The following is a 71184-nucleotide window of genomic DNA, read 5'->3' on the forward strand; positions in this document are numbered from 1 at the left end:
CTACAGGGGTGCTATGAGGATAAACACATTAAAGATTGTGAGATGCTGAGATATTACAATAAGAGGCAGCAGAACATGACCTAAGTAACTAAGATAGGTAGACCTGGGTAGCATATAGTGTAATGACAGTGGTTCTGTTGTTAAAGATGAATTTATCATTGTATGCTCAGCTTCTCTTTCAGGTCATTCATTCCTTCATGTGGATTGAGGGGCTTGTTTCACTCGGTTTGGTAACTGCTGTTATTTTGACCATGTTTCAGGGGGTGCTGGAAAGGTTCCTATTGCACATGCTTCTTTAATCCCTGTTGGAGGTAAATGCTGAATCCTTTAGTATCTGATGTGGCACACTATGATGTGTAGCAATCCTTATTTTTCTCTGTCTCCTACATATTTTTAATTTAAAAATACATCATTCCCTGTTTGAATAAACTTCCATCTACAACACGTTTTACCTCTTATGCTTAACAATCTGTCCCAATTTGTTTATTTAGCTCAGACACTCTGGTTTCCTTCCCCAGATCTGAAGAAGAGCTCTGTGTGGCTCAAAAGCTTATCTCTCTTACCAACAGAAGTTGGTCCACTAAAAAATAGTATCTCACCTAACTTGTTTCTTCCATCTATGTCATTCACTGAAGGAGACTGTCACAGCTTCCCGGCTCTTTGAGCTCTGGTCAAGTGAAAAAGTTCTCCTCTGTGGTTCAATGAGTCATGTTTCTGTTGGTGCTGTAGGTAATCTCTTCCTCTCTCAGGTATTTTATGCCACAGGCCTGTACTAAGATATTTTTTCTTCACCCAGCTCTTAATGTAGCACTGAGAAAAATATCCTCCCAGTTCAGCACCTATGAAAATAAGGGGAAGTCCTGGAAGGCTATAGATGGCTCTTTGTTGAACAGTTATGCTAATGGAGATTGCACTCTGACAAAGAAGGACTTAGAGTCATGGTGAATGGTTGACTTGAATTCAGCATTTGTGGTGACCTTGGTGCTAATCACCAATAGAGGAGACTGTTGTGCATCGGATAAAGGGGGCTGAGATTTTGATCAGGGACTCAAGGGAGAGAGGTAGCACATTGAACCCTAGGTATTATTCTGCTGTCTTGTAATGTAATTTCTGAGCATTAGTGAAAATTGGAATAAAAGTAACCGAGTACATTTTGCTGTCACAGGATCTGATCCAAGCATTTAATTTCAGCCTTTTGTAGCCTTCTAGATGAATCTGGCAAATTTGGCCCGGGCTTTTTTAGGGTTTCAAGTTTTGAGAAAATGCTAAGTAATTTTCAGGGGGTGTGGTCCCTCACAAATTGAACCCGCCCCAGTTCAAGGCAGTTGTGTGACTCCAGATCATCACATTTTGCACAGCTCTATGGTATCTTTAACTTTTCAGGTAACAGGCTCATTGAACACAGCATGAAGTTAAAGAGAGTGGCCACGATTTTCAGAAATGGCTAGAGATTTGGGATGCCTCCATTTTTGGGAGCCCAAACTAGCAACACCTTAAAGAGGTCTAATTTACAGAAAGCGCTGGCCATCCTCCCTTTGAAATCAGGTGTCTCAAGTTGAGTATCCAAAATCTCTAATTAGTTTCATGATTCAGTATTTGAAGGCAAACCAGTTGCCTACTGTAACTGTTGATCTTTTGATGACCAAATATTTGTGATAGATTGTCAGCCAAGCCACCTTAGGTTTTGCCCTGAATATGCCTGCTAAATCCTAATCAGTGTGTTCTTCCTGTGTTGGTCCCAGGATATTAGAGAGACAAGGTGGGTGAGGTAATATCTTTTATTGGACCAACTGCTGTTGGTGAGAGAGACAAGCTTTCGAGCTTACACAGAGCTCACCCACGCTGTCTGTGCTAAGTCCTGATTTATGTTATTAGTAGTATTTGTTTAGCAGTAGCATGTAGAGGCCCCAATAAGGGATTGGGATTGTGCAAGGCACTGTACACACCCAGGCCATGTCGATACTACAGACACTACAATGGCAGAGCTAAGGCACTGCATCTGTACCTCAATAGCACCATAGCGTAGACGTTTCCTAGAGTGACAGAAGGGTTTTTTCCATTGCTGTAGCTAATCCACCTCTCCAAGTGATAGCTGGATTGCTGGAAGAATTCATCCATCGAGCTAGTCATGTCTACACCAGGTGTTACATCAGCTTAACTAAGCACTGAGCGACATAGCTAGCTCAGATTAAATTTTAAGTGCAGACCAGAACACGTAATGAAAAGATGGCCGTTGCCCCAAAGAGCTTATAATTTAATATACATCATCTTCTTCACTATGTTTTCCTTTGGCATTTTGCTCTTTCTTTTGTCTGGGATCTTTCCCTCTCTATATCCCCATTGCATAAAACCAAGGAGTTTGCTTCCGGTGCTGTTTAAATGGAGGCCATCCAACCAGTGCATCCCTGAAAGAAAAGCACTGCTCCACAAACCAGCACTCATTCACTCTCTATAGTTCTGCTTTATTCAACAGCGGCTCTGTCAGAATCCCTGCAAAGAATGTTGTGTTCTGTTCTAGGGTCAAGTCTCCAAAGTCATCTGACATTCTGCCCGTTAAACCAGCTGGCTGTTTCATTACAATCTTAGCACATTCATTAACCTGGCATGTTATTTTTCATGCTGCCTTCTTTCCCATTCTGCTCTTCTTCCCGCCTTAGTCTACAACAGTTATCTCCTGCACTGACCTTTTGATAAATCCTCCCCATTGCCTGATCTTTCTTAGTAGCTCCAGCTGCCATTCCTATCCACATGGCTTCTCCTTGAGAAGGGTAACTTGCTTGCACATTATGCAGAGGAAGACCCTTGCATCTTGTCACAGCATGAGCATCATGTATCTACATCACTTATGTTAGTTCAGTGGCTGCTGCCATTCCTTGTTGTTGTACCTCTGGTCTCATGGAGTGCTTCCACTGGAGGTGGATGAGGGAGACATTTCCACGTGTGCCCAGATTGTTGCTACCATGCTGATGTCCCCTTCCAGGACTCAGTCAGTCTCACCTTCTCTTATCTGATTGCACCTGGATCTGGATTTTTTCTGGCATTGGCTTGTTCTTCAATTCTTCCCTCTTTCTTCCCGAATGAATTCAGCACTGGTGGACAGCAAAGTCTTCCATTGATCCACAGGGCTGACAGTGGCAGTGCAGGCTTAGCCACCCTGTCCTGCCAAAGGGTAATTCACTCTTGGATCCATTCACTCTTTGGCCTCTCTGCAGTTATTCCTGGAACTGCCGACAAGACTGGTAACTGTTACCATAACTGACAATAGTTAGGCTGCTGGTGTGCTGAGACCACTGCCTGTCATGATGACCAATATTGTCTCACTGTTTCCTTGTATTCCCCCATCTGTCTATATCCATCTGTTGTCTTATACTTGGATTGTAAATTCTTTAAGGCAGGAACAGTCTTTTTGTTCTGAGTTTGTACAGCGCCTAGCACAATCGGCTTCCGCTCCATGACGGGGGCTCACAGGTGCTACAGTAATAAAAATAAATGTTGGTGGCCTTTTGGATAAGGGAACTTGTTAATTAAAAATGGATTGAAACCACCAATTTATTTCATGTAAGCTACTGAAGGACAGTCAGAGGGCTAAATTCCCTGTAAGCCCTGCTGTCACACAGCAGCCTATTTAGCGCTGCACAGGCGCTCAGGCAACCCGCCTGGCCGGGACCTGCCCCAGGCCGGGGGAGTGGCAGCTGGAATGCAGCCCCAGCAGGACCTGCCGTGGCATCCAGGGAAGGGGTGCCTATCCTGCAGCCCCAGCCCAGCCCCAGCCTGGACCTGCCGCAGCTCCGGGAGGGGCGCCTATCCCTCGGCCCCAGCCCTAGAGCTGCCACAGCAGGGAAAGGCGCCTCTCCCCCCCCCATCCTCCCCCCACCCCCCTAGCCCAGGAGCTGCTGCAGGGGGAAAGAGAGATGGGGGAGCCCTCACTCCACACTGTAGCCCCGAAGCACCCTCCAGCACTCCAAACCCCTCATGCCCAGCCCCACCCCAGAGCCCTCACCCCCCCCCCCCACACTCCAACCCTCTGCCCCAGCCTGAGACCCGCATCCCTGGCCCTACCCCAGAGCCCACACCCCCAGCCGGAGCCCTCACACCCCTGCACCCCAACCCTTTGTCCCAGCCCTGATCCCCTCATCCCCAGCCCCACCCCAGAGCCCACACCCCAACCCTCTGCCCCAGCCCTGAGCCCCCCAGCCCTGGCTCTACCCCAGAGCCCACCCCCCCAGCCAGAGCCCTCACCTCCCCCCCGCATCCCAACTCTCTGCCCCAGCCCTGAGCCCCCCCCACCCACACACACTCCAAACCCCTCGGCCCTATGTGACACATCGCCTTCATATTGATGCACATAACAAAATTCATTCCGCACATGTATGGGAAAAATTAGAGGGAACACTGCCAGAGGGTAACAAATTTTGATCAGTAACAACCTAGTTCACTACCTACTTTACTACCTCCCTAAATATGCCTCTTCCCAAAAGATTAAATCACTGGTATCCTTTATCATTATGTAAGTGAGTAATGATCAGGGATCCTAGAAATCCATTTGCTGCAGAAAAACATGGGATTTGCGTTTTTACTGAGAATTTTTAGTTTTTACATTTTGTGAAAAAATAAAAACATGTACAGTATTAATTATTAACTAAATTAACTGAAAGTACAAGTCACTTATTCAATGTGTGCAGCCTCCCGCTCTTGTGGTTGATTTTTGAATGCACTTTAAATTTACATAACTAAATGTACTTCAATAAACTGGTTCCGGAGTATAGAGGTTACTCAACGGTGTATAGGGTTCATATTTTAATGTATCTCAAATTTCACTTCAGATGCTGAAAACTTTAAAAATCACCGTGTCACTGAGTTTGGCAGGACAAATTTCATGTTGATGGCAATGTGTTGTTCTGTACTGTATGCAGTAAGGCTATAGATTACGTTCAAAGGCAGACAATTGTAGAACACATGGAATGCACTAAACATAAAGTGAATTAAAAAAAAATGAAAACAAGAGACTGAAACAGCAGGGCCATCGACAACAGTAAAGAAACAACGCACTGTGATTGGATCATTCCAGCATTTTACAAATGCCAAAGAACAGCGTGAAACTGTCACTTCTGATTTTGTTCAAATGTGTGTAAAAGCAGACATTCCTCTGCATAAAATTTTACTTGGTGTCAGAGTTTTTTGAGCAAGCACCTTAAGAGAGGTGGTGCCATTTCCAAGTCAGAACAATTGTATTGCCATTACTTACCAACTCTTTGTGCAGAGAAAAAACAGCACCTTCTCAATGGCCTGAAAGGAAACTTAATTGCCGTGATCACCAATGAAACAACCGACTTCCAAAACAGACCAGTTTTCAGCATTTTATTTCAGATGCTCAAGACAGACCCTCCTAAGCATGGTGGGCATTACCCCACCACAGCTTGTAAAGACAGCATCCCTGGGAAAAATTAATCATGCAACCGTTTCACAAGCCTTGATTTCTTCTCTGGTGGAATTCAGTATCCCACTTGATTGAATATAAGCATTTGTAACAGACAGTGCGAGCAACCTGGCAAAGGCTTGGAATGAGGTGCTTTGCTACCTGTGGTCATTTAGTCACTCTGGCGGGAAATACTTGGCAAGATACCTTTAAGCAAGTGGGTCGCTTTGTCACTTTGATGAAGTCACTGTTAGTGAAACTCCAGCTTATGGTGCACGGTTCTTGAGATACCTGAATGACCAGAGTGTTGATTTGCCAGCACTTCCACCCGAACCAGTTGTGACCAGGTGGAATACATGGCTCAATTGTGTAATGATTGATGGCACTGGTAGGCTTCAAACTTGCTTTAAAACTGTAAATCTATCAATAAAACATTGTATTCAACTGATACCTATTTATATTGTGGCTAGGGAAACTAAAGTTCAGTTTTTCATTTTAATTGAGGAAAAACATAGGGGTTTATGTTTTTTTATTGGAGAATGTTGTGAGATTTTGTTTTAATCACAGAAAAGTAGGATCCCTGGTACTGCTCCAGTTCATTTTCAGATGTGCTACAATCAAGGCTATGGAGGTCGGGCAAACTCTCTCATTTGGCTGTGAAGGGATGCAAGGTCAGTATGTGACTGTGACAATCCCTGGAAGAGAAGAGTTCCTCTCACTCTGTGAAGTGCAAGTGCTTGGCCAGCTGTGGCTTCATGTTGGTGAGCACAGGTCCTGCATCTAAGTTCATGTGGTTTTCATGAACATAACAGGGATATGTGTCCTGGAGTACAAAAAGAATCAAACATTGGAATTTCTACTATGAATTCCTATTCTCACTACCTACTATCCTAAAGAAGAAAAGATTCCTACTGAGGAGTAAGTTTGGGGGAAAGGAACCATTCATTCATGACATCCCAAGCTGTGGAAACTCTCCTATGAAATGATTTAGAAAGGAAGAGCATACAAAGCACACTATTAGATATACAAAAGGCTGCAGCCTGATCAGCGATGGAGTGGTTAACACAGTGGCTCAGTCTGTAGTCTCCGTTTGTTGGGAATATAGGAAAGTGCCTAACTTGGAGGAAAACCCCAGTAAAGTCAGGTGATGTGAGTATGCATATTTTTACCTCATGAATTTGAACTAAAACTTTGCCTGAGTTCCAAGAATATGATCCATAACTAGTTCTTGTAGCTGTAGTTTGCTGCCAACCTCAGGAGACCTGGCCTAGGCCAAACTCCGCACTTAACTTCAATGGAGTTACCTCAGGACTGAATTTGGTCACCTCTCTAAAGCAAGGGGGAAAGTTATATCCTAGAGGTGGGTCATGTAGTTTCCTGGGGAATAGCACATATCACACTGATCTTCAGCACTCCTTTCCAACATATTCATTACAAAGCACTATTGACAGCAACTTTAAAATGTATTTCTACTCTGATGAGTTACTGTGAAACTGTATGGCCTTCCAGCTTTGTTTCTCAGCCATTTCGAGAGCAAATGTATTCAGTTAACCAGGAAAAGCAGTACCCCCTCTCAGGGCCGGCTTTAGGAAGTGCAGGGCCCAATTCGAATACCCAGCGGCGGTCCGGGTCTTCGGCAGCACATCAGTGGCGGGTCCTTCACTCGCTCTGGGTCTTCTGCAGCACTGAAGGACCCGCCGCCAAAATGCCACCGAAGACCCCTGGAGCGAGTGAAGGACCCACTGCCGAAGACCCGGACCGCCGCCGGGTGAGTAAAAATTAAAAAGGCACCTAAGTTAGGCACTCTTCTTTAGGGCGCGGAGCCCTCTTAGGCGTGGGCGCGGGGCACTTTTAGGTGCGGGGCCCGATTCGGGGGAATCAGCCAAAAGCCGGCCCTGCCCCCTCTCCCACTCCAAATTTCCAAACTTCAAATTTAACCTGGAATCTGAGAATCAAGCTGGACTCTTCTTGCACATCGTCACCAGTGATAAAGGATCAGCCAGCAAATTAGCCCATTTATTACATTTTTATAACCCCATAGCAATCCATCAGTGACACCTAGGAGACTCCATTGCGATCAACAGAACTTGGCAGTTAAGGAATAAAAATCTGCAAAATAAACCTGGTTTTAGTCATTAAAGTAACAACTCGCTTCCTAAAGGAGGAAATCACCTGAGTAAGGGTCATGTTCATACATTTACTTCAGGGCAGAACTGCATTTTAATGCAGTTGGCAGGATCCCGTGACTACAACCAAAGGTCAAATCAAATGTCACACTGCCACCAACAGTAATAACTAGACTGGCAGCCATCTTGTGAGAGGAGGAGAGAATTGGCTTGAGACACAATCCTAGATTGCAGAGGTAAAAATGCTACAGTGTGAAGTTTACTGCAGTTCCTGTTGCTCCTGCCCCCAGGTCTCCTGCCACGTCATCTCTATCCTGATCTGAAGCAACCTGTGCACAAGTGACAGAATATTAGATCCATCACATAATCACCATGAACTCAGGCAGTCTTTTTGTATTTGTGGTGCAACGCTGCCATCACATGGCCATTCTAATTTAAACAACAACAATTTAAAATGTTCCTTTCCCATAAGATTTAACATTATTTAGCAGAGCCATCTAGGAACTTGTCAGGTGATGCGGCTGTTAGTTTGTGCACACACTGACCCTCACCACAGCAGTAAGGATAGAATTCAGATCCTCATGTTCAAAAAGTACAGGACCTCACTTCTTGAACTAAAAATGAATCTCCTTAGCTATCAGCACTACAGGGCTGGTGGCACACAGCTGAGCAGCTTTGAATCTATTCTCTGGACAGTTAGGGTTGCCAACTTTCTAATCGCACAAAACTGAACACCCCTGCCCCACCCCTCCTCTGAGGCCCCGCTGTGCCCCTTCTCTGGGGCCCTGCCCCCGCTCACTCCATCGCCACCTCCCTCTGTTGCTTGCTCTCCCCCACCCTCATTCACTCGCTCATTTTCACTGGGCTGGGGCAGGAGGTCGGGGTGCAGGAGGGGGTGAGGGCTATGGCTGGGGGGTGCGGGCTCTGGGGTGGGGCTGGAAATGAGGGGTTCAGGATGCGGGAGGGGGCTCTGGGCTGGGGCAGGGGAGCGGGTGCAGGCTCTGAGAGGGAGTTTGGGGGTGGGGGGAGGATTCAGGCTGGGGCGGAGAGTTGGGGTGTGCGAGGGAGTGCTGGCTCCAGGCGGTGCTTATCTCAGGGGCTCCAAGGAAGTGGTGACATGTCCCTCAACTCCTAGGCTAGGGGTGGCCAGGCGGCTCTGCGCAGTTCACGCTGCCTCTGCCTTCAGGCACCGCCTCCGCAGCTCCCATTGGCTGCAGTTCCCGGCCAATGGGAGCTACAGAGCCGACGCACAGGCGGGGGCAGCATGTGGAGCCCCCCTGGCCACCCCTACCCCTCAGAGCCAGAGGGACATGTCGCCGCTTCTGGGAGCCGCATGGAGCCAGATAGGGAGCCTGCCAGCCCCACCACCTGGACTTTTAACGGCCCAGTCAGCTGTGCTGACCAGAGCTACTAGGGTCCCTTTTCAACTGGATGTTCTGGTAGAAAACCGGACACCTGGCAACCCTATAAGACAGCCGAGGGGCTAGCCATTTCATTATAGTAGTATGTACTGTAGTCTGAATCTTCTTCTGTTTGAATCATATAATCCACAACCTTAGTCAACCAAAGTAAATTAAAAGATGCCAAGTGACTTCATTGAGTTTTGGATCAAGTCCCTAATTAAGTGATCTGTCTTCCCCTGGAGGGCAGCTGTCTCCTAATTAAAGGAACAAACAAATTACACATTCTGCATCTAAAGAGGTGAATCAAGTCCATGTGGTGTACATTTAACCTTGTCCCATCGCATTAAATAGCGAGTCTGGGCTGTGTGCAGAAAAGGGTTAAACCCCAGACTAGATCCTGTTATATGCACAGCTGTTTATTAGCATGTGTTACACAAATAGAGAGTGGTGTGATCCAGAATGTGAAGTCTTTCCTCTTCAATAACTGAGGCCTGGTCTACACTGGCAAGTTTCTGCGCAGTAAAGCAGTTTTCTGCGTTGTAACTCCCGAGGTGTACACACCACCAAGCCACTTAGTGCACAGAAACTGCGCAGTTGCAGAGCTGTAAAAAACCCCACCCTGACGAGAGATGTACAGCTTTCTGCACCAGGGCTACAGCGCCACGGTGCCAGTGTAGACACCCTGGTCGATTACAGCGCTGTGACTGGCCTCCGAGAGCTGTCCCACAATGCCTGTTCTCACCTCTCTGGTCATTGGTTTGAACTTTACTGCCCTGTCCTCAGGTGACCAACCGTGAGTCCCACCCCTTAAATTCCTTGGGAATTTTGAACGTCCCCTTCCTGTTTGCTCGGTGATGCATGCAGTGGTCTCAGCGTATCTTTCCAGGTGACCATGCCTGCTCCACGCACCAGGCAATCCCCCGCTTGGAGCAATGCTGAGCTACTGGACCTCATCAGCATTTGGGGAAAGGAGGCTGTCCAGTCCCAGCTGCACTCCAGCATTAGGAATTATGATACCTATGGACATGATGCATGACAGAAAGGGCCAAGACCTGGTCACACTGCAGTGCAGGGTCAAAGTGAAGGAGGCGTGGGAGGCAAACCGCCACTCTGGTGCTGCGCCCATGAGCTCCCAGTTCTATAAAGAGCTGGACACGATACTCAGTGGCAACCCCACCTCCACTGCGAAGGCCACTGTGGATTCTTTGGTGCCTCATGTGCCAGTTGAGAGTGGACTGAGCCAGGAGGAGGATGTGATGGGTTGGATCAAAGAAACCCCCTTGGGGCTGCCAATGGATGTGCCAAGACTACTTCTGCCCCTGCTTTCCCTGCCAGCTTCAGACTCCAGCACCCTGTCCTGATGAGCCAGACATGCCAGTCTGCTCCAACACAGACCCAGGGTCTGAACCATGTGCCCCAAAGCTGTAGACTTAACTGAAAGCAATGTAAGAAGTGTTCCTGTCTTTAACACTCAGATGCCCAACTCCCAATGGGGTCCAAACCCCAAATAACTCTGTTTTACCCTGTATAAACTTTATACAGGATAAACTCATAAATTGTTCACCCTCTATAACACTGTTAGAAAGATATGCACAGCTGTTTCCCCCCTTCCCCCAGGTATTATTACATACTCTGGGCTAATTAATAAGTAAAAAGTGATTTTATTAAATACAGAAAGTAGGATTTAAGTGGTTCCAAGTAATAGCAGACAGAACAAAGTGAATTACCAAGTAAAATAAAATAAAACACACAAGTCTAAGCCTAGTACAGTAGTAAAACTGAATATAGATAAAATCTCACCCTCAGAGATGTTTCAATAAGTTTCTTTCACAGACTGGATGCCTTCCTAGTCTGGGCACAATCCTTTCTCCTGGTACATCCCTTGTTCCAGCTCAGGTGGTATCTAGGGGATTTCTCATGATGGCCACCTCTTCTGTTCTGTTCCATGCACTTATATATCTTTTGCATAAGGCGGGAATCCTTTGTCCTTCTCTGGGTTCCCACCCCCTCCTTCTCAATGGAAAAACACCAGGTTAAAGATGGATTCCAGTTCAGGTGACATGATCACATGTCACTGTAAGATTTCATTACCCACTTGCCAGCACACACATATACATATACAGAAAGATTTACAAGTAAAACAGAGCCATCTGCAGTCAATTGTCCTGTTTAATGGACGTTATCAAGATTCCAAATCACCATTAATGGCCCACACTTTGCATAATTACAATAGGCCCTCAGAGTTATATTTCATATTTCTAGTTTCAGATACAAGAGTGATACATTTATAAAAATAGGATAACCACACTCAGTAGATTATATGCTTTGTAATGATACCTTACAAGAGACCTTTTGCATGAAGCATATTTTAGTTACATTATGTTTACACTCATCAGTATACTTTCATAAAATGATACAGAGTGCAACGTCACACAGGAAATCTTGGATGAGGATGTGAAGGGGGAAGGGGACCCAGAGGCAGAGGATGACTCAGAGGTCAGAGATGCATGTAGCCAGGTGCTCTTCTCTACCCCAGAGGAGGCTAGCCAGTCACAGCTGTCAGATCTTGGCGAAGCGCAAACAGGAGAGGAGGCCCCTGGTAAGTGGCTTTGATTTGGGGAATCGTTGAAGTGATTTGTTGGGGGCAGAAGGGTTGAAGAAAGCAGGCTTGTCTCCCACCACATGCCTAGCCTGAGTGGTGGAACAGGGTGTTGATTGACTCCCTCACTTCAAGGGAATCTCCGTCAGAGATCTCCATGAAACTCTTATGGAGATACTGGGCAATCCGCTGCCGCAGGTTCTTTGGTAGAGCTGCTTTGTTTCTTGCCCCATTGAGGGTAACTTTCCCACGCCACTCTGCCATCACGGGGGGGGGGGGGGGGGGGAGAGAGACCATTGCTGCACACAGGCGAGCCACATAGGGGTCAGGGCAGAAGCCGCACTCTTGGAGAAGACCCTCCCTTGATTCCCTGCTCACCTTCAGCAGCGAGATATCTTCCAAGATGAACACAGCCTGTGGAAAATGTGGGGACAGGAATGATTATAAGGCCCCCCCCTACAGTGCTGGCTCTCCCCAAGAGCCACGTGCCCAGTGTACAGTACAGTCCTGGAATACGGATTTTCCCTGCCCCTGAGGTTACTCACCATTTGGGGGGTCTTGTGGTTCATCTGTGCTTGCCTGGGGTCATCCAGTTAGTGACTGGTATGTGAAGAGTGAATGTGTTTTAAATCAGTGGTCTATGTGTTGCAAACAATACTGTTTCTGTAAAATGTTGCATTTTGGCTTCACAGATACGACCTTGGGAGCCCACCCTCCCTCTTTGTTATTGCCGGCTGAACGGCTGCGCAGAATTAGAAAGCGGCAACAAAAAGAATTAAAGAGGACTTTCTGCGTGATGTCATGATGCACTCCGCAGCCGAAAAACAAGAATTGAAGGATTGATGGGACAGCGAGAAGAGTGACCAAAAGGAGAACGTGGCGTGCCAGAACGAAGCCACACAGTGGCTCTTAAACATTATGGAATGCCAAGCAGACACGCTCCAGGCACTACTAGCACGCCCACCCTCCCCTGCAGCCGCTGACGCATGCGCCCCCCCAGACACCGCCAGCACACCCTTATCAACCTCCTGGCTCCAATCTGTACCCGCTGCAGACCACTCCTGCCCCGTCACAGTCCAGCCCTGCAGACTCCCAGTACCCACTGCACTCAACACCAGTCCCTCTGCAGTTTAACCCTGCTGAAGAACAGTACTCACTGCACTGTACTCCAAAGGACAAGGTTGGATATGATACCTGGACATACACAAATCTTTAACCATCCCAGGACCCCGCCTCCTCCTGGGACCCTCCCTTCCCCCATCCACCTCAGTGCTGATGTGCAAACAGAGCCCTGCAAAGCAACAGGCAATTTTCTTACACCTTCACAGTGCATCGTCTGCATCAATCACAATCACCGCCTAGCATTACAAGCACTGCACTCCTGAGCATAGCAACAAATATTAGTGGCTTTCAGCTTCAAATTGCTGCCTCAAGGCATCCCTGATCCTTATGGCCCTGCACTATGCCCCTCTAATAGCCTTGGTCTCTGACTGTTCAAATTCAGCCTCCAGGCACTGAGCCTCAGTGGTCCAGCCCAGAGTGAAGCTTTCACCCTTCCCTTCACAAATATTATGAAACATACAGCACATGGCTATAAGCATAGGAATATTGTCATTGGCCAGGTCCAGCCTCCCATATAGACAGTGCCAGCGGGCCTTTAAAATGCCAAAAGCACACTCCACAGTCATTCTGCACTTGTTCAGCCTGTCGTTGAACCGCTCCTTGCTGATGTCAAGGTGCCCCATGTATGGCTTCATAAGCCACGGCATTAAGGGGTAGGTGGGGTCTCCCAGGATCACAATGGGCATTTTGACTTCCCCTACGGTGATCTTCTGGTCCAAGAAGAAAGTCCCTGCTAGCAGCTTCCTGAACAGGCCAGTGTTCCAAAAGATGCGTGCGTCATGCACCTTTCCAGACCAGCCTGCGTTAATGTCTGTGAAATGTCCACGGTGATCCACAAGCACCTGGAGAACCACAGAGAAATACCCTTTCCAATTAATGTACTCAGTGGCTAGGTGGTCTGGTGCCAGAATTGGAATATGGGTGCCATCTATTGCCCCTTCACAGTTAGGGAAGCCTGTTTGTGCAAAGCCATCCACAATGTCACACACGTTGCCCAGAGTCACAGTCTTTCGGAGCAGGATGCGATTAATGGCCCTGCATACTTCCGTTAACATGAGTCCAACAGTCGACTTTCCCACTCCACACTGGTTAGTGACCGATCAGGAGCAGTCTGGAGTAGCCAGTTCCACAGTGCAATCGCCACGCACTTCTCCAGCGGCAGGGCAGCTCTCATTCTCGTGTCCTTGTGCCACAAGGCTGGGGCGAGCTCATCATACAGTCCCATGGCTTTCCTTCTCTGAAAATTCTGCAGCCACTGCTTATCATCCCAGACGTGCATGACAATGTGATCCCACCACTCAGTGCTTTCCCAAGCCCAAAAGCGGCATAACACTGTGGCCAGCACCTCCATGAATGCCACAAGCAATCTCGTGTCATAGTTACTATGCGTGGGGAGATCAATGTCGAACTCCTCTTGCCTTTGTAGTTTAAGGAATAACTCCACTGCCACTCGTGACGTGTTAAAGACAACGAGCAACATATTGGTCAACAGTGCGGGATCCATTCTTGCAGACCGAAGAGGCAGAGTGCGCAGTACACAAGGGTTGAAAGATGGTGCCAAATGCAGACAGAAGCACAGGGATTGCTGCCATGAGAAGCAATGCATCATGGGGCATTGGAACAGGACCCAGGATGCCCCGCGACCTCCTCCACCTTCCCACAACTCTTAGCGGCGGAAGAGGAAGAGATGCTCTGTGGGATAGCTGCCCAGAGTGCACCGCTCCGAATACCGTTGCAAGTGCCGCAAGTGTGAACACGCTATTGCACAGGCAGCTGACAGTGTGAACACACAACAGCAGTTTCCTTTCAGCGCTCTCCGAGCGGCGCTATAACTGCCGGCACTGTAACTCTGCCAGTGTAGACATACCCGGAGCAACAATAGGGAATAGGAGGTTTAGTAATTGCCCTAACACTCTGTGTAACACTGCTCATTTGCTAGTCTGTCCTCCCCTAAACTGAGCCTGTGGGGGTAAGAATGTAGCTGCTTAACCTAAAAATAGACCAACCTTGTATGATGATTGAACAGGACTGAGTACAGACAGTGTCTAACCCAAAGGAAAATCACCAAACTCCTTTCAATTTCCAGCCTAATATAGATTTTAGATACTGTAGTTTGAGGTTTCTCCATTTGCAAGGCAACAGAGACCTAATTTTGAACACACAAGTAATTGTTAGAGGTGGTTATTTCTTACTTGAAATCTTTGAAGTGTCAATTTTGAAGGATACTAAAGCAGGGGTATAACTTCAAGCCATGTTTCCATGAGACTGCTCCCATGTTTAACATTACACACCTGCTTATGTACCTTCCTAGATCTGGGCCTCAGTTTCCTTAATCACCTAAGGCCAGAGTGATACCCTTCCTCACACTAGTCCTGTACTCCACAAGTAGCCCCACTAACTTCAAGGGAACTATTCACTGTGTAAGATTCTATTCAGTGCAAGTGCATCACAGCCTGGCCCTTAACTATATAAATCATATGTATCTATTAGCTGTATTTACACACAACTGTCTGTGCCAGACATCACTTACCTTTGGACCCGATTGACGTAATGTTTATGTTGGTAATGAGAAATGCCATTGGCTGTTTTGCAAAGGCAACGTACTCCCCTGGTTCTGTGTATTGAACTTCTGCTTTTGTTCTTTCCTTTGGTTGTCTTTTAAGTAAAGTCAATAACAGCCACCTATGGGACTGCTAATGTGACTGATTTACAGAGATGTTGAGCACCACAGCACCCACTGACTTCAACGAATGTTGAAGGTGGTCAATGCCTCTGAAAATCAAGCCCTATGGCCATAACGCTGCCAAAAGCACTGAGGGAGGCATATTTGATAACTGCACTTAACAGCCTGATACCAAAACTTTCAGATTGTCTTCTGTACCAAACATGGTGTTAATTTTTGCTTTATATAAAGGATTCAGAGTATGAAGTTGGAAAAAGCAAAACGAAAACAAAGAGCTTTTCACCCGATCCAGGCCCCTTTTCCAAAAATATTTGATTTTTCACGTATAGGGTATCTTGCTGGTGTTAATCCAATTTTGGAGCATCCAAAGATAGACAATTGCTTCTGTGAAGAAAAGTCACTATTTCTGCCCCAGGTCTGAAAGTGACACAGTGGATCTTACCAGAGTATTTTTTCCAACCCTAATCTTCTATGATTCTGTGATTCTGCCCTTACAATAGAGATGGAGGCCTCAATTTTCCTGCAGTAAGTGGTAATTAATGTCCATTTCTCTGTGATTTTTCACCAGTGGAAGAGGAAAACTATGATTCAGTAGGTGGCATAAGTTATGTTTGTGCACTGTACTTGGTTATTTCCATATGTTCCCATCCCAAGACAAACAGCACTCCTTTATCCTATTTAATCAGTAACTAATTATTGAATCTTCTGATGGATATTGACTGGTAATTTATGTAATGTAGCTCTCCTGGAACTCTGTGGAAAACAAATTCAACAGAAACCCTACAGACTTGCCAAGTCTCACTCAAGGCTAGATTGTAAATGTGACCTACATTGCCATTCAGCAAAGTATGGGGACATAAGCCTCCCTGTCTCCACACACCCACACCCACTTTCCTCTGTACAACCATGCAGGATCTACCTGGATCCTGAGTCTGGGTAAGGGGGCGGGGGGGAAGCAGGGGCTGTCTGAAACTCTTTTTCTCCCCTCCACTAACAAGTGAGTGGTGAGGGGGCCTTGGCAAAGCCATGACTCCCCCGCACCATTCCGAACATCCCCAGCCAAGAGAACTGGCTGGACAGGAGCTGGCAAGTGTGTTGTGTCTGGCAATGGCCTGACAAGTACACTCCCTGTGCCTCTCACTCTGTGTGAAACCGGAGATCTGGAGGAAATGTGATTCAGAGCAGTGTCTTTGAGTTACAGTGACTTCCTGGGGTGGTGCAGCTCCGTGCTTCCCCTTCCACAGGACTCAAAGTAAACTCACCATCTCACTCTGTCTTAGAGGAGACTCTTTCATTCAGGACTCATTTTAAGACATTTTCATAGTATCTCCTAATCATGAAAAATTTGCTGTGTATTTCAGTGAAGCATCTTGTTGTTGCACGTCAGCTATTCCCGGCTGCCAGAATGGCCTCCTGCAGCTGTGAGCAGCCAGGTATAAATGAGAGCCCCCTTTGGCCTATTCTAACTTACATCAGGAGTTGACCTGGCCCCTGGCTGGTTCCAGAATTGGGGAGCTACAAAGGTGGCATACAGCCACCATTACTCCGCCATACCAAGTCAGCCCCCAGCTCGGCACAGCCAGGCCCAAGAATCAGGGACTGTATTTACTGGGGGAGGGAGGAGGACTTAGATAAAATAAAATAAATATACATAGACTGAGGTGCACTGGTAGAGCGGTGTGGTGACAAGAGACTGGAATAGAAGGTGTCCTGAAGCTGAGCCTTTAGGAACATAGACCAAATTGTGTGTGGACAAAGCTGGCATAGTGCATTACTCAAAATGCACTATGTCTGGCTGTTACCAGCCCTCTCACTCCCTCATTTTTATAAGACCTAGATTTAAGTTTTTTCCCCAAAACAAGACAATGCTAAATGTTTAAAACACATAAGAAACAAATAGCTGAGTGCGTTACCAGCAATGTTTCTGTGTTGTTTGCTTTTATGATCATTCACAATTTCAGTTTATAATCATGCAATCATAGAAACGTAGGGCTGGAAGAGACCTCGAGAAGTCATCAAGTCCAGCCCCCTGCGCTGAGGCAGCACCAATTAAAAGTAGACCATCTCTGACAGGTGTTTGTCTAACCTGTTCTTAAAAACCTCCAATGATGGGGATTCCGCAATCTCCCTTGGTAACCTATTCCAGTGCTTAACTATCCTTAGGCCTTGGCTACACTTGTGAGTTGCAGCGCTGTAAAGCCGCCCCCAGCGCTGTAACTCACTCCCCGTCCACACTGGCAAGGCATTTGCAGCGCTGTATCTCCGTGGCTGCAGCATTGCATGTACTCCACCTCCCCGAGAGGAATACCGTGTATTGCGCCGCCGCTGCAGCGCTGCGGCACCAGTGTGGCCACCCAATGCGCTATGACTGGCCTCCAGAAGTATTCGGCAGTATCCCACAATGCCAGTTCTAGCCACTCTGGTCATCAGTTCAAACTCTACTGCCCTGGCCTCAGGTAACCAACCATGTGACCCTCCCTTAAAATTCCCCGGGAATTTTAAAAATCCCCTTCCTGTTTGCTCAGCCAGGCGTGGCGTGGAGTGCTATCAGTGAATCTTTCCAGGTGACCATGCCTCCACGTGCCAAGCAAGCCCCAGCATGCAGCAATGGCGAGTTGCTGGACCTCATCAGTGTTTGGGGGGAGGAAGCTGTCCAGTCCCAGCTGCGCTCCAGCCGTAGGAATTACGATACCTTCAGGAAGGTATCAAAGGACATGATGGAAAGGGGCCATGACCGGGATGCCCTGCAGTGCAGGATTAAAGTGAAGGCGCTGCGGAGTGCCTACCGCAAAGCCCGCGACGCAAATGGCCGCTCGGGTGCTCCCCCCATGACCTGCCGATTCTACAAAGAGCTGGATGCGATACTTGGGGTTAACCCCACCTCCACTCCGAGCACCACCATGGATACTTCAGAGCCGGGGTGGGAAGAGGAGGAGGAAAATGGGAGTGAGGGTGGTGAGGCGGATGGAGACACCCCGGAATCCCTGGAGCCAAGCAGCCAGGAGCTCTTCTTGAGCCAGGAGGAAGGTAGCCAGTCGCAGCATCCGGTACTTGGTGGAGGACAAACAGAAGAGCAGGTTCCCGGTAAGCGGGTTTTTTTTCGGGAAGGAATTTTTTCGGTGCGGGCTCTTTGGGAGAGGAGGGTTAGGCATGCATGCCTAGATGTGGAATAGTGCATTGATGTGGTTTATCACATCGCGGTAATCGGCCTCGGTAATCTCTTCGAATGTCTCATCCAGAACGCGTGCAATGCGCTTGCGCAGATTTATTGGAAGAGCCACCGTGGTCCTTGTCCCAACCAGGCTAACGTGTCCACGCCACTGTGCCGCGAGGGGCGGGGGGACCATTGCTGCACACAGGCAAGCTGCATATGGGCCAGGGCGGAAGCCGCATTGCAGTAGAAGACCCTCCCTTGCTTCCCAGGTCACCCTCAGCAGCGAGATATCGTCCTGTGGAAAATGTTGGGACAGTGTTCAGTGTAGGTGCCCCCTGCAGCTGTCGGCTCTCCCCAAGGCACAGAAACCCAGAGGACAGCACAGCCCTGAAACAATCAGTCCCCCTTACTCACCATTTTGAGGCTCCCGTGGGTTATGTGTGCTCTGTTTGGGACGGGAAAATTATGCTATTGTGTAGACCCTGTGTGTGCCTTCCTTCAGTGCGGCGGAAATCATTACTCTGTCTGCTATAAACAATGCTGCCTCTGTTAAATGTTGCATTTTGCCTATACAGCTGCAACAACCTTGAGACCTCAGCCGTCCCTCTTATCGCCTGCTCAGAGACTGCAAAGACTCAGGAAGAGACGGCGAAAAACCAAAGAAGACCTGCTGCAAGAAGTGATGCAGCAATCTATTAAAGAGAATGAAAAAGCACAGAACTGGAAGGAGACAGAAAGCAGGATCCGCCAGAAAAACGCAGCGCACCGGCAGCAAAGCACAGATCGGCTCATAAGCATCCTGGAGCACCAAGCAGACGCTATCCAGGAGCTCGTAGCCATGCAAAAGGAGCAATACCGCAAACGCCCCCCCCCACACACACAGCCCTTGTCCCAAAACTCTTTCCCTTGTGCCCCACTGTTACCTCCAACCCACTTTCCCCAACTTCCGTGTTCTTCACGCCACCAGCTGTCTCCAACACTAGTATCTTCACCACCCAGCCCTGAAAACCATGACCCTTACCCTCTGCACTCAACCCCCATCACCATGCAGTATAGCTATTCTGAAATGCAGCACTCACTGCACAGCACACCAGACAGGGCATACACGAATCTGTACCGTTCCCCACTCCACCCCCTTGCCCTTTCTGATACCCAAGCAGTTGTGTTTCTTTTCAATAAATAAATTTTCTTTTCAATAAATGGATTTTTTGGCTTTGAAAACATTCTTTATTAATGCATAAAGTAAAAGATTCCTTAGCCCAGGAAATAAACAGACTCTGCAAGTCTGCTTAGCAAACACTGCTTCCTAAAGATTGGAACTACTGCACTTCACTCCCGTGCAGGGCACCAGATATCACTGCTGGTTTTCAGCCTCAAATTGCTCCCTCAAGGCATCCCTAATCCTTGCAGCCCCACGCTGGGCCCCTGTAATAGCCCTGCTCTCTGGCTGTGCAAATTCAGCCTCCAGGTGTTCAACCTCAGAGGTCCATGCCTGAGTGAAGCTTTCACCCTTCTCTTCACAAATATTATGGAGGGTACAGTACGCGGCTATAACCGCGGGGGTGCTGTGTTCGGCCAAGTCCAGCTTCCCATACAGAGATCACCAGCGGCCCTTTAAACGGCCAAAGGCACACTCCACAGTCATTCGGCACCAGCTCAGCCTGTAGTTGAACCGTTCCTTGCTGCTGTCAAGGCTCCCTGTGTAGGGTTTCATGAGCCACAGCATTAACGGGTAAGTGGGGTCTCCAAGGATCACAATGGGCATTTCAACTTCCCCTACTGTGATCTTCTGGTCTGGGAAAAAAGTCCCGGCCTGCAGCTTCCTGAACAGCCAAGTGTTCCGAAAGATGCGTGCGTCATGCACCTTTAATGGCCAGCCCGTGTTAATGTCAATGAAACGCCCACAGTGATCCACAAGCACCTGGAGAACCATAGGGAAATACCCCTTCCGATTAACGTACTCGGATGCTAGGTGGGGTGGTGCCAGAATAGGAATGTACGTCCCATCTATTGCCCCTCCACAGTTAGGGAAACCCATTTGTGCAAAGCCATCCACTATGTCCTGCACGTTACCCAGAGTCACGGTTCTTCTGAGTAGGATGCGATTAATGGCCCTGCAAACTTGCATCAACACGATTCCAACGGTCGACTTTCCCACTCCAAACTGGTTTGCAACTGACCGGTAGCTTTCTGGAGTTGCCAGCTTCCAGATTGCAATAGCCACTCGCTTCTCCATTGGCAGGGCAGCTCTCAATTTCGTGTGCTTGCGCCGCAGGGTGGGGGCGAGCACCTCACACAGTCCCATGAAAGTGGCTTTTCTCATCCGAAAGTTCTGCAGCCACTGCTCGTCATCCCAGACTTCCATGACGATGTGATCCCACCACTCAGTGCTTCTTTCCTGAGCCCAAAAGCAGCGTTCCACGGTGCTGAGCATGTCCGTGAATGCCACAAGCAATTTCATGTCATACGCATTACGCGGCTCGATAGCATCGTTGGACTCCTCGCCCTCACTCTCACTGTCACTTTGGATCTTAAGGAATAGTTCGACAGCCAAACGTGACGTGCTGGCGAGACTCGTCAGCATACACCTCGGCAGTTCGGGCTTCATTTCCCGCAGACAGATCACGCTGCACAGAAACTGTTGAAAGATGGCGCCAAAGGTGGACGGAAACAAAGGGATTTCTGGGATGCGAAGCAATGCATCACGGGGTGTTGGGAGAGGACCCAGAATCCCCCGCACCCACACCCCCTTCCCACAACCCACGGCGCCAGAATGGGAAGAGGTGCTCTGTGGGATAGCTGCCCATAATGTACCGCTCCCAATGGCACTGCAATTGCCGCAAATGTGGCCACGACAATGCGCTGGCAGCTGTCAATGTGGACAGACTGCAGCCCTTTCCCTACTCAGCTGTACGAAGACAGGTTTAACTCACAACGCTGTACATCTGCAAGTGTAGCCAAGGCCTTATAGTCAGAAAGTTTTTCCTAATCTCTAACCATAATCTCCCTTGCTGCAGATAAAGCCCACTGCTTCTGTCCTATGGTCAGTGGACAAAGAGAACAATTGACACCCCTTAGCAGATTAGAGGACTGTTAGCAGATTCCTCCATCAGTCTTCTTTTCTCATGACTAAAGATAACAAGTTTTTTTAACCTTTCCTCAAAGTCAGGTTTTCTAAACATTTTAGTGTTTTTGTTGCTCTCCTCTCTGTAGTATTTGGGAATGGCTGCTTATGAGGTGTGGCTCCTTTAAGAAACCAGGTAGTGGAGCCAGGCGGAGGGAGCGGCGGGGTGACAATGGGGGTCATGTAGAAGAGGAACCCAGAGGGGATACCAATAAGACCCCAAAATAAAGTTTGTTCTTGTTTGCATTTAAACCTGTGTGGTCTTCAAGTTATTGCAATATCACACTCTGGACTCTCTCCAATTTGTCCACATCTTTTCATAAGTGTGGCACCCAGCAGGGGCGGCTCCAGGCACCAGCGCAGCAAGCCCGTGCCTGGGGTGGCAAGCCACGGGGGGCGCCGTGCCGGTCGCCGTGAGGGTGGCAGTCAGGCAGCCTTTGGCGGCATGCCTGTGGGAGGTCCGCCAGTCCCACGGCTTTGGAGGCAATTTGGCGGCGGGTACGCCGAAGGCGCGGGACCGGCAGATCACACGCAGAAACACCGCCGAATCCACGTGACCAGCGGACCGCTTGGAGGTGTGCCGCCGAAGGCCACCTGACTGCCGTTCTTGGAGCAGCAAAAAACATAGAGCCGCCCCTGGCACCCAGAATTGGACACACACCCCAGCTGACTCCTCACCAGTGCCCAGTGGAGCACAACAATTACCGCCCATGTCTTCCATACAACACTCCTGTTAATATACCCCAGAATAATGTTTTCCTTTTCCACAACTTCATCACATTGTTGACTCCTATTCAATTTGTGGTCCACTATAACCCCCAGATCCTTTTCAGCAGTACTAACACCTACACCAGGAGTGGGCAAACTTTTTGGCCGAAGGGCCACATCTGGGTATGCAAATTGTATGGTGGGCCATGAATGCTCAGAAAATTGGGTTGGGGTGTGGGAGGGAGTGAGGGTTCTGGCTGGGGATGCGGGCTCCAGGGTGAGGCCAGAAATGAGGAGTTCAGGGTGCAAGAGGGGCTCTAGGCTGGGACAGGAGGTTGGGGCGCAGGGGGGGTGGGGCTGGGGATGAAGGGTTTGGGGTGTAGGAGGGTGCTCTGGACTATGACTGAGAGGTTTGGAGGGCAGGAGGGGGATCAGGGCTGGGGCAGGGGGTTGGGGCATGGGGCGGTAGCTCAGGGGTGCAGGCTCTGGGAGGCGCTTACCTCAAGTGGCCAATGGGAGCTGCAGAGGCAGCACTTGGGGCAGGGGCAGCATGCAGAGCGGAGCCCCCTGGTTGCCCCTTTGCTTAGGAGCCAGAGGGAGGACATGCCGCTGCTTCTGGGAGCCGCATGGAGTGGCCCCCAACCCTGCTCCCCGGCTGGAGCACCAGAGCGGGGCAAGCCCCAACCTCCACTCCCCAGCAGGAGCTTGAGGGCCGGATTTAAACGGCTGGCAGGCCCACGGGCCATATTTTGCCCACCCCTGACCTAGACACTGAGTCCTCATGTTGTAGTTTTGCGTTTGATTTTTCCTTCCTAAATGTCATATTTTGCACTTGCCTTTATTGAATTTCATCTTGTTGAATTCAGACTCTCTCTCCAATTCACAGAACTCATTTTAAATTCTAATTGTGTCCTCCAAAGTGCTTCCAACCCGTCTCAGCTTGCTCTTTGTGATGGGGTCCCTGTGGTGCAACCTGGAATGCAGGACTGTTGAGCCCTCCAACCCCACCAGCCTGGGCTGCCTCTCACACTGTGAGGCTGATGTCAAGCTACAAGCCTCTGACAGGCACTGAACTTATCCTCTAGGGGCTTACAAATTGATTATTTAATCATTTGTTCCAGTATCGTCCCATGTATCAAATTTAGGCTGACTGGTCTATAATTCCCCAGGTCCTCTTTGTTCCCCTATTTAAAGAGAGGTACTATACTTGCCCTTCTCCAATCTTCTGGCACCTAACCTGTCCTCCATGAGTTCTTGAAGATAAATGCTAACGGTTCTGAGATTGCTTCAGGTAGCTCCTAATGTATCCTAGGATGAATTTTATCAGGCCCTGCTGACTTGAAGACATCCAATTTATCTACATATTCTATAACCTGTTCCTTCCCCCTTGTTTTTAATATTAATTGTGTTAAGTATCTGTCACCTTTAACCTTTTTAGTGACAACTGAAGCAAAATAGGCATTAAACACCTCAGCCTTCTTGATGTCATCAGTTATTATCTTTTTCCCTGCTAAGTAGAGGACCTACACTTTCCATCATCTTCCCCTTGCTCCTAATGTATTTAAAGAACTTCTTCTTATTACCTTTTATGTCTATTGTTAGGAGTAACTCATTTTATGCTGAGCCTTGCTGATTTTGTCTCTACGTGCATGTGCTACTCTTTTGAACTCCTCCTTAATAATTCATCCATCTTTCCACTTTTTGTAAGATTCCTTCTTGATTTTCAGGTCATTACAGTGCTCCTTATGGAGCCATATTGGCCTCTTCCTATCTTTCCTTTGCATCAGGGTAGTTTGCAATTGTGCCTTTGATATGGTCTCTTTAAGAAACTGCCAGCTCTCCTGAACTTCTTTTTCCTTTAGAGTTTTTTCCCATGGGATCTTGCCTACCAGCTCTTTGAGTTTTTTATAGTCTGCCTTTCTGAAGTCCATTGTTCTTATTCTGCTGCTCTCACTTCTTCCTTTCCTTACAATCATGAAAAGTGTCATTTCATGACCGCTTTCACCCAAACTGCCTTCCACCTTCAGATTTGCTACCAATTCCTCCCTGTTGATTAGAATCAAGTCTAAAATGGCTATCCCCCTGGTTACTTCCTCCACTTTCGGGAATAAGAAGTTGCCCCCAATACACTCCAAGAATTTATTGGAATGGGCAGGTCATGAAACAGTGTCGCTCTAAAACTTTACAGACTTGGCCACTGATCCTGCAATGTGTTATGTGTGGGCAGAGCCCTGCAGAGACGTGCTGAATTCAGTGGGATTCTGCATGGACATGGAATTCTACCCTTGTGCAGTTCCCCACTCATTATTGATCTTTCTTCCCACTTGATCAGTCACAGGGACCTTTAATTATTTGTTTTGCCAGATAAGAGCCAATGGTCACAAAATGTTCCTCTTTTTAGAACAATTCTGATTGGAGAATATTGGTGCTCAAGTGAGTTTAATACCCCCCAAAATACCTTCCATCTCTCAGAACAGAAGAGTTGTTTATTTTTCAGACAAATACAGGACAAATACAGTGAAAAGGTCACTATCCAACCATGTTACACATCCTCTCCCTGCTGCTTATCCTAGCCCTGAAGGGACTGTCTACAGATGAAGGTAAATGTTATTTAGAGATTATTCTTTTATTTCCCCCCTCCCTGTTATCTAATTATTTTAGTGGGAAGCAGGGCCGGCTCCAGGGTTTTGGCCGCCCCAAGCAGCCAAAACCAAAAAAAAAAAAAAAAAAAGCCGCGGCAGCGATCGTGATCGCGATCTGCGGCGGCAATTCGGCGAGAGGTCCTTCACTCCGAGCCGGAGTGAGGGACCGTCCGCCGAATTGCCGCCGAATACCTGGACCTGCCACCCCTCTCCCGACCGGCCGCCCCAAGCACCTGCTTGAGAAGCTGGTGCCTGGAGCCGGCCCTGGTGGGAAGGATTCCTATAAGCAGGCCAAGTCCACCACTACCAGACACAGCTACAGAACCATGTTGCTGTACCCTCTTACATGCCATCTGTTTTCTCTGATATCATTGACAGTCTTGATCATGATCCTGCAAGACGCTCTGAGCTCCCAAATGCAGACAATGGGATGCACTCCCCTATCCCAAGATCTTCTAGCTAAAATGTTTCCCTGAAAAGAATTTTACAATATTGTCAGCTATTCTTTCAGCTTGTATCTGGGAAAGTGCTCCCATAAGAATTTCTCTGCCAGTGCAAACAGGGTTTGTCATTCAAAACTTTAAGCTCACCTGCAGTAAGACAGGATATTCCTGATTATTTTCTGCAGTCCCGGAAGTGGTACTTGAAGGTGTAGCATCCCAGTCCAGCATCTATGACAAATACGGAAACCCTGGCAATGCCATTGATGGGTCCCCGTCCAGTGATTACCTGAGAGGAAAATGTAGTCACACGGACTTAGATATTAATCCATGGTGGACACTGGATTTGAGAGCGAGGGTTCAAGTGTTCAGAGTAAAGATCACCAATCGAGGAGACTGTTGTGAAGAGCGGCTAAACGGGGCTGAAATCCGAATTGGGAGCTCGCCGGAGAGAGGTGGCAGAACGAATCCCAGGTAATATGCTCTGATGGTCTGAATGAAAGTGCTTGAGCGCATAGAAGGAAATGGAGTGGAAGTGATTAGAACAGATCTCAAATGGTTTTGTTGTTCATAATGGTTTTAACTAAGCTATGCTCAGTTCCCATTGACCAGTACAACTGCCTGTGTTCATACCGTGTGTGTGTGTGTTTAACATGCTTTAAAATGGTTTCTATCAAGTATGATGTGTAATTGGGGTTTTAGAGGCTACAAACAATTTCCTCACCTCTCCTGCTAGTAATTGCATGATCAACTTTTTGCTCTCTTAAGACCCTTGATGCAGCACAAACCCCAGCATTCATGCCGAGTCCTGCATGGTACTATTGTGTGTGAGCACACAGGTCCAAACTAGTAGCTCCTGAATCAAGATTGGGCCTTTAATTAGACTTTCACAGTTTCTTTCTCAGAATTGCTTTCCCATGGGACATTGATGTAATGAATTTACAGGATTGATTTAAAGAAAGCTGTTGTTTAAAATGATTCAGCATCAGATTCTGCCACTCTTATGAGTGTTTCCTGGAAACTCCTTGAGGAGTGAGGTACTACCCAATGTGAGTAAAGGTGGCAGAATTTGGCCCTAAAGATCCTCATGCCAAACTTGTAGAATCAACCTTATCTCTAGCACTACTACAGCCGACACTAGAGTAAATAGTCTGCTTGTGTTGTTCTGCCTTAATAGTAATTCATTGTTTAACAAATAACTGAGGAAAAATAGGATGATGATTACATTTATTTGCTGAATTATGGGGCCAGTTTGTATTTTTCATTCCCCCCCCCCCCCGGTGATCTGAGCTCTTGTTGTTGTCAAAGTATAATAATAATGGCTATTAATCTGCTTCATTTCCAGATGTGCCCATATTGACTCCATGGGCCGTGGGGAAACACGCTCATTTGACTGTGAAGGAATGCAAGGGCAGTATGTGACTGTGACCATCCCAGGCACAGAAAAATACCTCACGTTGTGTGAAGTCCAAGTGTTTGGTCTACCAGTAAATTCTTCTGGTAAGTAGAGCATTGCCCCAGTGGAATGTATTGACTTGTATTCAGCTGCATGGCTCCCCTTGGCTGGAGAGAATCAGATCTACATAGAAGTGTGTACATGCACCACTGCTTTCTGATCAATGGAATTAAACATACTCAGGTGTGTGGTGTGCTGAAAAGGACACACCAGAAATGTGAGAAAGCTTTTTCTGCTGCAAAGAGAGTTCTGATGAGGTTTGTGAGTGAAGTCTTCAATTTGACAGTGACCACTGAGACGGTAAACAAAGTGTGAGATGCCTGGAACTGTGTAAAGATTGGCATGAATGTTGTCCTACATTTTTAAAGAACAGTTTGTGTCTGTCTTTGGCTTTCTCTGGCTGTGCCCATACTAGCACTTTTGTTAGTAAAACTTATGTCGCTTGGGGCTGTGAAAAAAACACACCCAGATGGACATACGCTACACTGACAGAAGCATAGGCACTGACTTCTGCTCGCGCTGGTGGGTGCTCGACCCGCCTCTGCTCCTGGCCCTGCCCCGACTTGACCCCTGTCCCGCCCCCATTCCAACCCTGTCCCCAAAGTCCCTGCCCCAATTCCGCCCCCTTCCTGCCCCTATTCCGACTCCTTCCCCCAATCTCCACTCTGGCCCTGCCTCTTCCCTGCCTCCTCCCCTGAGCGCTCCACGTTCCCACTCCTCCCCCATCCATCCCTCCCGGTGGCAAGTGCAGGGAGGTAGGTGGAGGAGCGGGGACGCGACGAGCTCAGGGGAGGAGACAGAGGAGGAGGTGAGGTGGGATGGGGGCTGGGGAGGGGAGCTTGGCTGCCAGTGGGTGCAGAGCACCCATTAATTTCTCCCTTTGGGTGCTCCAGCCCCGGAGCACCCATGGAGTCGGTGCCTATGGACAGAAGCTCTCCCCCTGACATAGCTACCACCGCTCATTGGGGGTGGTTTCATTATGACAATGGGAGAGCTCTCTCCCGTCGGCTTAGAGCGGCTACCTGGGAGACTTTACAGCGGCGCAACTGCATCATTACAGCTGTGCTGCTGTAAGGCCTCTAGTGTAGACATAGCCTCCGTTTCCTTCCATCTTTTTCCTTGGCTTCCCTTGTGTTCTGTGCCTTATGCTTGGGTTCTGGCTTTAGTGGCTGCTTCTGGGAATTTTTGTTTGTTTGTTTAATTTTCCTTCTCCGTTCTCACATACTCATTTTAAAAAAACTCCAGTTCCTGAAAGACAGCAATTTATTACTTGATTTTTTTTCTGCTTCCCAGCTGTTGATGTTTACAGATGTCTACAGATATCCTGAAACTGACTGTGCACAAAATACTGTCAAATACACAAAGGGCTTGCACTTACTCTCATTGGAGTCAGTGACAAAACCCTCCTGGACTTAGTGTAAAACTAAGCCCAGTGTAAACAAACGGGGGGAAATAATCTTAGCTGTTACTCATTACCAAAGTAACATACAAAATTGCAGACAAATATGTGATTTTTTTTTCTAGTTGACGATGTCCATTTAACTAAGAAACTAGGTTTGTGGCTTACAATGCCATTGGGAAATATTAACCCTAAAATGGTGCTAACAATCCTGAAACTGTTTTTGTCTCCTAAGGTATTTTCAGAGGAGTCAGGAGCCCAAATCCCAGTGAATTCTAGTGGGCTTTGGATGACTGACTGCCTTCTTTAGTCCTTTGAAAATTCTGGACTAAAGAACATTACTATCATTTTGAATTGCCTGGCATTGTTGCTGAATGAAGATAGTAGGTGGGCCTAAAAAGTTTGTCGGCTTGTAGGTCCTCCTGTCACCTGTGAGAACGGTAGACAATCAATAGGTGAAAAAAGAAGAACAGGAGGACTTGTGGCACCTTAGAGACTAACAAATTTATTAGAGCATAAGCTTTCGTGGACTACAGCCCACTTCTTCGGATGCATATGCATCCGAAGAAGTGGGCTGTAGTCCACGAAAGCTTATGCTCTAATAAATTTGTTAGTCTCTAAGGTGCCACAAGTCCTCCTGTTCTTCTTTTTGCGGATACAGACTAACACGGCTGCTACTCTGAAATCAATAGGTGGAGGCACCATGTGGAGCCAGGTTGGCTCTGTGCTAACCTTGGACTAAGGGTCTGGCTATACTGGAGCCAGAAGGTGTAAATTCCAGCTCGAGGAGACATTCCCACTCTAGCTCTGCACTAAAAATAGAAGTGTAGCCATAGCGGCACAAGCGTGGGAGGGGCTAAGTGCCCCGAGCACGAACCTCTGGTCTTAGATAGAATCATATTTTCAGCAGCTAGCGCTTCTCAGAGCTAACATGAATATGTCTCGTAAAGCTGGAAATTACACCTTCCAGCCCCCGTGTAGACATACCCTAAATTCCTTCTTTATCACCGCTGTTGCACCAGCCTCCAAGATGAGCTCCTTTTCTCTCTCAGGGACTCCGCTGCTCCATGCCATCAGGTGAGTCCTTTTTATGATCCCACTTAAAATGAGGGTGAGCCCCTAGACCAGACTGTTTGGTGCACAATCCTTAGCACAAAAGCAGGATGCTGCCACCAAAGGCTGGGTGTAATTGGTCTCTATTCTGGAGCTGGTGCAAGCTCTCTGCTCTCTACAGGCAAGTTGGCTGGCTGACCCTCTTGAGCCAGTCACACGTCTGAGAGAAGTGTAGGGTAGGAGTAAAGCAATGGAATGACTGTTTCAGCTTCATTAATGGATATTCTAAATGTAGGTGTGTATGACAGAAGAGATCCCAGAAGTAGGTGAATTCCTTCCCAGACTCACCTTCACTTTATATTAGAGATCCAGAAGAAATGCATATAAGTCTTAGTTTGTTTCACTGGCCATTTTTGTGCACTGCTATCAGGCAGGCAGACTGGGGAGTTAGTTTTAGAGCTGGTTGGAACATTCTTGACTAAATGAAATTTTGTTGAAGTACAGTATGTGATTTTGTCAAAGCCAAAACAGATCGGTTTTGACAGATATTTCACTGGGAAGGGTGTTGTGGGGGGGGAGGGCAGTTGTTTTTTGTTTATGTCCAGGGCTCTTTGGTTACTTCTGACCAGAGAGAGTCTGACTCAAATTGAAAAGTTCAGGTTGTCAATCTGAAAATGGATGTCACACAATTCTGTTTAGTGAAAAAATTCAAAAGGTTATGGGGTTTTGTTCATTCCAATGTGGAACAAAAACAAATTCAGAAACCTCAAAAGTTGCTGCAAAATGGAATTACCGTCCTCTGGACAGCACTAGTTTGTGTCACTCAGGATGGAAACTGAATATTTTTTGTTTGCTTTTGCTTTTATTTTCATTCTTTTGTAGACTTCATGCTCAATGAAACTCTGGGTCCAAGGATCCCCAATGGAGGTAAGTTAGAATCTTATAAAAGAGATGAAATGTGATGCAATAGGCCTGGTCTACTTTGCTTGCTTCACTTCTATTTCTTCAGCTAGATGTCTCCAGAACCAGAAGTGATTCTGTTGGGCAAGAGGAGAATCATCAAACCCAACTCTGTCTTCTCCCTTTGTCCTGACTTTTCTTTCTCCTTTTCTCACATCTTCCTTGTCTGTAAATCAGCCTCTTATCACCTCCAGAACTTTGCCAATATATGCCACTGGCTTGATTTCACTTTTGATACAAACTTCATTCAGCTTTGCCTTCACCTCTTCACACTCTTTAAGTTTTGCAACTCCTTTTGGATCTTAGCAGTTACAGAAGGAAAAGACCTGTTAGATTATAGCCTATCTTCCTGCCAATGCATAATATAATCATTAGCATTCATCTAGTGTTTTACATCTTCAAAGTTCAGTATGTAGATTAATTACATGTATTAATTATTATTAATAAACATAGCCACTCATTATAGAACTTATTAGATATTAAAGGGATGCCATCAACTTGAGAGCCAGTCAATTTCAAAATACGAGTTAAAAGTAACTAGATGTTTACAATCTAATTTTCTTGTTTTTAAAATGTTTTTCCCCTTCCTTGTTGCTGTGTGAGCAATGCATCCAAACAGATGAAATAGACTAATTGTATGGGGAGACCATGAAATTCATGGTATTGTTATCCCTTTTACCCGAGTGGTTAGCCAGTATTTGGAGTCTTGTGGGTTGTTGACATTACAAGAAGAAATTGATTATGGAGTCAGGTATTTCTTTGGAGCAATCCTGTTTATTTACGAGGCATTTACACAGAGTTCTGTTTCCCAGAACACAGTAGGAATTAAACAGCAGGAGGCAGTTTCCTTGCTCACAGTTCCAAACCACTGTCCAGCCAGCACTCTGCCCAAAAAGCTCTCCCTCTTGGCTTTGTCTTGTTGGAAGAGCTCCTCTTGCTGTCTCCTTGGCTTTCCTGCTGCCTTCTCTGCCTCCTTCTACTTCTTCTCACAGATGCACACACCTCCACCAAACAATACCCAGCCAATTGTATAGGTATTCAGTTGCCAGTGAAACCCCTCCAATCATATAGCTTAGCTTCTAACCAGCCTTGCGTATGGTCTGTGTTTTATTTGTGGCCCCTCTTGTTTCAGTTATCTTACTCCAAAAACTGCTTACCTTTGTCCTAAACAAAGGGCAGCTATCACAGCCACCAGTTTGTCATGTTCCACCCAATCTCCATCATAACAGTATACAAAGGGTGTCAAATGCACAAAATAAAGAGAAAAATAGAGAACAGAGAAGACTATTTTTCCTGTAGTCTCTTTCAGTTCAAGTAAACGTAAGTGTTAGTAAGTAAACAATTTTCACAGAAAAATCAGATTTTTTTTTTAAAGCTGACATACCTGTGAGCAGATCCTAGAATAGAGCTTAGCCAAATGGTGAAGAGATGGTCTTCCCAGATTTCCAGATCCTGGAATATGCAGATTGCTGCTGCCCATTTTCTCCCATGTGCACTGAAGCATTGACTTTTTCTCATTTCAAAAAGGAGTAGATCAAAGCGTACTGGGGAACTTTTGGAGCACAGTAGCAGGGTCCACCCAGCCAGTTAGTGTGTGGTATATACTACTGTGTCATAGATTTACCCCCTAGTTTGTCACACACTAACTGTTTTTCTAGACGAGCCCTTTAATCTCCCCACAACCTGCACAAATGCCTTCTCTGGCCCCCATTCACTTCAAGGTCCAGTTCAAAACTTCCATGGACTTATTCCAGCCACACATCCAGACTGTGAGCCAGATTCTCAACTGCACCCAGTCTCTGCTGGGCACGAGGGAGTGGGCTGGGGCTCACTGATTCTCGGAAAGGTACTAAACCAAATCTAGCTCAAAGGAGTTCAAAGCAGCTCTCAGACTATGCCAGGTAGCAATGGCCCCTGTTGAGAATCAATGGAGCACAGGTGCAGCACGCCTGCCCCACCCTCTCTGACTCCAGCATGCCCCCTGCTCTCAGACCACGAGATGGGGGTGAAGTAGGAGCCAGCTGTGCCAGGGCCATGCCACTGAAGACTCCGTCATTCTGCGGGAATTCTCAGCTGGGGAGATCTGACCTATTTTGATCTCTTTGCAGTTCAAGAGTCACGTAAATGGGCTGGATCCCCCCCTTATTTCATTTAATTCTTCTCGCCACATCAGAACCAGCCATTCCACTTCTCTGGCCCTTCCCATAACGTTGCCACCGTTAGTGTAAAAGTCTTCTCCTCTACAGCTCCTGCCTTTCTGAAGCTTGCTCACCAGCTTCTGTGCATTTTTCATGAACTCTCCTTATTTTAGGGTGACCAGATGTCCTGATTTTATAGGGACAGTCCCGATTTTTGGGTCTTTTTCTTATATAGGCTCCTCTTACCCCTCACCCCCTGTCCCGATTTTTCACATTTGCTGTCTGGTCACCCTACCTTATTTCAAATTTCATATGAAAACACCTTGTCCTGGGCCTATATTTTCCCAGTCCCTTTCTCTCCATTATTATTTAACTCTTTACCTTTATTATCTAACTCTGTCAGCATTTTGAGAGGGACTCTGCCCCAATTAAAGTGTCACTGTGTTACAAGAGAGTCCAAGGCAGACACAGGCTACAGAGAGCAATAGATTCAGAGGTGAGGTCTATATCTCGAGCCTAGTGATCATAACCAGGAAGTGGGAACCTTGCATGGGTAAAGTGAGGTTTCTCTGTTATGCCTGCCTGGGGAAAGCAGCAGAGAGAAAACGTGGGCTGTGCTCTAGGACTGGGAACAAGGACCAGGCAATCGGATAAATGATCCTTGTCCTCAAATGCATCTTGTGGCTCTTGCTCTGCTTAATTTTTCAGATCGTTTTGAAACTGACATATGGATCACCCTGAATAACTCCAGAGCAGGTAAATCTTGGAGGTTTTTTTCAACAGGATACTGGGTTTCTGAGCAAATCATCGTTGTGGTGTCGGCTACGTCCCCTGCTACAGCCTTACTGGGAAAGTAGAAATTTCTCTCTCTTTGTGGGAAAAATCATAAGTCCCCACTGGAATAGTTCACTTTCCATTTGTACAGTTTTGATCAGGGCTGTCTGGCCTTCAGGTAATTTTTAGCCCTGTAGAAGAGTCCTTGGATTGGAGGAATTGGGCAACAGGAGCTACAGAAATGCGCTCTATATCTGAACCACAAAGGTGACATTTGTAATGTAAATTGCAATTCAAAATTAATGTTGTCCTTTAAGTGCTGGACTGGCAGCCCCCGAAGACTGAAGTACTCTTTTGATCCCTGAGCAGAGAGCAGCCAGAGTTTCCCCCACGTAGTTCCTCACTCTCGCCCCAAGGTGCTTTAACCTGATGGGGTGGGAGTGGTAGGGGCGGGCTTCATAGGGGTAATAGGAAAGTTCAGTTTCCAGTCCCATTCAATCCTTGGCTTCTCTCTGCTGAAACTGCAAGTGGTGACGGGAGCTGTGAATTGAACTCCTGTCCTTGAGGAACTCTGACTCGTTAATTCAGTGCATTTTATAAACTGCCACGTTTCCCCGCTGCAGTGATAATCCAGCTGTTCCTACTCTAGCACTTCTCTCCAAAGCAGGTGATGCATAAGAACTGTGTTTGTTGTTTTACAGCTCCTAATGTAGCCCTGGGGAAAACAGCTTCCCAGTCCAGCGCCGGAGAGATTGAGGACAATCCTATGAGGGCCATTGATGGATCTTTATTGAACCGTTCCCCGAGCCAAGAGTGCTCACAAACACGCAGAGATTTCCAGCCATGGTGGACAGTGGATTTGAGCGCAACATTCATTGTGTCCTCAGTGGCGATCACAAATCAAGGTGACTGTTGCAAAGAGAGGATCAATGGTGCAGAGATTCGGATTGGGAACTCACCAGAGCTTGGTGGGACACTGAATCCCAGGTACTGATCTATTGTAGTTTGTGGAAGTATTTGAGCATGTAGAGGAAAACTGAATGAAAGTGACTGGGTACCTTTCCATGAGCCCAGGTTTTATGTGCAGTCTTTTCCACACTCCTGCAAAGTGGTGAAAAGTCGGTCTTCTCAGATGGTCATTTTCTGTGTGTGATAATTATTATCTAAGCCTTGTGCATCAATCAAGTCAAAAACCTGTTAACTTTGCAGTTATGTTTGCTAATCAAAACCCACCAAAGTCAAGAAATATGTAAAGTAGTATTGTACTAATAATGCTGGAGCACTTACAAACAAGGAGGCCAGATCTGGTGCCCTTACTCCAGGTGAGCTGCACCTTACAATGGAAAATTACCGTATGTTGTGTGAGAACACACCCCTGAGAAGTCACGGTAATTAAATGTTAAGCAAAACTGCACTCACTGGACACAGGAATGTTGTGTTTAACTTTGTGTCAGTGGGTCATGAATAACCCAGCTGACATGATGAGAGCGATAGTCCTTGCATATAGCTAAGGCCTGATTCTTGTCTATATTAAGGCCCCTTTATATTGCTCTGACAGCAATTTACACTCACTTTAAGAGATTTTACACTGTCAACAGCATAAAGTGGCCTCAGTGTACATCAGAATCAGTCCCCGTCTTGCTAGTTACCACAGCTCCCCAAAGTCATGTTCTGACACAATGTAATTTTCCAATGTAGACTAGTCCCTAGACGATGCTCCAACCCTTCCTGCCATTGCTTTCTTCTTGTTCTCTCAGATTAGGAGCCACACAGGTTATCAAACAATTTCTTAATAGGTAGCTAAGGAACATGTTTTAATAGTGATGGAACAGACTGCCAAGGCAAGTGTGGATTCTCCATTTCTTGAGGTCTTCAGATTAGGACTGGCTGCCTTTCTGGAAGTTAGGCTTTAGCCAGACACAAGTTAGTGGGCTCAATACAGGGGTAACTGGGTGCAATGTAATGGTCTGTGATATACGGGAGTTCAAACTAGATGACCTAATGGTCCCTTCTGGCCTTAAACTCTATGGATAAGAAGTATTGCTGCAGAATGCAGTGCAGTTCAGAGAAGGCAGGGCTTCAGCCTCTTCTGCCCCTCATGCCCTTACTTTCCCAGCCAGACACTCTGTCCTGCAGAGCCCCTAAAACAACAGCTGGACAAGATGAAGAGCTAGAGAATGACAATAAAATAGTCTTTTGTTGTTGTAGTTCCTTTAAAAAAATGATGCAATGCAGAGAATTATGCAGCATTGTGACTGAAAAATCAATTCTTTGGTTTTCTGGGTGGCTACGAAGCACATGGGGGCCCTGTTTTTGTGGTAACCATGCTTATCTTGACTTTTACATTCTTAACCATACTATTGCATGAATGGTGGTCATGTTTCACTGACTTCATGTTAATAGCTACATCACTTAAGAAAATCATTAACAGAAACACTTTTAAGTGATCAACTGATTCTCATGGCTGGGACATTTGAAAAGGCATAAGGATTTTAGGAACCAGATCCTTTAGGCCCTTTTGAAAATCCCAGCTAACGTGCTTATTTCAGTGCATGAGCATACAAGAGACAGGAGCTTTCATTCCACAGATACAGACTTCATGGCGCTAGTCCTCGCTCAGGTTCACAATGCATAACAGCTCTTTTACCACTCTCCTGTTCATTTCCAGATGTGCTACAGTTGAGTCCATGGAGCTTGGGCAAACACTCTCATTTGATTGTCATGGAATGCAAGGGCGTTATGTGACTGTGACCATCCCAAGGCGAGCTGAGTACCTGACTCTGTGTGAAGTGCAAGTGTTTGGTCTGCCATTGATTTTCCCTGGTGAGTACAGTTACTGAATTCACACACAATAGATTTGTAGCTGTGTTTGGGGAAAGTGAACCCCAAAATTCTACTGGAGCCCTGTGCAGAGGGAGTTAAGAATGAGCATAAAACACTATCAGTGGGGTAAGTGAGTAAAAAAATTCTGATTTAAGGCTTGTCTATACAGAGAATTCATGCATAGTAAGATGGGGTGTAAATCTACAGCACACTAGCTGTCATGCACTAAAACTTCCATAGTGCACTTTGATCTACTCCCTGTATATGCTCCCTTTGCACAGATGTGAATGACTACACAGGGTGCCAGGCAGTGGAGAATCAGGACCATTGTCTTTTCATAGGAAAGTAGGGTCAAGGCCAAAGCACTGAAAGGGGATATCTACATCCAAAAGAAGTACATTGGGAGATCTCCCATGGATACTGGAACTGATTGACCTTAGGGGGCCTGCTCTCCAGCTTTTCTTTGATATGCTTCACTAGGTCTTTTGGTGCTGTTATTGTCCACCTTGGCCTTCAGCCTTCCTTTCCAGCCTATTCATCGCATCACTGGCAGCCGCATTAATGGAGTCCTTATGCCCAACAGTGCCAGCCAGGGACAAATAATTTCAGCCAGATGGAAAACACCAGACTGAGCTGAGTGAGGGGAGGATATCAGTGGGATGAAATGCAGTGCCAGACTGACCAGAGAAAAAAGGTTCTGGGTCATTTGACTTTCACATACAGGGCTTTGGTTAAATGAGCGATGATACATTTCTGCAGAATTATTTAGTTCTATGCAAAAGGTAGACAAGCACCATATACTTCAGAGGCAAGGTGTTGGGTGCAGCGTAATGAAAAGTATACCAGCAATGTTAAGGCGTGATGTGGCACAACAAAGCCCCGTGCCATGGGCACAATGTTCAATACCCAATGGAAAACATTTATCTTGGTGGCGGTGGGGATGATCACCCACATAACACTATAAATCTTCAAAGTAATGTACAAGCAATTAAGTCTATAGACAGATCCCCTCAGTTTTGTGTTAGATCACAAAATCAGCGTCTGGGTCCAGTGCTCTGGAACCCTCACAGGAGAGACTTGTATGTAATGCATCCCTGAGCAGAGCCGGCTCCAGGCGCCAGCCTGGCAAGCAGGTGCGTGGGGCGGCCGCTCCGGAGAGGGATGGCAGGTCCAGCTATTTGGCAGCAATTCGGCGGACGGTCCCTCACTCCCGCTCGGAGCGAAGGACCTTCCACCGAATTGCTGCCGCAGATTGCGATCGCGGCTTTTTTTTTTTTTTTTTTTTTGGCTGTTTGGGGCGGCCAAAACCCTGGAGCTGGCTCTGGCCTTGAGCCAAAGGAAAGCTTGGATAAGGGAGCGATTCTGAGACACCAAATAGTAACTACATGTCCAGGGGCAAAATTTTTGATTCAGGCATCTTTTTTCTTTTGAAAAGTGCCCCAGTACATAAGAACACACACATTCACGCTTCCCTTCTGCTACGTGACCAGCTCTGGTAACAATTTGGGTTTTTTAACTCTGTTGCAGGTGAAACACTCCGAGCACAAAAGACAACAACAGGAGGTAAATGCTGCCAATTTGATATGGTTGATGGAATAGAGCTAGACAGACTGGAGTCTATGTTCACGTGGCACAGGCCTGCAGAGCGACTATTCAGCATGTGCTTTATAGAACCTAGAACAGTGATTTTCAAACTGCGGGTCGCGACCCAGTACTGGGTCACAGAATGTAAGGCACTGAGTCACAGCAGCTCTGCTCAGCACTGCCAACCGGGCCGTTAAAAGTCCCGTCGGTGGTACTGCCCGGCTCAGGCAGGCTAGTCCCTACCTCTTCTGACACCGCGCTGCGCTCCAGAAGTAGCCAGCAGCAGGTCCGGTTCCTAGGCGGGGGGGGCCACAGGTCTCCACGCGCTGCCCCTGCCCCGATTCCGCACTCCCATTGGCCAGTTCCTGGGGCGAGCTGGGGGGAGGCGGTGCCTGCAGGCAAGAGCTGCGCGGTGCCAGATCTGTTGCTGGCCATTTCTGGGGCAGAACGCGGTCCGCGGTGCCAGGACAGGCAAGAAGCCTGCCTTAGCATTCCCCCTGTGCCGCTGACCGGCAGATGCCCAAGTTAAGCCCATGCCCCAACCTCACGCCCCAATCCCCTGCCCCAGGCATGAGGCCCCCCAAAACCTGGAGCCCCTTCCTGCACTCCAAACCCCTCATCCCTGGCCCCAGCCCAGAGCCTACACCCCCAGCCCAGACCCCCTCCCTCACCCCAACTCCCTGCCCCAGCCCAGAGCCCCCTCCCACACCCTGAACCCCTCATTCCAGGCCCCACCCCTCAGCCCTCACTCCCATACTCCAACCCTCTGCTCCAGCCCTGAGCCCCTCCCACACCCCAAATCCCTCATCCCCAGCTCCATTGGGTCGTGGGCATCAACAATTTTCTTCAACTGGGTTGCCAGAAAAAAAGTTTGAAAACCACTGACCTAGAACACATGCTTTATAGCAGGGGTCGGCAACGTTTGGCACGCGGCTCGCCAGGGTAAGCACCCTAGTGGGCCGGGCCAGTTTATTTACCTGCTGATGCGGCAGGTTCGGCCGATCGCAGCCCCCACTCACCACAGTTCGCCGTCCCGGGCCAATGGGAGCAGCGGGAAGCGGCGCAGGCGTGGGATGTGCTGGCCGCGGCTTCCCGCTGCCCCCATTGGCCTGGGACGGCGAATCGCAGACAGTGGGGGCCGCAATCGGCCAAACGTGCCGCGTCAGCAGGTAAATAAACTGGCCCGGCCCGCTAGGGTGCTTACCTGGCGAGCCGCGTGCCAAATGTTGCCGACCCCTGCTTTATAGTCTCAACCTGTAATAGAGAGCACAAATATACCATGTGTTATTCTACACATATATGGAAAAATGCCTAGCCCTATAAATAATGCTACTAACCTATAGCAGGTAACAATAATATTTTGCATTCATACAGTGCATTTCATCCAAGGATTTCAAAGTATTTTGCCGAGGTGGGTGTTATATGTTTAGAAAGGAAACCTGAAGAACCCAGAAATTAAACAATTTGACCAGACTATCAGAGCAAGTCAGTGGCAAGTCTCCAAGTTTCCTGACTCTTAATCACTGTAACCACTAGACAGTTTCTGCCTACTTGTTCAGCTCCTGTCTATATGCAGAGCATGCTGAAACTGCAAATCTCCATCACATTGCTAATACACACTTATAGTGAGCACTGATAAACAGTGCCTGTGAAAGGGTGAAGAAGCCTTTTGGGAACTGAGTAAATAAATCTTCTCAGAATATACAACAGGAGAAGTCTCATCATTAGTTCACAAGGTGTTGGGGTGTATACAGGTTGCCAGGACTGCACAGGTAGCATAGGCTGCTACTTGGGAGGAGTGCTTCCTCTTCACCCTGGCTGAAATCCTAGCCCTATTGAAGTCAATGTCAAACTTCACTTCAATAGGGTCAGAATTTCACCCTGTGTTCCTGGCCAGGTTGAATAGTTTGCTTTCTAGCCTGTATGGCCACAGAGAGACTGCCAAGACTCATTAGTAAGGCTTCGTTATAGTCACGGGTATTTTTAGTAAAAGTCATGGAGGTCACAGGCAGTAAACAAAAATTCACGCCTCGTGACCTGTCCAGGACTTGTACCATATACCCCTGACTAAATCTTGGGGGAGGGGGTAGCGTGGGGGTGCTGCGGGTGCTCGTAGGGGGGGAGCCCAAGGGGCACCACAGGCGCTAGGGGGGCAGCCTGGGGATGCCATGGGTACGTGGGGGGGCAGTCCGGGGTCACAACAGCTGCTCAGGCGGGGGCAGCCCGGGATTGCCGCTGGTGCTGGCAGGGTCCCTGCTGATGCTGGAGGGAGATTGGCGGGGCTGGCAGGCTTCCTACCTGGCTCCTCACAGCTCCCCGGAAGCGGCAACATGTCCCTTCCTCAGCTCCTAGCTCCGTGTGCTGCCCCCGTCCCAAGCATCGGCTCCGGAGCTCCCATTTGCTGGAAACCACGGCCAATGGGAGCTGCGGGGCAGGCAGCGCGTGGAGCTGGAGCTGAGGGAGGGACATGTCATTGCATCTGGGGAGCTGTCCAAGGTAAGCACCACCCAGAGCCCTCACCCCCTCCCGCACCCCAAACTCCAGCCCTGAGCCCTCTCCGACACCGAAACTCCTGCTGCTCCTGGGGAGGGGGTGGCCCAAGACTGCCCCAGCAATAGTCGGTGCAGCTGGCCCAGGCAGCCCCCTGGCCAGTCACATCACCCGGCTGCTGCAGAAGTCACAAAGGTCCCAGAAAGTCACGGAGCCATGACCTCCGTGACAAACTCGCAGCCTTACCCATTAGTAAACCAACCAGGCATGGCAGACAGCGTCGGATTATGCTGCCCAGCCCATCAGAGAGTGTTTACATGGTGAGCCTGGCGCATGGGGGGGGGGGGGGGGGAGAGGAAAGCGGGCAGGGTCGGCCACCCCCACCCAGTTTTGCTGCTTGGCTTGTACTGAGCATGCTCACATGGACTGAGCATGCTCAGTAACACTGCTAAAGCTGGCTGCCCTCACTCCGCCCCCCACTATTGGCAGGCATGGATTGCCTCAAGAGTCTGTGACAGGAGCCAGGATAATCTGGGACAATTCGCAATGTTTGATAAGGTTTTTCAGACCTCATTTAAGCTCAGCCATACGAAATACAATATAGCTGGTGCTTGCAGACTGGAATGCAGCACATCTTAGTCTCCAGCTTTCCCTTTACTAACACTTCATAGAGGTTTTGAGTTATCTTTTCAGCTCTACCTGCCAATAGCACACACCAATACCATCTATCCAGAGTACACCCTAATATCACGTCAGAGGGAGAGTGCACACGTGTATAGTGCTGCCTATAGCAAGCATGCCAATAACATATTGTGACAGGCCTTGATTCAGGAAAGTGCTGAAGCACATGCTTAAGGCCATCCCTATTCAGGAGAGCACCTAAACATGTGCTTAAAGTTAAGTCCTGTCCTGGAAAAGGGAGGCTTTCCTGAACTGGGGCCATAGCAAGCAAGTCAATGTCCCCTATAGTGAGCAACTATAAAGTGAGTTGAGTGAAATCCCGGTCCCATTGAAGTCAATGTTAAAACTCCCATTGACTTCAATGGGGCAGGATATCACTGCTTGAGAAGAGGCGAGGAAAAGAGTTGCCAGTCCTCCACAGTGTTCTGCAGATCACTGATTCTATTAGGAAGGGCAGCCAGCCAGCCAGTTTTCAGTAAAAGATGTAGCTAAATTGAGTGAGATTAACCCATGCTACGTAGAGCCTCATGGAGGTATCTGACATCCCAGAGGCCAGGCTGTCCAGTCTGTGCTGAGAAGTGGCTTAGCTTGGCTTGACAGTAACCATGTGGCATGGCATTTGCCAGCTGTCCCTCAATACTAGAGACCGGATAAATAAGGATCAGGAGATAGCTGAAGTAGGTCTCTGCCTTATGACTATGATAAGCTAGATCTTGACTGGTTTAATCTACTTTATTTTGCAGCTGTGGGCATGGGAGTATTTCTTTCAATAAAATGTGTAGATCTTTGGCTGTTTCCTTATTTTGCCATTAAAGAGTTGCATTTTGTATCTCTTGGCACTAACTCTTATGTGTTCTTGGGCTGATTACCTTGATGAAGCTACTAGTCTCCCTGGTACTGCACCTGTAATAATTTCACAACCAAGTGTCTTTCTTTCCAGTCCCAAATGTAGCACCACATGGTATTGCCTCCCAGTCCAGCATATATATGTACTCCTATACGGCTCAGAATGCTAACGATGGCTCTTTATCTGCCGACGTTTTGATGGGACAGTGTACCCACACACGTAAAGAGTGGTCACCCTGGTGGAGGCTGGATTTGAAATCAGAGCATAAAATCTTCTCTGTTGCACTAACAAACCGAGGAGACTGTTGCAAGAGTCGGATAAACAGTGCTGAGATCCGGATTGGGAACTCTAACGAACGAGGTGGAATAAAGAATCCAAGGTATCCCTCCTAATCTTGAGCTGTCATTGCATGAACATACCAAAGTCAAACTAGGGTGACCAGATGTCCCAATTTTATAGGGACAGTCCTGATATTTGGGGCTTTTTCTTATATAGGCTCCTATTACCCCCCACCGCCGTCCCAATTTTTCACACTTGCTATCTGGTCACCCTAAGTCAAACTCACAATGGGCCAAAGAAATATGGAATGAATTAGAAGCTGTTTCTTTTTCCCTTACTAAATACTAGTTATGGCTAGAGCAACAGCTCTGGAGAATGAAATTTTATCCATAGAATGCATGCAGTGGCCATACATATATTGCCTATATCATTTGCTACCACCTTAATGTGGAGGGACCATTAAAGAAGTAAGAAGGGGTTTTGGTCTCCATGCCTAGTTCAGTTCCTGGTCTTTTCTAGGACTCTCAACCATTCTATCAATTAGTGCCAGTTGTTGTGGTGGTTTTTATGATGAGGATGCCCATCCACTAGGAACTGGATTGAGCTCACTAACTCATTCTGGACTCATTCACAACTCCAGCGTGAAGGTTGCAAGATGTTTTCCATTCTATGGCCTGTTTTCCTGCCCACTCTAACTTACAGACAAAAATGTAGTTTTCAGATTGTTTTCTGCTTAGTCCCAGCCCAAAGGGAAAAGTTTGAAGCAAATAGAACTAGCAATTTTTTTAGTGCTGAGAATGAAAAAAGGAGCATATGTCTGTCTTTTGTGCAACCCTAACTCAAAATGCAACATCTTCTAAAAATTCAAATTGGTCATGGATTTAGTTATCCATGTATAGTGCAACAGCTCATTATCTTTTAATCAGAGTGCTATTCTTTCCAGATGTGGGACAGTTTTCCGCATGGATTATGAGGAAACCCTCTCATTTGACTGTGAAGGAATGCAAGGGCGGTATGTGACAGTGACCATTCCCGGGCGAGCTGAATACCTCAGTCTGTGTGAAGTGCAGGTCTTTGGTCTGCCTCTGAGTCCTTTAAGTGAGTACATTGCTGAAAATCATAATGTTGATGCAAGGATAGAGATGCAAAAAACAATAAGATTTATCAATCAGATGTAAAGCTTCCCTCAGGCTAATGTCTTCCCTACACTGGAGGTTTGCCTCCATCCCAGCCATCACTAGCCACCAACCAGGTAGCAGCACCAGTGCAAACCCATAGTGTAGACAAGCTCAACCGCAATTTGCATGAGTGCCACTTATCTCTCCTTGAAAGCAGTTTGCTCTCCCTATGCTTGGCATTTGGACGGATGCAGTTACACTGTTGTCCACCCACCAGTGGCTGGAGTTGAGGAAGATTCTCGTTGTTTGTAGGCAAGGCCTGCAGCCAATGTAATTCTCCCACTGCTGAGAGGTGAACTTCTTGAATGATTAGCCTTAGTTTCTGTTGTGTAACTTAAATCTTAATGAGGACTCAGTGTTTAATTACCAAAATCCAGTCTTCTGGATTCTTTTCATGTCCATTCACACACACGCTGATGCAATGATTTCTGACAAAGTCCCAAGGGTGATTGAACTGAAAGAGTGCAGAATATAGGGATGGAGAAGCAAATAATCAAACTTGTGTTATCCTACTTATTTCTGTGCCAGAAGGAAGGTTACAATGTAATTTCCTTTAGAGACAAACTTAGCCTAACAGCACTATCTTAATATAAATAATAATCAAGCATCATAATCAGAACTGCTGATTTAACTCTATTCAGACAGGATTTGTCTCTTTTTAACCCAGTGGTAACTTAAAATTACATTTTTAAGACTGTGCCCTTTTGGTTGCTAGCCAACCTTCTGTACGCCTTGTTCCAGCAAAGCATTTTGGCATGTATATAAATTTAAGTACTTGATTACTCCCTATCAAAATTGATAGAACTGCTCACATGCTTGATGTTTTGCATGTGTTTAAGTGCTTTGCTGGGTCAGAGTTTTAATTAAAGACCCTGTGAAAGGATGATTTTGCAGGTGGTGATTATAATATTTTTATGGGATTGAAAACCTGCTTCTGAAACTAGAGGTGAAAAGGTAAACTGTTAGTTGCTTCCAAAATGGACTTTTGCAAGATGGAAACGCTTAACCTGCATTGGGGAGAAATGGTTCTTAGAGTCTGAAATGACGAGAGAGTAATTCAATTTGCTGCTTACAAACAAAAGAAAGAAAACATCTTTTGGATCACAGGAGTTACAAAAGAGAAAGTGATGTCTAATCTCAATAGACTGGAGCTGGCCCATATACAAGTAGGAAGGGACCCACTATGCTAAATAGTTGAAGGTAATTTGTTTACCTCCAAATAATAGAAGGTAAGAACAATACTGTACCTCTCATATTTCTCAGGCTACCTGAGCTTTGAGGCTGACTGGCTGATGCCACTTCCCAAAACTAGCCCTGAACCGAATCCAGTAAAACAGAAACGTAGGTCAGGTTAATTAAAACGCACACACTCAAAACTTAGGCTACATGAAGATCAATTCCTCATTTAATGAAGAATATTAGGAAATGCTGCAGTTCTGGATATGTAGGAAAAGGCAAGTAATAGATGTGGATGGTGTTTATTGTATGCCCAGGATGAGACAAAGAATTTTAACTCTAGAAATTCTAGTTCAGGGGTAGGCAACCTATGGCATGCATGCCAAAGGCGGCACGCGAGCTGATTTTCAGTGGCTCTCACACTGCCCAGGTCCTGGCCACCGGTCCAGGGGGCTCTGCATTTTAATTTAATTTTAAATTAAGCTTCTTAAACATTTTAAAAACCTTATTTACTTTATATACAACAATAGTTTAGTTATATATTATAGACTTATAGAAAGAGACCTTCTAAAAACGTTAAAATGTATGACTGGCACGCAAAACCTTAAATCAGAGTGAATAAATGAAGACTCGGCACATCACTTCTGAAAGGTTGCCGACCCCTGTTCTAATTAAACACCTCATTGTGCAGAACTAACTGGCAACAATGTGAAATAAATCCCTGTTTTATTACTTGAAATATACTTTGCAAATTTAAGTCTCTTTACTTAGCTGGTGGATGGTCCCTTAGACTGAAGATGCTCTTCCCAGTTTAATTAATAGCAGCCATCTGAACTGGTTGTTCCTGGAAACTGGGACCTTTGAGAGGCTGGTGAGGCCAAAGATTTTAGAACATCTTCCCAGGAAATGGCTTTACACCAGGGGATGGTTCCACTGGCTCTTGCCTGGAGTGGGGTACAAAGCAGATTTGTATTCCTGGATAAATGAAAAACATAACCTTAGTGGGTAATTTTCATGTATCTATGCTGCCATCAAACCACTGCTTCATCTGTATCATTACCTGGGGCATAGAATTCTCTCTCCTCAACATTAGTTATAACCCAGTGACAGCAAGTTAGCACAGGTTGATCACTGTTCTCCACAGTTCTGATTCTTTATAATCTATAAAGTAATTGTCAGAAAACTATGGAGATTTACAGGTTTGTTCTTATTTCTAGTGTTTTAAATTATGCACTAAGGAAAAAACAGCAGATCAAAATCAGGAGTGGAAAATACAGTATGTAAACACTTACTACAGGAGCATATATGTGATATACACACACTCTTTCTCTCTCCCTCTGTAGTATGAATAGATTATCAGTCTCCCAGATCACCCAAAGTCCTCTTCGTCCACTGTTTATACAGATGACTGGAGCCACCCTATTGATCACCCTTCCTTTCCCAAGCTTTGTCAGGAAGGAGTTGTGCAGATCTGCATCTCCATTTCCCCTTTCCTATGGGTTTACAAGGCAGGGCAAATTATTTCCCCATATGTGTTCTTCACCCATCCCCAGGGAAACACAGCATCTTCTCTGTCTAGTGGGTAATGAATAAGATTCAGTTGAAAGTTAGGCAGGATGACTCCATGATGTCACCCAAGATTCCACACTACATAACGTTTCAAATTCTCTGTAGTAATAGAAGATACCAGGGGCCAAATTCTGATTTCAGTCAAATTTGGCTTCAGGGAGTAGGCAGGCTGGCTTCAGGTCACTTTCAGTGAGAACATCTCGTTCATTATTACCCCAGTGTTCATGTGGCAGTCAAGATCACTGCAGATCCCCTTGGTTCACTTTAATACCATTCCTCCTAAAAAGCTTATGCTTCTTCCCCACATACACAGTGCTAAAGCACATGGAGAGGGAGCGTTGTTCTACACTCCATGGGATCATGGTTGCTTTTATACAGGAAAGAGAATAATGAGAACGAACACACAGAAGAGAACAATGAAAAATGGTAGAACTCTGGAGAAAAGAGAAAGGAGGGAGAGAAGCAAATACAGATTTTGAAAGGAGAGAGAAGAAAAACTGGGAGATGGAAAGGAAAAAAGATAACAAAAGATAGACGTGTGTGTTTTTATTAAACAAAGAAGGTGTTTGAAGTATTGCTGATGCTCTCGATTTATGCTGCTTTCAATAGTATCCGAAAGGATTTTAAAGACAATGGTTCTGCCGTCCTGGGAATACCTCTAGCACAGGGGTTTCCCTGGGTGCTTCTAGCCACTTAACCTTCCCCCAAACATCCTCCCTATCCCCCCAAGCTTTCTGTGCCACCACCTCTCACAGTCCCCAATGTAGAAGGCATCCTGTGGAAAGGGGACGTGACTGAAGAACAGATTCACTGTGGCTAGTCTCAGGTACAACAGTGGCCCCTAAGGACTGTGGTGGGCAGCCACGCATAAATTATTAGGGCATCTCTGAGGTTATTTTAATTTATGCCAGGAGCCAGGTAGATCCCCACAAAAGCACCAGATTGTGGGGAGCTACATATGTGGAATAAAGCCACCTTGCTCCTATTCCCACCCCATGCCTATATGGAGCAGAGCCTCCTTCAAAGAGTAATGACACTTCACACTTTATATAGTACAGGGGTTGACAACCTCTGGCACGCGGCTCACCAGGGTAAGCACCCTGGTGGCCCGGGCCAGTTTGTTTACCTGCCACATCCGCAGGTTCGGCTGATTATGGCTCCCACTGGCCATGGTTCACCGCTCCAGGCCAATGGGGGCTGCAGGAAGCCGCGGCCAGCACATCCCTCAGCCCGCGCCGCTTTCCGCAGCCCCCATTAGCCTGGAGCGGCGAACCGCGGCCAGTGGGAGCCGCGATCGGCTGGACCTGCAGACCTAGCAGGTAAACAAACTGGCCCGGCCTGCCAGGGGGCTTACTCTGGCAAGCCGCGTGCCAGAGGTTGCTGACCCCTGATATAGTACTTTCATCTGTGGGTCTCAGAGCAGTTTAAAAGCATTAGGTGCTGCTACCTCTCGTGCCCCCTTGAGGTATGCAAGTAGTTTTATTCTCCTTTTACAAGTGGGGGGAAATGAGGTGGAAAAAGGATAAGTTATGTATCCATGTTCAAAGGATGAGTCAGTGCAAGATTGAAAATAAAACGTAGGGCTCCTGATCCCAGCCCCTTAACCTACCCCCCAACTTTCTCTTCTCAGTCTTAATTATGTTGTTTGCAATGGCAGTGCTATACTCACATTATTATTTATTTACTCCCTATTGTAACATGCTGCCCCTGCATTGGTGGTCAGCAGCAAACCCAAGACCTCTACACCTAAAAGCATGAGCTTCTATTGACTATCTCCTCGAGGAGTAGAGAGAGCTAGAGCCCTGCAAATCTGCGGATATTCGGTTTTATACCCGGGGACCATGTTTGCAGATCATGGATCAAATGCGGATGCAAATTTTGTAGCTGGGCAGGGCTCTAGGGAGAGGCACGGGAGAGTGTGGGTTACACTATAACAATTTTAAAGGTCTAGTTTTGGGCCCAAACTCTGTGACAGTGTCCCTTTAAGTTATGTCAAGTTTAAGATATATCAGTGATCATTTGTATCTTGCATTATCTGTAGCAAAAACCTCTGATTTTCTTCCTCTTTATCAGTTTCTGTTCTTTTTTTTTAAAGCTTCCACCACAGACTCCCCTTTGCCCTCAAAGGGGAGAAAAGGCTCACGTAAGTACTGTTATCCTTTTCTCTGTTTCTCAGTGGCAGGGGTTATTATTATTATCTTGTACCATAGAGCCTTGTAGCTCTAGTGACAGACCAGGACCCCATTGTGCTAGGTGCTGTACAAACACAGAACAAAAAGATGGTCTCTGCCCTCTAAGAGTTTACAATCTAAGTATAAGACAAGAGACAGCCACTGGACCATCCTTCCTCCTAATATACTTGAGTAGATGCCTTTTTGAATGGGTGATCTCATCAAAGCCCAGCCACCTCAGAACACCTCAAGGTTCACCCATCACTTATTACGACTGAGCATGATCACACAACCCTCCCCAGGATGACACACCATTTGGCAATACTTGTTCAAACCACCCTATCATGCAGCACAAAGGCTGTGAAGGAGAATGAATGAAATCCCATCCTGAAAATGAAATCCTTTTCTCTTCAGCTGGTATCACACACTGAGTTTGAAAGGTGGACACATGTTTGTGGAGGGTTCTTCATTACTTCTGGACATGTTGTCTTACTCACATTCTGTCTTCTTTCCTGATCTTATTCTGATCAAACCCATTCATTCCTCAAAGAGGGTCAGGTGATGGAAGAATTACAGTTGCTGTGGGATAGGTGTGATTATAACTAGCTATGATTTCTGTCCTAGGTCTCCTTGGCAAAGCCTTTATTTTCCCAGAAGAAACAGACACTAGCTATGTTGTCCTGTCTCCAGCACAGCCCTTGAGTCTTGGAGCATTCACACTTTGCATGAAAGTGGCCTCAGAGTTACCGCCCAATCGGGAAATCATTCTTTTCTCCTACCGCACCACGTACTATGACGAACTCAATGTGTGGCAAGAGTTTAATGGCACCTTTAGTTTGTACCTGAGTGGTCCTGGAGTGCACTTCACCCTCCCCAAACTCAACACCTTTGGGAGTCACATGTGTGTGACCTGGGAATCCAAATCTGGTCTCACAGCCTTTTGGGTAAATGGTAAAAGGAGCTTAAGAAAAGTGCTGAGACCAGGGCATAGGATCCAACCACAGGGCATTGTCATGTTGGGGCAAGATCCAGACACATTCTGGGGCAGCTTTGAGAAGGCCCAAAGCTTTGTGGGAGAAATAAGTGACCTTTATATGTGGGACCATGTCTTATCACCCTCCATTATCCAGAATGTTTACCTGGACCACTCATTTCCCAAGGGAAATATTTTTGATTGGAAATCATTATCATATAAGTGTACGGGAAATGTGATTGTGCCATCCAAACTGTAACTGGAGTGTAATGTGAATGAAAGGGCTTCTGACATTCTTTGTTTCATTTCTCCTACGTGTGCACAAGAAATAAAACAGAACAAGGAATAGAGTGGAAAACTCTAGAAATTTGTAGGTGTTTTTTTTTACAAGATAGAAATTAGAGATGGCAAAGCCCTTATAGACAGCTTAGTTCCATGCTCACACATGTTAATGCCAATCTTGTATCTAAAGTCTATGCAGATTTGTGGTGCAAAGATTTGCAATGACCTTTATAGGTAACAATTTAGCTCTAGCCAACTGGATGGATGTGCAAAAGGTCATGGGGGTGGGAATAGCTGGTCTGTCAATCATATCCCAGTGACCAGCTCCATTAGCTGAATTCCCAGTGCCTACATGTGACCTCCTATTCAGGGCAGCCCATCACTGTGAGGCTAACAACCTCATGAATCTATGATCCCTGGCACTGGCACACAACTAGGTAATACAGATATGGGAGATCCTGCTTGGTGGGGCTCCCCGCACCAGAGGAGTGCTGCTTGGTCCTGTGTCACTTTCCCATACAGCCATGACCTTCTGCCCTGCTGCTTGCAAGAGAAAAATACCAAACGACTAGCCCTCAAGTCGCCAAACCGTAGCTTAACCGAGTGATCTGCAGCTCCTCCAAGGGCTGCTTGACAGGGAATAAAAAGTGATGGAAAACTCCTATGAGATCCAAATAACTGAACTGATCAGTCCTCCCAGGAAGGCATAAAACATGCATTCTTGTTGGGGGGCGGGGGGAAGAACCCTCCACGCTAGACTAAATTGTGGTGGGGAACACCCTAGCAAAAATATCCTTCCTGGCTCTAGGAAGCAGTCAGTTACTCCTAGGGGTTCTGTGCTTATCTCTGACAGATTGCTGCCTCTGGCTCCCACCTGGCCACCAAAAGGAGTGAGGGAGAGTGGGAGTGTTACAGCCAGGCTCATGCAAAAAACAATAATCTGTCGTTCTCTCTGCCTCATTTATAGTTGAGGGGGGGCAGCTGGCCATGTAAGGTACTGTCCAATCAACCTCCCCCTGCTACTTGCCCTGTGTTTTACCGCTGGGCCTCTATGGCTTTGTCTACGCTAGGGGAAGAGAGTGTGTGGTGGTGGTGGTGGGGGGTTCAATCCAGTTAGCTCAACTGAAAACCCCACTTAGCACCAACATAGGCACAGTTAAAACTGGTGGCTCAAATGATTGAAAAAGCACCTTTTTTCCTAGACAAGGCCACAAGGAGTTGTGAAAGCAGCCATTTTTTCCATGCTCACAGTCCCACGGGGAGGAATGCTACTGACAAGATCAACCACAAATCAGCTGAAATTGCTTCACTGTCCATTGAGATGATGGTGATACTAGAGCTGTAATCATCCTCCGTGGTTTACGGAAAATAGTCTCCTATCGGCTAGAAGGCCCTGTCTTCATAGGCAAAGATAATGTGTTGCCAGTCATGCTTGTTCAATCACGTCAGCTCACCACAGCTGAAAACCCTGATAACGCTTATTAAAAGGCAGGTTAACACATCTCAAGCTGTGTTAATGTGTTAAAAACTACAACTTGCCCCAGCTAGACATGTAAAACTTTTGCCAGTGTAATAATGCCAGTTACAGGTGTGGATTTTTATGACATTTTGATACCAGCAAAAGCCCTTGCGCCGATGCAATTATACCTGCAAAAAAGTCATTTAACCAGCATAGCTGTGTTGTGTTCGACGAACAGATATAAGCCATATTGGCAAAAGCTCTCTTTTGCTGGTATAAACTACACCTATGCTAGGCAGGTTATACCTGTGTAGTTATACCAGCAAACTTTTGTAGTGTAGCTCAGACCTCGGTTTTGAAAAGGTATTAGCTAGCATGTTTTAAACAACTCAACCATTTTCCTCATGTAGCTGTACAAGAATTTTAGAGGGTTTTTAGTTGTGTTACACTAATTCAATTGAGCAAATACAATGGAAAAACGCACCCTTTTTTGCCCGTCAAAGCTCCAAAGTTGGTGACGTATTTGAAGCCCCCAACACAACATTCCATTCACAGCTGCATTTGTGCACCTTCTCTGCCCCACCAAAACATTTTTGGCACTTACCTGGCATTTTTCATCTTCAAAGCATGTGACAAATACTAATTAATGAATCTTCACAACACCTGGGTGATATTGATAAATATTCTCACCATTTTACAGAGGAGGCACATGAGTCCAAGAGGATACTTGACTTGACCCCGGCAACAGAGTCAGAATTAACACTCAGACATTCCTGGTTCCTAGCCCCGTGCTCAGAGCAGTACACCAGTCCTCATCAAGTTTTAGGCTCTGCAAGAGAGGTTGCAAACCAAATGCACAGGGCTGGTCAAAACTTGCCAATCAAAATATTTTTTTTTCAGTCTTGAGATTTTTGAAAAGTTAAATGTTTCCATTGGTGGGGGCTGGAATCCAATCAGCTCTACAAATGAAACATGCTGGGGTTCATTTCATCACAGATATCTAGGTCAGTACTTCCAGTATATTTGTCCTTGACAGCACATTGTTATATACATGGTGATAGTCCAGAGGAGACGCGTCCTCCCCCCTCCGTTTGCTGCTTGGCTTGTACTGAGCATGCTCACATGGACTGAGCACGCTTAGTAACACTGCTGAAACCGCTGCCCTCACTCCGTCCCCCCGCACACACACACACACACACTATCAGCAGGGGTCGCCTGTAGCTGTTTAATGCTTGTTCTGTCTTCTCCACCATCTCCTCAGCCACATCCATCCTCCCATCCTCAGTGCCATGCCAACCTTCAGACCAACAAACACACCCTCCGCTCTGCTTATTTATAACACTTCTGGTGAGAGACCACCTGCCTACTAACTGAAAGGACATCCTGTGTGCTAGGTAGATAGCTGGCTATTACAAGAGGATTTTAAGCTTACACTTGGGGTTTGGTTACTGACTCTATCAATAATACAAAGAATACCACTGAGGCTACCCTCTCTTGGAATATGCACTGCTCTGGACACACCCTGGACTTTGCCAATGTTTCTTGTGTAAAGGCAGGCTAGAGGGTGTGTTAGGACTCGAGCTGGGTGACTAATTCATCATGACTAATTATCCAGCAAATGCACCCCTTCTTTCTGGGCACAAATTATTTGAACGTCCTATACCATGTTAGGCACCTAACAAAGGGAAATATAAATACAGTCCCTACCCTGAGAGTGTACAGCCTCAATTCAATATGATGCAACAGGTAAGAACTGTAAACAGAACAAAGTCGGGTTAAAGGATAAACCTCTATTAGTTCAGTCACTACAAACCTCTGCATGATCCCGTCTACACTCAAGAGTCAGCACTGGTGCAGCTACACCGATTGCTCGCCACCAATGACAGCTTCCTTGGTGTAGGCCAGTGATTCTTTCATGTCGTGTGTGTGCTCCAGCCAGTCATGGACAAGGACAGAGGTGGGCAAACTACAGCCCACGGACCACATCCGGCCCATGGGGCCGTCCTGCCTGGCCCCTGAGCTCCCGGCTGGCCCCTCCCCTGCTGTCCCCCCTACCCCACAGCCTCAACTCGCCATGCCAGCAGTGCGGTGGCGTCGCTGGCTCCAGCCGAGTGGCGCAGCTCAGGGGCAGATTTACAAGGGAACACAGGGTGCCCTGGCACAGGGGCCCCTAACAACAGGGGGCCCCAGGGCCGGGCACTCAGGCAGCTCAGCACCGGCGCACCCCCCACGGGGGGGAGGGGCTGCACTGCAGGGGCACGGGAGCAAGTGGGCGCGTGGGGAACGCGGCCGGAGGACTCAGGAGGAGCACCGGGCGGCCGTGCAGCCAGCTGGAGAGAAGCAGTGCTTTGAAGGGGAAACCGCCGCTTCTCTCCGGCTGCGCGGCTGCCCTTGCTCCTCCTGAGTCCTCCACCCATGTTCGCAGGGCCACATTCCGAAAGGGGCTGGGGAAGGGTCCCGGGAGGGGGCGGTCAGGGGACAGGAGGGGGGGTTGCATAGGGGGTGAGGTCCTGTGGGGCGGTTAGGGGCAGGGAGTCCCAGGATGGGGCGGTCAGGGGACAGGGAGCGGGGGGGGGGGTTGGATAGGGGGTGGGATCTCTGGGGGTCAGTTAAGGGTGGAGATTCCAGGAGGGGGAGGTTAGGGGACAAGGAGCAGGTGGGGTTGGATGGGTCAGGGGTTCTGAGAAGGGCAGTCAGGGGGCGGCAAGTGGGAGGGGGCGGATAGGGGGCGGGGGCAGGCTGTTTGGGGAGGCACAGCCTTCCCTACCCAGCCCTCCATACAGTTTCGCAACCCTGATGTGGCCTTCAGGCCAAAAAGTTTGCCCACCCCTGGACTAGGATCTCCATCAGAGTTCAGTTTTTAAAAGTACACTAGGCTTAGCAAATAAACTGATTGGTTGAAAGTGTATTTTATTTATTCCTTATTTGTTACACGCACATAAGGGTTCAGTCATCCAGCAAGCTGACTGGCTAGCACTCATCCCATTCGGTGTAGTACTGGATAAAGTCACTAGCTATTTAAAGGGGAGGAAGGGCAGTGATTCCCCTAGGAGGATGACTGCTCTCATTCAGAGCCAGGAATAGTCTGATTTTTTTTTTCTGCACTTCAGGAAAAGCGAACACACAATGTTCATTTGACGGGATCATTTCCTGAACATGATGTGTGCTGCGCTGTCTCCAGGTCACTTTCCAGTGTGTCACATCCTTCTGGACGAGGGGGGCAGGAAATGGCAAACTCCCACTATGAGGCAAAGCATTCCCACTGCAGCAATTGGTTCGTGGGAACTATAAATTGGGGTTCATCCAGAAACAGCATAAAATTTGTCCTTGGTGAGATTGGCTGGAAACGAAAGGTAAGTTGGAAATATTATTCCTCGGGACCCCTTCAGCACCATTGATTAGGAAAGAGTATTCTGTCCAGAAACATTTTTGGTCTGTTTCAGACATTTCTCTATTATTAATTATATTATTATTATTACTACTATTTAAATAATTAAATACATAGGGAACTTTTTTTCTGAAAACCAGGGGAGGGAGAGAGCGGCTGGAGATTCTGTTCTCCCTGTAAATTGGGAGAGACCCCAGGGAAGCCTGGAATGGAGGGGGATATATTTAAAATTATTATTTTACTAGTAGTGTCTGTGAGACTGCAGTTTTCTTTTTAGAAAAATGTTCATTTTCTCAGCAAGAAAATCAGTAGCACAAATGATTCAGGGGCTACCAGAATTGATTTCTTATATATTATTATCAGATCAGATTATGTTCTGCACAAATGTTTGGCTCAGTGCTTGTCATCTGTACCAGTTTAGGGGACAGGAACGGTGGTTGAGAATAGTGTTAATGCGTTGATTTGGATACCTGTGTCTTCCAGAGTTGGGGTGGGTTAGGATCCCTGCCATAGAAATCTTTCACCCCCTGGCACTCTAGTGGCTGCCTGTCTTTCAACATGAAGTTGTATCAGACAGGAAACAACCTCTAAGGGTCTGTCTCCAGTGTTTCTCAAATGCGACCACCATGGCTGCATGTGGCCACCAGGGGATTTTCTTGTGGCCACAGCCTCCTGGGCTGTGACTGGGGGAGGGGGCGAGGGAAACCAGTGCCCCCACCCCATCCCTGGTGCTCCTTGATAGACAGCCTTGGTTGCTGGGGCTTCCAGAAAGAGTTAGGCAGCCGGAGAGTTCCCCACCTTCCCAGGGGCGGTGGGGCTCAGGATTTGGGCTTCAGCCCAGGCATGGCAGGGAAGGCAGGCTCTGGCCGCAAGGCTTTGGGCTCCTGCCACGGGGCTTTAGGCTGCGCCTCCCCCCCTCCCCCCGCTGCCTCCCCCAGCCAACATCCCCCCCTCCCCACATCGCCCCTGGCCCCTGCTGCCTCCCCCGACCCAACAGCCAGGGCTTGATTTGTCCCCAGACTTCTTGGGGCTGAGTAAGTCTGTTGTGACTAGTGATACTTGTATGTTTGTTAATGCCACTTGTCACAGCAGACTTGCTAGCTAGCAATAAATAAATTACAATGATATGTATATGTGCATATGTATTTGTTTTTCCTAATGCTAATTAAGTATTTTAGGGAAAAGCACGAGAGCAGCAAGAGTTGGGGGCCACACTCTGAGGCCACCAAATAATTTGTCCTGAGAACCCCTTGCACTGTAGGTGTGAGGTGTGATTGCAGGTAGTGTAGACATACCCAAGCAAGCTTTAATCTAGCTAGCGCAAGTACCAATAGCAGTGAAGGCGCGGCAGCATGGACTTCAGCACGGACTAGCGGCCCAAGTAATACCCAGGATCGTGGGCAGATTTGTACAGCTTGTGCTGAAATACATCCTGCCACAACTTCACTGCCATTGGTACTCACCATTGCTAGATTAAAGCTAGCTCAGGGATAGCTACACATGCTGCAATCACATCGCTGGCTGCAGTGTACACATATTTGTAGCTCCTTTGCAAAACTGCTTTAGCTAGGCAGGCAGTGGGGCCACTGTATTGGGATTCAGGAGACCTGGTTCTATTCCCAGCTCTGCTGCTATGTGAACTTGGGCAAGTCATTTCATTCTGTGCCTCAGTTTACCTATCTGTAAAATGGGGATAATAATACTTTGCAAAGCGATTTGAGATCAACTATGAAAAGTGCTTTATAAAGAGCTAGGCATTATCATTAGATTGTTTCCCTTTTCCCTTAAGCTAAGTACAGGACACCAGTAGCACAGTAATGATCACACAATGCTCACAGCCTGAAAAGAGAACATAGAAATGTAGGGCTGGAAGGGATCTCAAGAGGTGACCAAGTCCAATCCCCCACACTGAGTCAGTACCAAGTAAACCTAGACTATCCCTGAAAGGTATTTGTCCAGCCTGTTCTTAAAAACCTCCAATGATAGGGATTCCACCACCTCCCTTGGAAGCCTATTACAGGACTTAACTAGCCTTATAATTAGAAATATTTTCCTAATATCTACCCTCAATCACCGTTGCTGCAGAATAAGTCCATTAGGTCTTGTCCTACCTCCAGTGGACCTGGAAAATAATCAATTACCATCCTCTTTATTACATAGGGTGACCAGATGACAAAGGTGAAATATCGGGACTCGGGGGGAGGGAGGGATGGCAGAGCAAAAAAAAAGCCGCTGGAGGGCCCCCCCCGCACCAGCTCGCCTTGTCTCCACCTCTCCCCGTAGGGGAACGTGCCCAGCTGATGCAATCCCACCCACTCAGACAGCAGCATTTCAGGCAGGCGGCAGCTCTGCCCTGCAGCACAGAGCACCCCGGGATTAGGAAGTGAGTGGCTGGGGCGTGCTCAGCCTGCGGCCGCTGTGACCCCACCAAGTTGCCCTGTGCGTGGGACAAGTCTGTCCCCACATACAAGAACAGCCTGTAGTACCGACCTGCCCGCAGCCCGTCCCTGTGCTGCAGCCCCGGGGGGTTCGGGGCAGGGCACGGCACGCACAACAGCTGGGCAAAGGGGCTGGGGACATGGGAGCCCTCGAGGAACGGGGGCCGCCAGCCACCCCAGGGGAGGGGGCCGGTGGGCAGCATCTCTGTCCCTCAGGCGCAGGGTCTGGGCATGGCACTGGCGGCCCGGCCGGGCGCCCCACGGCCTCTCCCACCTTCACGCGGCTCGGGACGCTGGACAAACTAGCAATTTGTCCTCCTCAACTCCCCGGCCTGGCCCTATCTTCTTCATGGCCGCGCTAGGCACGCTGGTGTCACCCCCTCCCTCCAGCGCTTGCGCCGCCATACAGCTGATCAGCGCAAGCCTGGGAGGGAGGAGGAATGTAGCATGCTTGGGGAAGAGGCAGGGCCAGGGTGGGGATTTGGGGAGGGATCCAATGGGGGAGGGAGAGGGTGGAGTCGGGGCGGAGGGGGGCGCAAGCCCTTCCGAGCTCCGCCTGTGTGCTGGAGTGGAGGGCAAAATTGCTTGTTTGTCCCGCGTCCTGACCGAACATCGGTCGGGACGCGGGACAAACAAGCAAATATCGGGACAGTCCCGATAAAATCGGGACGTCTGGTCACCCTATTATTACAGTCCTTAACTTATTTGAAGACTGTCATGTGGGACTGTATCAAAAGCTTAACTAAAATCAAGATATATCATGTCTACAGCTTCCCCCCATCCACTAGGCCAGTAACCATGTCAAAGTAGGAAATTAAATTGGTTTTGCCTGATTTGTTCTTAACAAATCCATGTTGGCTATTACTTATCACCTTATTATCCTCTAGGTGCTTACAAATTGATTGTTTGATCATTTATTTTACTATCTTCCCATTCAAATTCACCCTAGAAACATGGTTCTCAACATTTTTCATACAGTGACAATAGAAAAATGTTTCAGGATCTGACTCCCAACTAACCTTAAAGAAAAAGATGATGGATGCGGGACCCTCCTGAAACATGTTTGCAACTCCCCATGGGGAACCTAACCTCCACTGAGAATCCATGTCCTAGGGATTATCCCTCTAGACTTCACCTCATCAGTCTCTGTATTCACCACCTTTAAACAGAAAGGACCCAGGATAAATCCCATAGGATCTCCATCAAGGAACAGGTGTCTGGGATTCACCTCCTTGGTACCTGCACTACCTTGAAATAGCAGACTGGGCCTTGAACCAATCCTCAAACACACACTCCTAAGACTGACTGGCTGAGTAAAGCCCATCTGTTTGTATTTCCTGACAGGGCCATGGAGAGAAATGCTATAACCTTTCCTCCAGCACTGGACCCTACACGCCACTTCCAAACGCTGCTGCTGAATCAGAGAAGCAGGCTGCATGGCCAAATCAGGAAGCTTCGCGAGATTGCACGAAACATCAACAAGCTGCGCAGGCGATCCTTGATTGCAAACATCACTGGGAGTTCCCTGAGTGCAGTAGGAGCAATCACAGCCATCGTAGGGCTCTCCTTGAGCCCTGCCACTTTAGGAGCATCTCTCCTGGCTTCTGCTGTGGGCCTGGGAGTAGCCTCTGCCGGAGGGGCTGTCAATGTCACTTCCGATCTCTCCTTAGTGCTCTCTAACTCCAGGGAACTGAGAAGGGTGCAGGAGATCGCAGTGAACTGTCAGAACCAGATGAGGGAAATCCTGAGCTGCCTAGAATTCCTCCACCGTGGACAGGGCCCAATGGACCCCCTGTTGCTCCAGTCAGAGAAAAACGCTTCCATCTCGCTGTACAATTCCATCTGCTTCATGGTATTCTACGGTTCGCGCAACTTTCTTGTGCCAGAGTACACGAGGGAGGTCACAAAGGTGAGCCAAGCTGTGCTAAAGGCGAAAATCCAGAAACTGGCTGAAAACCTTGAGTCCTGCATCAGAGCAATGGATGAAGTCTGTGAACTCTTAGAATCCAGAGCAGAACTTTCCTCCAACACAAGAAACCCCAGCTCAAGTGCCAGGATCACTGTCAAACCCCAGGGATCATCCAGCTGAAACAGCCAAAACTAAAAGTGTGGTTAGAGATGCTGGATTATTCACTATTTTTATTACTGTTGTTATTTTTACAAGTATTTGTGGCACCCATCCCCACAGCTGAGAACAAGTTACAAGGTTCTGATTTAAATATGACAGCAAACATGTCCCCAAAAGGGAGCTGATGCTTTTACCTCCCTGCAGCATTGAACTAAAATTTGAGGTCACGATGGAGATCTAGTCTGTAGGGTAAATGACAGGAATGACTCCAGAGCCTACATTTAGTGGAAGACCAGTAGGATAAATGCTGGATTAAAGGCTAATCTGCCCAAATTTCCTTGGCTCCTATCTGGTGCTGCTCCATGATGGCAGAGAGGAATGGTTCTGGAGTTAGATCAAAAGACTCCTTGCCTGGTCTTGCTCCCTGGTTGTAAATAACCTGTGAATTCTTCTTCTCATAGAGGTAAAGGGAGTGAGATCTATTGATATATCCAGCACCCACAAATTTCCTACTAAAGTAGCCAGAGATGTGACAAACTATGTCCACTAGATGGCAGTACAGCACACATAATATCTCAGCAGGGGCTATGCACCAACAAGTATTCTATATTTTTTCCTATTTATTTGTATAGAGTTATTTTAAGCTTTTAGAATTGTATTTAAAGAAGAAAAAATGTTTAAGAATGTTAAAAAGAATGGCTTCCAACCCAGAGGGAAGCATTCCGCAGGGCAAAGCAAGTCAGTGCTAGTATCTGATGGAAAGTCTCCTATTGACTCACCAGCCAGCGCAACACCCTATCAAAAAGGAAGAGAATTGTCTGAATTCAAATAGGCACAAAACATGTAGATTGCAGGAAACCAAGTACAGCTCTCAGGATGGGAGGGGGAAAAAATGGAAGTGGGAACAAATCCCCAAAGAGGAGGACTCGCCTCTTGAAATATGTAGAGGAGAGTGACAGTTCCTCATGCAAAAAGGACGTTTCAGTTGTAAGATGTGGCAAGGGATTCGATAGGTAGAGATGTCAATAGTTAGGTGTCTTGGGGTATCAGTGTGAAGGTGGCAGGTCTCATGAGACAGCAATACACTGTTAGCAACTGCTGTGGAGGAGTCTGCGGTTGAAATATATATTGGTACTCATGAAAAAGAGTGATGGAGAAGAGATGGGTGGTCCAGTGGTTAGGGCACTAGCCTAGCACTTAGACCCTGCTCTGCCCCAGACTTCTTGTGTGACTTTGGGCAAGTCACTTGGCCCCTCTGTGCCTCCTTTCCCCATCTGTAAAATGGGGACAATAGCACTTCCTTATCCCCCTGGGGTATTGTGAACTCAATACTTTGCATATTGTGAAGTGCTTACATATTGTGGTGGAGGGGGCCATATAGGTATCTAAGATAGGTGTAGGAGAGAGGACTTGGAAGCTAGCTTTAGATTAGTAGGAAAAAGGCTTAGGTCTAGGTACATTTTCAGTCCCACATGCAGAACGAGCTATACACGAGGAACTTCAGAATCTCAGTGCAGGGATGAAAAAAAATGACTTAAAGAGGAGGATTTAAATGTATGAAGCACTGAGGAAACTCTTGAGGGGGGAAAAAGCCAAGCCAGAGTAGCAAAGTTCGAAGTTTTGTCCTTGTTTTATGCCCCTCCCATGTTCTTGGAACATGTGGTTTTATGTACTTTAAAAAACCACAAGCAGTTGTCGCTGAGAGCATCTCACATCCGAGAATGATCGCCACACATGACTAACGACTCTGATGCGATGCTGATTCAATGAAAGGAATATGAAGCTATTTTGTGTCAGTGTATATGTATTTCTGTATGTGTGTGATCTCTGATATTCTACCACATCCATACCCCAGTGCTGGGTCCCTGCTGCCTTTCTGGCTACCAGACACTGTAAATAAAGACCCAGTGCTAGCAGTGTTGTGTATATTTGGGGTGGGAGGAGTGAAGGGCAGGTGTATTGTATGCGTATGTGATCTCAAGCATCAGTCCAGCATATCCATACCATATAAGTAATGGGTGTACAAGTCTGTGCACATCTCCACTTGTGTGAGTACGTGAGTGCTGTTTGCGCATGTCTCTGAATGCATGAAAATGGCCCTGTGGATTGCATGTGAGCGAAAGTGTTTTATCTTGGTGTGAGTGCAGACGTATTGTGTGATCTCTAACATTGCTCTAGCAATGCAATACCCCACAACTAACTCCTGGCCAGCTAAGGACAGCCCTGGACCCACAGCAACATGCAATTCAGCCCAGAGAGCACAGGAGATCAGCTAGAAGAGACCAGCCAGACTGGTCACAGCTTCTCCCTTTCTTTTCAATATTCATCATGAGTAAGGCTGCGAGTTTGTCACAGAGGTCATGGAAGTCGTGGATTCCGTGACTTTCCATGACCTCCATGACTTTTGCAGCGGCCAGTGCGCCTGGCTCCGGGGCTGCCCGAGCATCTCAGGCAACCCCTGGACCAGTTGCACTGGCCACTGCTGGGGCAGTCTCGGGCCACCGCCCCCCTCAATCCCAACAGCAGCAGGAGGCGTTTGGGTATGGGAGAGGGCTCAGGGCTGTGGGGTGGGGCATGGGAGGGGGTGAGGGCTCTGGGTGGTGCTTACCTGTGGGCGGGGCCTCCCTGGAAGTGGCAACATGTTCCTCCCTCAGCTCCTAGCTCCATGCGCTGCCTCCTCCCGCAGGCACCGCTCCACATCTCCCACTGGCTGCAGTTCCTGGCCAATGGGAGCTGCGGAACTGGCAGCACACAGAGCTACAAGCTTAGGGAGGGACATGTCACCGCTTCCAAGAAGCCAGGTAGGGAGCCTGCCAGTCCTGCCAACTCCCTGCCCCCCCGCCCCAGCACAAGTGGGGATACTGGGTTGCTCCCAACCAAGCACCCTCAGTGCCCCCCAGACCACTCCCCCAGCATTTGCTGAGCCCCCCCGGGCTGCTCCCCCCAACATCTGCGGGCCCCCCAGGCACCTACACACCCCCACAAGCACCCGCGGCACTCCCAAGATTTAGTCAGGGGTATATAGTACAAGTCATGAACAGGTCACGGGCCATGAATTTTTGTTTACTGCCAGTGACCTGTCCATGACTGTTACTAAAATACCTGTGACTAAAACGTAGTCTTAATCATGAGTGGTGTTTGTTTCATGGTAAATAAATCATTGAAAGACTGACTCTGTTTTCCAACTCATTTCATTATTTGGGTGGCACTAATAATATAGATAAATTGCTTCTTTTCCTGCCCTCCCCTCCCCTTTCCCAACTTCCCAGGAACATAGTTTCAATTAGCTGCCTAGAAGCTGAGATCCAGTCAAAGGGTTCACTTCCACATTCAGCCAGGCAGGCAGAAACTTCTGTCTTAATTCAATCTTTACTCAGACAAAATGCCCATTGACTTTAGGATTTGTTTTTTTCCAGTCATGGTGTGCACATGCAGATACATAGGACTGTGCTGTCCTAACAAGGTCTCAAAGTCGTACCCAACCCTAGATGGGTTTTACTAATCATGCGATGGAAGATCCAAGTACTGAGTGGGACCCCCATTGGCAGAAAATATCTAATACTAAATACTAATATTTTTACATTTAGTTTAGCCCCTTTCACCCTCAGAAATCCCAAAGTGCTTTACAAACCACTTTACCTACAGTACCCATAAACATGGAAAGTGGCAGGTGTTTAACTACACATCAAACTCTACCCAACACATTAGGACAGGAAGTAGACTTTTATCAAAAGAAATCTTAAAGCATAAGAACAGCCATACTGGGTCAGACCAAAGGCCCATCTAGCCCAGTATCTTGTCTTCCGACAGTGGCCAATGCCAGGTGCCCCAGAGGGAATGAACAAAACAGGTAATCATCAAGTGATCCATCCCTTCATCTTCAGGCAAAATAGCATTACATAACGTGGAATTTGGCCAAGACACCAGACCTAACATTCCTACTCCAGGGACACCCTTAATAGCCACTAGTGATCTGGTCCTTGGTTTCACATCTCTTCCAAAAGATAACACCTGCAGCAGTAGAAGGCAGCATAAGGGCAGTGACTTCACTCAATCAGAGGGAAGAGTGACTTCCTATTATATCACCAACTACATTTCCTGCACCATCGTAGCTTTTGCTTTGAGGTCTCCCATCTAAGTACTGACAGGCTTAATATGACATAGTTCTAACATATGATAAGATCACAGCCTAAGGTAATGTGGCTGCTGGCCAACTTTAGAAGAGCCTAATCTAGAGCCCCCTCCAGTATTTTTTGCCCCTGAACACTGTGGGAAGTGGTAGTTCCATTCTCGATGGTGTCCTGGGTATTGTTTCAGGCTTCCTCTCCTTTCCCTGTCACACAACATTTATTTGGATTTCCCCTCACTTTCCTCATTGTTCTAGGAGTACAGGAAACAGCACATTTGGAATCCATTGACAGATGCTCAGTTATGTCACCATTTCCTCAGTTCCACCCAACCAGGTTTTCCAAATAGATTGAGAGAGTGCTCATCAGAAACACGCTCACAAGTTCCACTGAAATCAGAATCACTGTACTAATCTAACACAAATTCTGTGATAGTTTAGCATCCTTTCTTCTACGTCAAGTGAATGATATTCAGCACCCCTAAGTTGGCTGTGCACTTTTGTGTCTCCACACATGCATTACACACATGGGGCTGTGGGAGTAGATACAACTGATATTTGTCCAGGCTACTGCTACCATAGATCCATCTCCTCTTCCAATACCTCATCATTGAACAAAAAAACTTCAGAAACAGACTTCAAAGAGAAACAGCAGAACTAAAATTCATTTGCAAATTCAACACCATCAATCTGGGCTTGAATAGGGACTGGGAGTGGCTGGCTCACTACAGAAGCAGCTTTTCCTCTCCTGGAATTGACACCTCCTCATCTATTATTGGGAGTGGACTACATCCACCCTGATTGAATTGGCCCTGTCAACACTGGTTCTCCACTTGTGAAGTAACTTCCTGCTCTCCATGTGTCAGTATATAATGCCTGCATCTGTAACTTTCACTCTATGCATCCGAAGAAGTGAGGTTTTAATTCACGAAAGCTTATGCCCAAATAAATCTGTTAGTCTTTAAGGTGCCACCAGACTCCTTGTTGTTTTTGTAGATACAGACTAACACGGCTACCCCCTGATACTTGACTCCACTACCTCATGTGACCTCACATAACCAGAGGTCCTATGGCTGAAACTTTAAAAGTAACTTCAATCTGCCAGACAGCCACATTAGCTTCAGTCCTTCTTACCTCATCAGGGGGTGTTTCTAAGAACATTGCTGACTGAAATCAATAGTAAACATCAGTGGATTCTCAATCTTTTGCATAGTACAGAGCACAACTTAATAGAAAGGTTGTTGCATGGAATAGCTCCCATCTCATTCATAATTGCATGGACCCATCTTCCCAGCTGTTATCATGTCTCTGGCACATCAAAAATGGTTTATTTTGAAAAATAATATTGGAAAGACTATAAGGTAATCTTAGCAGGGTTGGCTGAAAACAATCATCTGTTTTTTGACAGAAAAATTCGTGTTTGATTAAACAAATATTATCTAAAAAAGTTGATTTTTCGTTGAAAAATTAAACACCCCAAAATAAAAAATATTTCACCCAAAACCTGAAATATTTTGATGTAGAAATGCTGCCATGGCAGTTGTTGCTTTACGGCAGTTGTTGTTCAGTTGCTTCATATACCCATTCTCCTCTATGAGGCGGGCTCTCCAGCTAGACTACATCTCATAATGGATCATGGCCAGGGATTCCCATGAAAAACCACCAAACCTCTCATAGAGAGGAGACCATGATGCATCATGGGAGATGTCGTCTGATCAGGAAATCCAGCCAATAGAAGAGAATGGGAGCTTGAGGCACCTGAACTACAACTCCCATGAGGCAGCAAGATTTCCAGCTTGAATATTTTGGTTTTCAAATTTCTGGGGGGGAAATAAAAACTTTGAATGGAAAATTTGGGGGGGGGGGCGGTATTTATTGTTAAAATTTTCCACAGAAACAAAAGATTTCAACCAGCTCTAAAGTTTAACTCTCTTTGTGTGATTTAACACATGGAAACAAGGAAAAGAGGCATCTCCACAAAGTCAGCCAGTTTTCTGCAGACCACGAAATAGCGCTCAGCTGAACACCAGTGCTCCACTGCCTGGCCTTGGAGAGCTGCTGATATAGACATTTTTGTTCTCTTTGAGAAATTTTAATCTTTTATGCAATTGTGACCCAAGAAACTCTTAATGCCAACTGGCAAGGGGGTTTATTGGACTGTCCTGATTATGGTATTTATATTCTGGTTCACCAAAGAATGTCATGTGAGGTCTTAAATGAAAGCTGGAGTCACATTGGTTATTAATAGCATTGTGAAATGTATGTATAGACACTATGTAAAGAGTTACGTTTATATAATGAAAACATGTTTTAAGGTCTGTATTAAGGCAGAGTTGACAAACAGGTTTTCTGTCAAACAAATGAGGTTTATTCACCTGTCTTTGTTGAGCTGTAAATTAAGCTTTGTAAGGTAACACAGTGGGCATCATTTACATACAATGTCAATAGAGAGATGTGAAATCAACAGGGCAGCAGCACACAGGAAAAACAAACCCCAGGGAGTTATACTGTCTCTGAGTACAGACAATGATTTTTGGGGATAGAAGTAGAAGGCAAAGAAGATACCCCCTTATCCTGCACCTAGGAAATAAACAGGCCCGGCGCGAACTCAACCAGCCTTAGTAAGAAATGCTGTAGAAAGACTTTGGGAGAGAAAAGACATCTTTAGCTAGAATGTTAGCCTGTTAAGTTTAGTCGCTAGAAAGCATGTTATGGTTTTGTTTTATGTGTAGCCCTTTGTTTCCATTATCCTTATTCATTATCTCTTGAATCTTTAATAATCAACTTATTGTTTTCATTATAACTCAGGAAGAAATAATCAATTGCACAAATACAAAATGGTAAATGACTGCCTAGGAAGGCGTACTTCAGAAAAGGATCTGGGGGGTTTAGTGGATCACAAAATAAATATGAGTCAACAGTGTAACACTGTTGCAAAAGAATCAAACATTCTTTTGTTTTTTTCCTTTTGTACAAGCAGGAGTGTTGTAAGCAAGCAAGGAGAATTAATTCTTCCACTCTACTCAATGCTGATAAGACCTCAACAGTATTGTGTCCAGTTCTGGGCACGACACTTTGGGAAAGGTATGGACAAATTGGAGGAAGTCCAAAGGAGGGTAATTAAAATCATTAAAAGTCTAGAAAACATGACCTACAAGGAAAGCTTGAAAAAACTGTAGAATCTCCATCATTGGAGTTATTAGGGGATTATCTCGATAATACTTAGTCCTGCTTCAGTGCAGGGGACTGGAATAGATGATGTATCGAGGTCCCTTCCAGTCCTACATTTCTATGATTCTATAAATATATCTTAATGCTGTGATATTAAGCAAGGCACTGACCCCGAGTTGAATCATACAAGCTGGTGTGTGCACTATCCCCTTGGGGGGGGGCAGAAGACATGGTATTTCTGTGTGTGATCAGTGATAAGGGGCTGGACACAACAGGGGAAAAGCTTCAAAGGGGCTCAGGACTGGGGGCATCTCTTGTTAAATTGCAAAGTTAAATAAGGGCTGGCATAGCCCAGACAAGAGTGTTTGGGTTGCTAACAGGCTGGTGGTGTCAGGGAGCAGCTGACACCTAGTTAAGCACCAGCAATTTTCCCACTTGCTGGAGGCAGGAGGGTAATAAGGTGACTCACAGTCCTGGAAAAAAGAACAGGATTACTTGTGGCACCTTAGAGACCAACAAATTTATTTGAGCATAAGCTTTCGTGGGCTACAGCCCACTTCATCTCTTTCATCACTGTCCTGGGTATCCTGAGAACCATCACAGTAATTAAATAATGTAGTTTGCTATGAATGTAGCCTCTTTATTCACACATATAGTGATCAAGCTTCCAAAGCATTAGCTTTTGGGGAAAAGTTTTTCTCTTTTGTGATTATTTCATCATTTATAGAGCTATAGATAGAAAATCAGATAAGACAGTCACTATCTTTCTCAAGTTCTTTTGCTTCTTTTCACATTACAGGTCCAAAAATCATAAGTCAACCAAGAAGCTAAGGCAACAGAAAGCAACAGAGGGTCCTGTGGCACCTTTAAGACTAACAGAAGTATTGGAGCATAAGCTTTCAAAAGCTTATGCTCCAATACTTCTGTTAGTCTTAAAGGTGCCACAGAACCCTCTGTTGCTTTTTACAGATCCAGACTAACACGGCTACCCCTCTGATACTTAAGGCAACAGAGTCAACCTGAATAATGTATTACAATGCTATGCCACAACCACACCATACTTAATGTTGAGTAACAGTTTATATAAAAACCCAATTCAAAGGGCTCAAAATGCACATGTAAATACTGTAAGGCCCCATCCCAGCTAGCCTTTCTGTAGATTTGGGTTCCACTCAACTGGAGAGGAAAAAATACTCCTCACCAATTCATTAAAAATTAGACCATACTTCATAAGATTCCAAACTTTGAAAGAACTTTGAAAATACAGAAAAGATGCAGTCTGGTATAGTTAAATAAAGATCTAATTAAATTTGACAGTAAGAGCTCAAGGTTTTATCGGGTACCCTGATTTAGAAATTTAGTTTTACATCACAAGCTTGACGTCCTGGAAAATTGATCCCAGGCCTCCAACCTGCATATCTTGGATCTTTAAGAGGGGACAGAGAGAGAGAGAGAATCTCTAGCAGTTTTACCAATATTATTTGAAGAACTAACTGGAGAAAGCATTGAGTCTGCATTAACTATACAAAAGCCATTTTGCTTATTTCCCTCTTGTATTATCATATTACATGAAGCTACTGCAAACAGGGCCAGCTCCAGGCACCAGTGCAGCAAGCTGGTGCCTGGGGTGGCCAAGGGGAAGGGGCGGCACGTCCGTCTCTTCGGTGGCGGGTTCCTTGGTCCCTCTCGGAAAGAAGGACCTGCCGCCGAAGTGCCGCCGAAGAAGAAAGTGGTGCGGTGGAGCTGCCACCGAAGTGCCAATTGCGATCACGGCTTTTTTTTTTCCCCCCCGCCACTTGGGACGGCAAAAACCCTGGAGCCAGCCCTGACTGCAAAGGAAATAATATGTAGAATGATATTGTTTTCTATTCTTCTCTGGGAAAGAAAATTGTTTATCAAGGTCGTAGACTCTTTATTTCCCTGATGTTTCCATGGAAACACAAGTGAGAAGCTTGAGGTTTAAATCTCTGAAAGAAGATTTAAGTACATTTACACTAGAGATACCATAGCTATATTTTAACCTGCTAAACTCCATGTAATTTACAACTACAAGAAGTAGATCTTTCTGGACTATGATGAGCCTCTGGGAATTGTTTTGTTTTTATTGTTTTATTATGATTATCTTACTTTATCTTCAATGGCATCAGGCAGTGGTAGCTACTGATGAGTATGATCTCACTAAACACAATTTTCATTAATATAAACCCTAAACATTGAGGGCTTTTTTCCCACCTATATTTATATGGAATATTGTCATAGATTTTAATATATTCAATAGAGATGCCATAAACGAGGATTTTATTTTTCCCTTCATGCCAATAAATGAGTTGTGAATGTTTTATTTTCCTTTGTTGCATACAGTCTATTTCATTTGAGAATAATTATTTTAAACTGATTGTTTGGCAGGCTTCCTGCTTCTGCCGTACATACAAAAATGTTGCTCTTAGTTTTTGCGTCCTGAGGGAGCTGCTCTTCACATTCTGTATTGGCCTGCCTTATACTTTAACACTTGACTTACCCGATTTTATGCTCCTAAAAATTTGACTTCCAATTTGTAAAGGATGCCTTTTTGCCACTAACTGCTTCTATTACTCTGTTGTTTAACTATCGTGGCATTTTTAATCCTCTTATATTTTTTTTAATTATTTGGGATATACATTTAATTTAAGCCTCTATTACGGTTGTCCTCAGCACCTCCCTGGTATTTCCCTCTTCTCACTGTTATGTCTCTTTCTTTCACCCCAACCCATCACCAGCAAGCTCCTGTTGCTCTGGAGGGAAGGGTGATGAGTCTTAGATTTGCTCTGCGCCTCTGGCCTTCTCACTCCACCATGGATCAGTGAGGATGGTGGAACCTGCCAAGCACAATTCACTGATAGCACCAAAATGAGACGCCCCTGAGCTCTCCACTTCCTTTCTCACCCGCTTTATGGGCAACTTGATATTGATCATCGGGTGACACATGCACTAACACTCTATTGCCCCGCCCGGGAGTAACACCCTTCCCAGCGCTCTGGGCTACTGCCTCAGCCGGTGGCAAAAAACAGCCAGCAGGAGTTAGCGCTGTGGGTGCAGAGCAGACCAGGCCGGCCAGGTCACACCTTGATGCAGACACCGGAGGTCAACTCCGCCTGACGGAACAGACCCTAACAAATTCAGCGCCCGCCCCAGCGGGGCTTGACCCCGGGCAGGAGCTCCATGTACCACCCCCCACACACACTCACCCCCACACATAACCCCCTCCCGCCGCGCGCACACATAATGCTTCTATATCATGATGCCAACTTTTCCCAACCTAGCGCTAAAAATGTCCCAAATCTGGTGAAAAATTCCCAGATAACGTTTTTTACTGTGTTTCTCTATCCTGGGAAATTTCCCCAAACCTGGGAATTGGTGAGTAAAATGTTTCAACTTGGGAAATTGCGAATTTTCATTCAAAACATTTTACTCAAAAATTCCCAGATTTGGGGAAGTTTCCCAGCATATAGCAGCACTGCGCGCGCACCCAGCACACGCGCACGGGGCGCGGCCTCACTAGCTCCCAGAGCCCCCCAGAGCCTCGTCCCGCCGTCGTATTATCATCACACGCACCTCTGGAGAACCAGGAAGGAACGCGGCTCACATGCCCCGCCCACAGCGCCCTGGCTTGCGTCCTCTGATTGGCTGGAGGCCCGCCGCGCTGGGACAACGAGTCGCACAATGATCTGCGTCCGATTGGCCTGCCTCGAGACAGACCCCCCGCCCACGTGAGACGGGATGTGATGTCATTGGAAAGCGCCGCTTTTCGGGAACCACATGTCCCGGCGCTCCCCGCGGGGGGGGTCAAAGGTGAAGCGCAAGATGGCGGCGGACGCGGAGCATGGGCTGCTGGAGGAGGCGGTGGAAGAGCCGCGGAGCTTCAAGGACCTGGTGAGACAAACGGAGAACGAGCCCCCCCCCTCCCCTTCTTCCCTGGGCCCGGCGTCTCCTGCCCGGGTCCGCCCTGTTCTGGGCCCCGCGCGGTGTCCGTCCCCCTCGTCTCACGCTGGCGCGCCCGGCTCCCTGGGGGGGGGGTTAACGTGGGACTTGGGAACCTGGTTCAGTTCCTGGCTCTGCTACCGGCTCCTGCGGCGCGTCCCTCTGTCTCCATTGCCCCTCTGTGCAGCCCGGCCCTGCCTCGCCGCGCACGCTGAAGACTGTGCGGGGCTCAGATACGAGGGTGGTGTCGGGTAGGGTTACCATATCTCATAAATAAAAAAAGAGGACCCTCCACGGGCCCTGGCCCCGCCCATTTCTCCGCCCCTTCTCCACCCTAACTCCGCTCCCTCCCACTCCCAGCCAGGGGGAAAGGGCTGCCCCAGTGCTACCGGCTTCAGGGTTTGCCGGGCAGCCCCCAGACCCTGCGCCCCCAGCCGGCGCTTCCCCAGCGCAGCTGGAGCCCAGGAGGGGAAGCGCCCAGCCGGGGTCTGGAGGCTGCCCGGCAAACCGTGAAGCCGGTAGCGCTCGGGCTTTGGGCAGCCCCTATGCCTCCGGACCCTGCGCCCCCAGCCGGGCACTTCCCCGCCCGGGCTCCGGCGGCGCAGGGTCCGGAGGCACGGGGGCTGCCCGAAGCCGGTAGCGCTCGGGCAGCCCGGCTCTTAAACAGAGCCAAAGAGGAGCAGAGCTTCCAGCCGCAGCAGCTCTGCTCCTCTTCGGCTCTGTGTAACTTACACAGTGTAAGTTACGCAGAGCCGCCGCGGCTGGAGGCTCTGCTCCTCTTTGGCTCTGTTTAAGAGCCGGGCTGCCTGAGCGCTATCGGCTTCAGGCAGCCCCCGTGCCTACGGACCCTGCGCCGCCGGAGCCCGGGAGGGGAAGTGCCCGGCTGGGGGCGCAGGGTCTGGAGGCACTCGGGCAGCCCGGCTCTTAAATAGAGCCGAAGAGTCGGGGAGGAGCAGAGCCGCCATTTTCCCGGACATGTTCGGCTTTTTGGCAATTCCCCCCGGACGGGGGTTTGACTGCCGAAAAGCCGGACATGTCCGGGGAAAAAGAGGACGTATGGTAACCCTACCTGCCCGGGACCTGAGGGTGATGCCACCCTGTGCCCTTCCCCGCCTGCTGAGTCTTGCTGCTTATTGCTTAATCTTTGAGAGTTTAAAGTAGACCTGGTGCCAGCACTTGCTGTGGGACCTGAACACACAGCCCTCCAGGTGTGCTGTGCTGGTACTATTTGCCTCTTTGCATTAGGGGTATCCTGGAAGGGAGTGGGGGGTATTAACTGGCAAAGTGTCCAGCTTTCATTTGGGGCTTCAGTTACTCTTGATATGAG

The 71184-nt window shown here is 47.3% G+C and overlaps 3 protein-coding genes across 5 annotated transcripts in view; all 3 read left to right on the forward strand.

Annotated features, from left to right (window-relative positions):
• The first annotated feature begins 24775 nt into the window (after positions 1 to 24775).
• Positions 24776 to 49335, forward strand: LOC101942071 (pentraxin fusion protein-like). Its single transcript, XM_065562127.1, has 12 exons — positions 24776 to 24935; positions 25606 to 25891; positions 26763 to 26917; positions 30208 to 30252; positions 33132 to 33179; positions 33899 to 34184; positions 35866 to 36020; positions 37548 to 37583; positions 41716 to 42001; positions 42845 to 42999; positions 47920 to 47967; positions 48620 to 49335. The coding sequence occupies exons 1-12, from the start codon at positions 24875 to 24877 to the stop codon at positions 49225 to 49227; spliced, it is 2169 nt and encodes a 722-aa protein (XP_065418199.1). The 5' UTR covers positions 24776 to 24874; the 3' UTR covers positions 49228 to 49335.
• A 4588-nt stretch (positions 49336 to 53923) lies between these two features.
• Positions 53924 to 60519, forward strand: APOLD1 (apolipoprotein L domain containing 1). 3 transcript variants are annotated; one of them, XM_065562147.1, is made up of 2 exons: positions 53924 to 54062; positions 57880 to 60519. In XM_065562147.1, exon 2 carries the CDS (start codon positions 57884 to 57886, stop codon positions 58622 to 58624), a length of 741 nt encoding a protein of 246 aa, XP_065418219.1. In that variant the 5' UTR covers positions 53924 to 54062; positions 57880 to 57883; the 3' UTR covers positions 58625 to 60519. The 3 variants fall into 3 exon arrangements, 2 of the variants coding, with proteins under 2 accessions (XP_065418219.1, XP_005308982.2); XR_010591656.1 differs by having other exon boundaries at positions 53990 to 54062; positions 57485 to 60519; XM_005308925.5 differs by lacking the exon at positions 53924 to 54062 and adding an exon at positions 56335 to 56480 and having other exon boundaries at positions 57880 to 58775.
• A 9133-nt stretch (positions 60520 to 69652) lies between these two features.
• The window catches only part of DDX47 (DEAD-box helicase 47), a 12001-nt gene continuing 10469 nt past the window's right edge, over positions 69653 to 71184 (forward strand). Inside the window, exon 1 of the mRNA XM_005308923.5 lies at positions 69653 to 69809. Coding sequence (XP_005308980.2) covers positions 69696 to 69809 — 114 coding nt within the window. The 5' untranslated portion in view covers positions 69653 to 69695. The remainder of the gene's footprint in view (positions 69810 to 71184) is intronic.

Source organism: Chrysemys picta, chromosome 1, assembly GCF_011386835.1.
Source record: "Chrysemys picta bellii isolate R12L10 chromosome 1, ASM1138683v2, whole genome shotgun sequence".
NCBI lineage: Eukaryota > Metazoa > Chordata > Testudines > Emydidae > Chrysemys > Chrysemys picta.

Coding starts and splice junctions, on each gene's coding strand:
- LOC101942071 (XM_065562127.1), top strand. CDS start 24,875: ATGTTACACATCCTCTCCCTGCTGCTTATCCTAGCCCTGAAGGGACTG. Junction 37,584..41,715: donor ACAAAAGACAACAACAGGAG/GTAAATGCTGCC, acceptor CTTTCTTTCCAG/TCCCAAATGTAGCACCACAT. Junction 42,002..42,844: donor GGTGGAATAAAGAATCCAAG/GTATCCCTCCTA, acceptor TATTCTTTCCAG/ATGTGGGACAGTTTTCCGCA.
- APOLD1 (XM_005308925.5), top strand. CDS start 56,398: ATGCAATCCCACCCACTCAGACAGCAGCATTTCAGGCAGGCGGCAGCT. Junction 56,481..57,879: donor GAGCACCCCGGGATTAGGAA/GTGAGTGGCTGG, acceptor ATTTCCTGACAG/GGCCATGGAGAGAAATGCTA.